The 72,089-nt window shown below is 38.8% G+C and overlaps 1 protein-coding gene across 4 annotated transcripts; it reads left to right on the top strand.

The window, feature by feature from the left end:
• Positions 1 to 20,665: 20,665 nt before the first annotated feature.
• On the top strand, positions 20,666 to 65,830 carry LHX9 (LIM homeobox 9). 4 transcript variants are annotated; one of them, XM_087960784.1, is made up of 6 exons: positions 20,666 to 20,899; positions 31,454 to 31,821; positions 34,998 to 35,200; positions 38,909 to 39,279; positions 56,874 to 57,076; positions 58,401 to 64,418. In XM_087960784.1, the coding sequence occupies exons 2-6, from the start codon at positions 31,648 to 31,650 to the stop codon at positions 58,656 to 58,658; spliced, it is 1,209 nt and encodes a 402-aa protein (XP_087816910.1). In that variant the 5' UTR covers positions 20,666 to 20,899; positions 31,454 to 31,647; the 3' UTR covers positions 58,659 to 64,418. The 4 variants fall into 4 exon arrangements, with proteins under 4 accessions (XP_087816910.1, XP_087816911.1, XP_026527493.1 ...); XM_087960785.1 differs by lacking the exon at positions 20,666 to 20,899 and having other exon boundaries at positions 30,983 to 31,821; positions 38,912 to 39,279; XM_026671708.2 differs by lacking the exon at positions 20,666 to 20,899 and having other exon boundaries at positions 30,989 to 31,821.
• The last annotated feature ends 6,259 nt before the right edge of the window (positions 65,831 to 72,089 follow it).

Genomic DNA, 72,089 nt, shown 5'->3' with positions numbered 1-72,089 from the left:
GCATCCTGGATATACCCTCATTTGTACATATACTGCAGCATCCATTCCACTGTCATCTATGGTGCTCTGCTATTGTGAGTTTCCAAGCAGTTTTTATTGGTATTGCTTGCTGTGCTTGTTATTATTGTCTCTTGGAATGTTGGGTTGACTGTGAATCCATCAGAAAAATAAAGGATTAAAAGCTGACATGCACAGTTGGGAGAAGAATTTTAGTATCTATCTGCATCATAGATAAAATCCCCTTTCCCCCCCTTGTTTGACCATATCCTCCCACACTGGTCCATCTCTAAGTAATCATTTATTTACCAAGAGACTCAGCTAAGTGGATAGAAAATAGATAATACAATTTATGGATGCAGCAAACTGAGCCTGAAGGGATTTCTCTCTATGTGTTTCAAAGGCTGGGAAATATGACTATAAGCATCTAATCACAGAATACCTAATAGTCACTAAAGTTGTTCCTCCAGACCTATGAATATGAAACTCTCCCGTGAGTAAGCATCCCAAACAACATATCACTTTGATTGGGTTTGGACCTTAAGCTCTAAACCCATTGCAGTGCACAAACTATACATAGGTAATAATAATGAGTCCCACTGAATTCTTTTTGCATCAGCTGGGGGATGTTAAGCAAATGATGCATGATTTGATTTGTAGATATCAGACAAATACTATGCACACAGCCTGGAGAAACTAGTGTGCTTGAATTCTATCTACTATCTACCCCGCAGGTTACTTTAAGCTAGAATACTGGTACAAAGCTTCCAACTCAGCCCACCCATTTCAAAGTAGATCCTAAGAAGCTGTAAGGGAAGGATGGACAACTTAATCACTGAAAAACAGGCATGACTTCTCACTTTTTTCAGCAGTAGCTTCTACAGAATCACAAACCTTCCTTTAGGCCTAGATGCACAATAAAACTCACCCACAGATTGCACTCCTCAAAATCTTTAGAAACCTTTGTCATGACATACAGAGGTGAATCTTGTTACCTCTGCATCCATAATAATGTATAATCCTTGACCGACAAAAAAATTGTGTGATTTATTATAAGCCCTTTTTTAAAATGAATACAAATACACAGAACAAAACAAAAAAGAGTGAGACTGAAAATAAGTAAATTTTGAAGTGTAAGTTTATTGGGGCTTACTCTCAAGTAAGTAAGAATAGGACCATAGATAATCCACTTGAAATTATCTCTATAATGATTTTTTTTAATACATATTGTCAGCATATTATCACCACTATCCAAATGTGGAGCTGCATAGTGTACAGCAGTATGCATCATGAATTTCTGTGAATATAATAATATAATAATATAATAATATAATATAATAATATAATATAATAATATAATATAATATAATATAATATAATATAATATAATATAATAATATAATATAATATAATATAATATAATATAATATAATATAATATAATATAATATAATAATATAATATAATATAATATAATATAATATAATATAATAATATAATATAATATAATATAATATAATATAATATAATATAATATAATATAATATAATATAATATAATATAATATAATATAATATAATATAATATAATATAATATAATATAATATAATATAATATAATATAATATAATATAATACAACTTCTTTTATTCTAAATAGACCTTATAGTGGTTCTCTTTTTTTTTTTTAAACAAGTTTTATTAATTTTCAAAACACACAAGTCATCATTATCCATTACATGTTTAAACCTTTTTCCATTATAAATTTAACAAGTCAGATAAACTATAATTCTGTTTTAAACCATTTCCATGTAAACATACAAAAACCTCTTATCCAATTTCTCTTTATTTCTCTTTACTCTTATTCAATTTTATTATTATTATTTCATCTATTTCTTTCTGACTTAGTTACTATTATTCTCATTCTATATTTCTGCAAGGTTTTATTAATTCTCCCCCAAAAAAAAACATATACACAAAACATAAAAAAAAATCTTTTTGGAAAGTAACTTGGACCCAGGTATCTCTCTCTTCATGGACTTCAACTATATTCATGCTCATCTTACATATCATTACTTATTTTATTTACCATTCTAAGTCTTCTATATTAACTTCTCCACATATTTCACTCTTCTTAATTCTATCTTAATTAATCATCTTAATTTAAGTCATTATATTTGTATCTTTTGTCCATTCTTTATTGTACCTTTGTCTCATTCCTTATAAAAAAAAGAAATTTCTCCTGAAATCACTAATCAGAGTATGATGCCTTTCTATCTCCCCACTAAATTAATCAAGTTAATCTTTAAAATAACGCCAAATACCCAATCCGATTTTGCTTGGTACATTCTATCTGAATAGTACATCCAAAATAATTAAATACATAGTTAAACAATAAATCTAAATATTAAAAACAAATACTATAATAAAAATTTTATAATAACATCAATACCATAATCTTATTAAACTCTTTGATTAAAACTCAATATTCTATACCTCCCCTCATATTATTAAATTTTAAAACCAATCATTATTAAACATTTCAACATTTTAATCTCTTATCAACTCTTAAGCCATTTAAGTTTTCTATTTCTAATACAATACTACAATATCATCTTATGTACCTTGCAAAATCTCTTTGAAGAAATTATACTTTATCCTTTATCCCTAAAAAAGATTCCTTTTTTCCCATTTAGTTTCAAAACTTTGTAGCTTTTCTCCATCTTTTCCCTTTCTTTCTTCTCCCAACAAACCTTTCTACCCCCTTCTTCTAGCCTCTGCCTCACTGGCTTCCCTTCTCTGTCGTATTCCTTTTCCCTTTTGTTTACTATCATTATATTGATTTTGCACCTTATTTTTCCCTTTCTTAAATGTTTTTTTAAATCTTAAGTCCTTTATTTCTCTTCCTTTCCCTCTTCCTTCTTTCTTGGTCGAGTTCTGAGATTTATTAAAGATGGCTTCCTCTCCTTCTTCTTCTTCTGCTGTCTTTATCTGTTGTAATGTTTGTTGATAGTTAATAAGCGCCATTTCTAAAAAAAGGAAGGCTTCTTTCAAACCAGCTTTACCATTTTTTTTTTTTTGCTTGTTCATAATCTTTTCTCAGTTCCTCAATAGAAAGAGCCATTATAAATCTTTTCTTTTCTTTTCCCCTTCTTTCTTCTTACAACAATCAGAATATTCCAAAGGAAAAATAAAACAGTCCCAAAGTTATCAATCAGTCCAAACCAAGGCAGAGTTCTCACTTTCTCCTCCTAGGGTAGTATCAATCAAAGAAAAAGAAAGTCCAAATCTGTTTCTTAAAATCTTATTGCAATATATTTTAGTCTTTCAATCCTTAAGGCATCTCCTCCAACAAAGTCTTAGCATACAAATATTTTTTTTTAGTCCTCTCTCTTCCCACTCATCGCTTAAAGCCAATTTTCACCTAAAAAAAATAGGTTTCTTAATATTCACTTATTTATTCCGTAGGAAAAGAGGGTAAGCTTTCCTTTCAGCACCATCAAACTGCCGCTTTTTTCCTCTTCTCGAAGGTATCATTCAGAAAGTCATACTTTTCAGGAATTTTGTTAAATATGTCTTAGAGTCCTAGGAACCAAGAAAAACTTTCTCCTTTCGAACACTTTCTCCACTTCCTCCTGCGCATTCTTACCCGGCTGCCAGCTTCTTTGTGGCGGCCATTACGGACCGCCGCTGCACCGTCTTGGGAAAAGGGGGTTCTGCCGGCCGGGGAGGGGGTCTGCAACACCCCCAAACCCCTCTCCGGATCCCCCCCTACCTTCAGCTGCCCCTGCAGGGCAGCCTAGCTCCGCACCCGTCCGGATCGGAGCCCCAAAAGCGGCTAGCGCAGCAGGGATCGCGCAGCTTCGCAAATCCCTGCCGCTCGCGAAGCCGACAAACCGGAAGTTCCTTATAGTGGTTCTCTTTTTAATTACAATCAAAGTTGAGTCTTTGAGATGTTCTAATCATATACATAATTAGAAAATAAAATTAATCTTGAAATTGTTGCTTGAAAACAAAATCAATTTATTTTAATAAAATGCACTTTTTCATATATATGATATGTTTTGAAATATTTAAGTGATATAGAATGCCAGGCATTATGATATTTATATCCTGAATTTTTCTGGTCAATTTATCTCCAATAAGTTTGGAAATGAACAGCATCTTGGTATAATGTACCAAATTTTATTTCAATTACTTTTGAATTAGTATTAAAAATTGGGAGGAAAATATCTAAGATCTTTTGTATAAGCATATTATCTAGCCTGATTATAGAATATATTATTCATTAAATATATATAAAAATACAATAAACTCTGTCTAGAAAAAGGTTTACAATTCTTGTTAAGTGTCCATAGGACCCCCAAGACAAATCTAAATAATTTTATGGCCAAAATCTTGCCTTTAAGTGTGATCCTACATATGTTTAGTCAGAGGTCAGCACCAAGTGAATTCACTGGAATTTATTTTCAATGAATGCTTATAATACTGGGTTGTTGTTTTTTAGATTAAATGAACTAAAATGTCATCACTTCAAGCTTTACAACTGCCAGTCAGATTTCTTTTGCAATCATAACAGCAATGATCCCATTCCTTATTATATTAATAACTTTAAAAAACCCGTTCCTAGGTTCTTCTGTCAGAAATGGATAATAAATTTGTTTTGATTTACCCATTGTTCTGTAGCTTTATCTTGGATGTGATTTTCATGAAAATGAACAGATTTTCTAACCTATCATAAGTAAAAGCTTGACTTTTCTAACTTCATTATATTTTTAATACATTCAGTGATCACTTCAAATATTATTGTCTACACAAATATTTTTCTCTACAATAAAAACTACTATTAAAAGCAAAAAGAAAATTAACAAAATAATGAGTATTTAAGATAGAGACTTTGTGTTGGCTTTGATCTTCTTTCTAACACTGTCTTGCCTTAAAGGGGAAGATGCTAATCATTTTTTTTTAAATATCAACAAAATATCCATCTGTTCTTGTTCTGCAATGTTTTGCAAGTATCCATTTACATTCTTGGGGTCAGATAATTCTATTATACCCATAGCAAACAGTGACAGCCTGTGAAATTATCACTCTACCCACCTCAGCCTAGATGGTTGATACTGCTTTTACTACCTGTAATTCTATGTGTAACTGTTGGGGGAGTCTCCTGGCTACATGCCTTGGACTTACACTTTTATGTAAACCCATGGATATCCATGACAGTTTAGATGATATGCAAATATAATAATTCCATACATAAATGTCTATTCTTCAGTGTATCATAGTTTGTGGAAGCAAATAAAATGATACATTTTCCCCCCACTTTGGACAGAGCTCAGAGTACAGTACTCTGTCTAACATCTAGACCAGGGGTGGGCAAACTTTTTGGCTCGGGGGCCTCATTGACTTTTAAAATTTGACAGACGGGCCACCACCTGGTGTCGAAATGCCTGTCATTACAAGTCAAAATCAAATGAATGCAATCATTCAATCATTCACATCAAACCTTAATTCTGTACCAATCTTTGGCGGGCCGGATTAAAAAGACCAACGGGCCGGATGTGGCCCGCGGGCCGTAGTTTGCCCACCCCTGATCTAGACAGAGAACACGGGTGTCAAACTCAATCACATCACGTGATGTATCATAATGTATTGTGATTTTTTTGCCTTTGCGGAGCCGGGGTGGGCGTGGCCTGCATGTGACGCATCCAGCCTGCAGGTCACCAGTTTTAACACCCCTGATCTAGAGCAAGGGTGCAAAATGTGTATTGTGTTGTGACCTATATAACTTGGGGACTGGAAAGACCTTTTTCCTGTTTATTTGGTTACTAGAGGGCAAAATTGGCATCTTAAGCTTTATAGAGAGTGCATACATCCATTTCATCTCTTAAATTCCCCCTGGCCCCTCCCCCTCAAAAACCTTGACCTGTCTCAAATCAGTCTAAATCATGTATTCCTATTTTAAGGGACTCAATTGAAGGGGAAAGGTTGGCTGATTTAATCAGACACACCATGTTAAACCAATGGAAAGATTTATAATAAATGAATTACCTCACTACCTATTGCCCTTTCTATTAGAGGAAAAGCCAAACATTTATAGCTCTCTATCACAGTATCAGAAATGCAGGTGTGTAACTTTCTGATCATCCTCTAATTGCTATCTATTGAAGGTTTTATATGACATCTGAATAACATTTAAACGTGAATAATTTCACATCTCCCTATCCAAAATGACATAGTTGCATATACCCGTAATTCATTTTTGAGATAAGAGTAAGTATATGTTACCATATATATTCTCTATGTCTGTTTTATTTGTCACTTAGCAGGTTTCATCTTTAACTTGTATGTGTTATGACCAAAGATATCTGTACCTCCTCTTGTTGTGTAGATTTACAACAAAATAAAATCTATTTTCTATAATCAATGCACTTCCAAGGAAATATACATTGAACTGCATAGAGAATATAGAGGAGAAATTGCTTTATTTACTAGCAAATAGGACCAAACCTAGGCCCTGAATAATAATTAGGAGCAATATGTCTGGGGAATGGGCAGGGCTTAATTCCGTTTTGCTTTTTTTAATTCCCAAGCCAAAAATAATTTGGAGAACATCATTAACCATTCTTTCCTTAACTCCTGGCAAAGTTGGAGCTTCATCAACAATGTATTTTATCTTTCTTGTTCTCTAGTGTCCATATGGTTGACTGAATATCAAAGAGCTATCTAAAAAGAAATAGTTCAATTCATTTTTCTGTTCTTGATGATTGAAGTATTTTATGTCCTGCTATGAAAAGAGGCAGTGTGAAAGATAGTATGGGGTGTGGGTGGGGGAGCCATAATTCCCATCTCTTCCTTTTTATTTCCTGCCTCCTATACTTTCCCTAGTTTGCATCTTGGTGTCCCTCTACTTCTAACTCTTGCTTATCCTGAATATTTTGTAATTTCAGTGTTAAAAATTCACATATGTGCCAGAGATTCTGAGCCATTAGCAAGGTTTTTTTCTTGACAATAAATGAATTATTGCTTTTCAAAGTAGCCAATACCAAGAAAAACAATTTTGAAACTAATTTTGTATTATTATTTTAGAAACACTGAAAGAGCTTGAGAGACTGGATTGTGTTTTGATAAATTAAGATTTATCATGGAATCAAGATTGATTTCATAGCACTACTGAATGTAAGAGTTTGAAGGGACCTTAGATATATCTAGTCCTGGGTCTAGGAATGAAGATTAAAAAAGAAAAATATAAACTACAAGCATTTGCAGATGATTTAGTTTTTATATTAGAAGAAGCGTTAGAAACTGGTTCTAAATTGATAGGGTGAATTGAGGAATATGGAGAAGTGGCAGGGTTGAAAATAAACGAAAAAAACTAAAATAATAGTTAAAAATCTTACAGATAAACAGAAAAAGGAATTTATTTATTTTATTTATTTATTTGGTTTGTCAATTGCTTACAAGATAATAGGTATAAGTAAAAACATAGTTATGAATACATGGATACATATAAGACAAATAAAAAATAAAAGAAACAATAGGACAGGGACGGTAGGCACGTTGGTGTGCTTATGCACACCCCCTGCAGACCTCTTAGGAAAGGGGTGAGGTCAATAGTAGACAGTCTAAGGTTAAAGTTTTTGGGGTTTGGGGAAGAAACCACAGAGTCAGGTAGAGTATTCCAGACATTCTGTTGCTGAAGTCGTATTTCCTGCAATCTAGTTTGGTGCAATTAACCTTGAGTTTGTATCTGTTGTTTGCTCTTGTATTGTTATGGTTGAAGCTGAAGTATTCATTGACAGGTAGGACATTGCAGTGTATGATTTTATATACTATACTTAGATCGGACCAAAGGCAGCATAGTTCTAGGTTTTGTAGTTCTAGAATTTCAAGTCTGGTGGCATAAGGTAGTCTGCAACAAGTAGAGGAGTGGAGAACTCTTCTTGTGAAATATTTCTAGACTTTCTCAACTGAATTGACAGAGAAAATAGATCTTCAGATAGTAAAGAAAGTTAAATACCTAGGCATCTATTTAACAGCAAGATATACAATAATTAAAAATGATAACTATATAAAACTAATCCAACAAATTAAGCTGGACTTGGAGAAATAGAAGAATGTACAACTATCTTTGATAGGGAGAATAGCCACTATAAAAATGAATATTTTACTGAAACTACTTTTTCTATTCTAAATAATACCGATAAAAATAGAGAAAAAATATTTTGAAGAATTAAATAGAACAAACTTGAAGTATATCTAGCAAGAGAAAAAAGCTAGAATAAAACTGAAAATATTACAGGAATCTAAAAACAATGGGGGCTTTGGACTACCAGTTTGGGAGCTATATTATCAGGCATTTTTTTCATGGGTAAAAGAATGGATAAATTTGAAACATAGAAGATTATTATTATTGGAGGGACATGATCTTCAATTAGGATGGCATGTTTTTTATGGTATGGAAGGAGTACGATACATAGATATTTTTAAAGACACTATGTGAGGAATGCTTTGCTTCTGGTATGGGGAAAAATTAAACTACAAAACTATATGAAAATGCCAGACTGGCTATCCACAATGGAAGCATTGATACATCCAAATCTTACTAATTTGGGAAAAGTGTATTTTATAAAGATATTTTGAATAAGAATAGTGAATTTAAAACTAGACAGCAACTACAAAACCAGGTTAGTGGGCTTAGCTTGATGGCCACATTTGCAAATAAAATTGAGATACAAGAAAGATGCAAAAACGTGGGGTTTTTACAAAGAACCAACAACACTTGATAAGATATTATTAGGGACAGATGAAAAACTGATTAAAAATATACTTATTTATTAAGTTATAAAATGGAAGAGGAACAAGTCAAAGAAACAATGATTGTATGGGCAAAAAACTTTAGTTATACTATAGAATTAGATAAATGGCAAAAACTTTGGGATAGGAACTATAAACTGACAATGGCTACTGCATACAAGGAAAATCTCTAAAATGTTTTATAGGTGGCATTTGCCACTGGCAAGACTAGCAAAAATGTTTAGCAATATGTCTGCCAAGTGTTGGAAGTGCAATCAGACCCCAGGTACTTATTATCATATGTGGTAGACTTGTATGAAAGCAAGAAAATATTGGACGAAAATACATGGTTGGAAAAGATGATCAACATATAGATCTGAAACCAGAAATATTTTTGTTGGGTATAATTAGTTTAGTTTAGTTTACTTTATTGTCATTGCACCTCGTACAACGAAATTAAATACCATCTTCAGTGTACATTATGATTATGAAAATAAATACAAATGCACATCCTTCACATTCTATACATCGATAACACCGGAGGGCTATGATAAAGGGACTATATATCTAGTTGTGCATGTATTGACATCAGTGAGGATTGTATTTGCACAATACTGGAAAAACACTCCATCAGATGAGGATGTAATTCGGGAAATATTGGACTGTGCAGAGATGGATAGATTGACATTAAAAATAAAGGACAAAGAAGATACAGAATATTACTCAACATGGAATAGATTTTATGAGTGGTTAGAGATAAGAAGTAGAAATTTGATAAAGGAATTAAAGGAAATTGTGGTCAATAAAATATCAATAATTTTAATGTGCAATTATAAAATACAACAAATGCACTTAAAAGATGTGATGTCTCTAACATCGTTTCAACAGAGTTATTAAAATATGCATATGATGTTGCTTGCCAGGCTACAATTTGCAATCAAGAGCTACTTATCTGAGATCAAGCCCTGTTAAGCACAGTTGGAGCTGTTTGTAAAACAAAGAAGTACAGGATTACATGACCTGTTTGTTTAACTCCAGAAATCAGGTCACTGTATCAGCTCTTAACGCTATAATTTGTCTGAAGTCTTACCAGTAGATCAGAAATAGTTGGAATCCTAATTCTGGGTGGGCAGACATGTAATATCTGCCAATTTCAGATTGCTAAATAATTCAGAAAAAAACTAAGTTGCAAGGAAAATATTTTCCATCTCAGTTTGTTTCTTGATAGATTACCATGCTCCTTATATCCCAAAAGTATTTGACATTCAGAAATTAGATTCACCCTGTCTGACACATTGCCATCTCTTCTGCTATTTCAATCCTTTCCAATTCCGTTTGCATATGTTATTCTCATGCATCTGTTTCTTGACTTCATCTGCTTTAAATGTCTGAAGTTTGTAAATATATTCATGTTGATGGGGAGGGAAGAAGGAGAGAAGTGATAAGGAGAGAAACACATTCATATATGCCTAAAGATCCCAAGAGATTGTATACTGGTCAGACAGGTAATCGAAAGACCTGTTGTTGCATCTGTCGTTCCTTTTATTAACAAACAAATCCAGCATTATGTCTACTACATATTGTCCTATGTTTTGATCACATCAGGACTGGAAGCATTGGGGTTTTAATTAAAACACAACCATCCTTTGCAATTGTTCTGCTTCATCAATCCTAATGGAAAATAGGAAGACAGAGAGAACAATTTAAATCCCAGATGAGAATTTTGCTGAATTATAAACTCCAGGTATCCTTTCTAGTGGTCATATCAATGGACAGTCCTAACTGTTAGAAGTTCAGCAACATCAGAAGGCTATCCTTGGTTTAAATAATAAACATTTCCTTCCTCAACCCAGATAAAGGATAGACACATCTTTAGTTTAAAGCCAATTGTCTCTGCTTGATTCAAAGGCAGAAGAGAGCAGTGAGTTCCATGGGCATGGTATTTATTTCCTATTGTATGATTGGCGTGCTAGTCCCTTTATAGTAAGGGAGTGTGGGAGTTAGTTCAAGGGGTGCATATGAATCTGTAAAAAATTGGGTGAGTTATTATTTCCCCTTCTTTACACATTAGTTTGATAAAGTGAAAGGTTGTGAGAAAAGATAGAGAGGACTGCTGAGGAAGAACCTAATCATGTTGGCTTAGTCATATCTGTGGCGGTGAAGAACAAAGGCAGATGCCACCAGACCTCCATCAAAATCTCCCATAAGGGTTACTAGAGGAAGAATATTTGAAGAAGACACTTAAGATAGTGGTAACACTAATCAACCTTGGTTGGTTCTAGTAAAATAAACATTTCAGAAAGAGGACCTCTGTTTTTTCCAGGCCACCAAGTGTAGATTTTTCTTTCTCCTTCCCCCATCACCTGTGACTTATAAAGCTCCTTTTAAACAAATTAACAGCATGCCCCTGTTTTGAAGCCAGCATCAAAAAGTTAAAGGCTTTGTTACCAGCCTTGGTGTCTTCAAACTTTACCTGTTAATGGCACATATCCTGATATCACAGTGAATTTGTCCAATCTCTATCTTCACTGGGAGACTTGATAGGAAGGAAACCAGGAAATTCTGGAACAGCATGCTAAAATGTAGAGGAAAATCTTGAAAGAAGTCAAATGGCCAACCATATCTACATTATTGCTATGAAAACAACTACATTATCACTAAAGTTTGGTCATATTCAATCTCATTATGAACCAGTTTTCTCTCTGTACATTAAAAACGTAATTTTAGGTGACAGTCCTTAGTCCACTTGCTAAGACACTGACTAAAAGTCCTCCATTTGCCATCAAGCTACTTATATGTCTATTCTTCATAGGGAGTTAATGTACTATTCACTCTCCCTCTTGAGCCCATAGAAACCAAAGAAGCAATTCCTCTCCTGACACAGCCACCGTTCCAGCAAATGCTTCTGTCCTTATTTACACAGTTCAGTGCACATTAAGGACAGGAACTGGGGCATTTCTCCCCCCCCCCCCCATGCCATGAGCTGGTAGAGAAACATTACCAATCATTTTCTGTACATCAGGGGGAGAAATGAAGCTGGAGAAGAAAGCAAGTTTTAACAGATGACTAGACCACTAGTTCTAGCCATTTATTTTCCTTATTAGGCAGAAGTGTTTTGCACAGGTGCATTCAAAGGGATATCAGCTGATGTATGGACTCCTTTTAGATATGGGTTTAATGCTATTCCAGAATAGAAATATTCTGGAGTAGTGCTAAATCCATGTTCAAAAAAAAGCCTGGCCTTTGGTACCCTTGGAAAACACTTCTACCACATCACTGATCATTAGGATTCTTTTGGAAATGGGTTAGCACTATTTCAGAAGAGCAGTGGCATCCATGGTTGAAAAGGAGAGTAGGAGAGTAGCTGATGTCCGCGTGCTGTTGCATTGTGTAGCCTCAGCCAGTGAGCAACTAGCTAGATAGCAACTGCCCAAACTGATCTAGAGTTCCCAGCAGGAAATTTGTTCTGAGACCTATCAGGTAAAGGGAAAGGGAAAAAAATTGGACATTCTTACTGCCCAAAACAGAATGGCCCTAGATGCTATGTTCAAGAGCTGGAGGGAGAAATGTGTACCTTCATCAGCTTCATAGCCAATAGCGGTTTGGCCCATCCTATCCCAGGGGTCATCTGATGTGAGCAGAACTAGACTTTCTGTGTGGTTCTTCACCAATACAAGCCATTCACCAATTGTTCCCAAACTCTGGACTGGATGACATCCTCCTCTCCACTCCTACTTCATTGCAAATGTAGTTGCGCCCATGTTTTTCAACTTCATTTCAAAATGGCTGTTTTCTGATCTGGGTGGGTCTACAGCGCTTAGTTCCGTTTTTACAGCAGCTCCATTTCCAATAGGCTCCAACTGCTAACTAAGCCTGCCACACCCTTTCCCCTCCAGCAGTTGGTTGCTGTCCTCTGCAGCCATTTTATCCTGGACTGCCAGGTTGCTATATTCTTTGTTGGATGGCAGCTATTGGTGATTTTTTAAAAAAAATAATATTGAGGATGATCCAACAGTGGCCTATTTTTTTTAAAAAATGAACTAACCTCAGCCTAAATGCTGAGGCTCCATTCAACTTATTAACCTTTCCGTTGTGTTTTGGTGAAATTTCCTATTACGAAGTTTCCATTGACCTAGAGAGGAAAGAACCACCTGTTCTCTTATATCTTTGATTATTGTAGCCTTGGAGCTTGCCATTAAGGAAAAATAAAAAAAAATACATGTCGCTAAAGGCATCCATGTGTTCAAACATTTATGAAAGCAAAAGAAAGGCACAGGGGCCAGGGAAAAGGGAAAAGTCCCTAAAGAGAAAAGGTTGGTACTAGACCTAACTAGTGATGCCTTCCTTGCATGGATGGGAAGGGCAAGAAGCAGAAGAACAAACCTCTCAGATCTTGCAGTACTTACAGTACAGCTCCATTGCCAACCTACTGAAGTCTAGATTGGAATTTGGGAAGTTTCTTTAGGAACAGCTGGACATAGCGTGACAGACACCCAGTTTAGAATTGCCTTCAGACACAGACCGAATAGTAAAGGATAAGTGCTTGCTGCCTGCTTCAAGTGGAAAACCACAACTTCTCATTAGGACACCTAAGGTTGACTTGAAGCCACAAGAGGTGTTGTTTGGACCAAAGATGAGATGAAGGCAATATCAGGAGAACCTGACAGAAACAAAAATGGATTTCCAGGGCATGCTCAGGCCATAATAAGCAGTAAAAGAGGAATGGCTTTTCTAAGGCTATTCCTTGTGGCTGCATAAATTTGCTTTCTTCCAATCTTTGAGTTGGCAGGAAAGGATGCTGACATGAAGTACTGCCCCAACTACTAATTTCTATTCTGCTTTAATAACAAGGCTGGGAAATGATGCTGCCCTGCACAATTTTGATGAAAGACAAGTTAAGTGATTGGTGGATTATCTGGCTTCATTTCCCCACCTCCAGCCCATCCCATCACCTGACAGCAGATAAGATAGCCTCGTATAAATATGGCAGAGCTAGGGCTGACCCATAAGGTTAGCCATCTGTCTGAATTTGCAATGCTTCTGCTCAGCATTTGCAGATATTGAAAAGGAGCCCAGTTGTGTTCCTTTTTGATCCAGGGTTAGCAGCTATTCTGTGATAATTCTATTCTGAACAAAGCTGGTATCTAAAAGGTGAGGCAGTGGCAAAGTCCACTAGGAAGCTTTCCCACTTCACCTCACAACCAGCACCCATCTCTTAAACCACTCTGGATTTGACACTGATCTGTGAGGTAAGGAAGGGCCGCCCCATAAAGTCTCTCCATATCATGAGATATCTGATAGGAAAAGGAGCCACTGCTACCTCTTACTACCTTCTACACACACACATACACTTCCTAGCTCAAAAATGTTGGCAGTAATATGTGCTGGAAGAGCAGGAGAAGTGAAAGTGGGTGATCATGTTGGAGGAACTGTTATAGGAAGGAAGGAAAGAAGGGAGGAAGGAAGGAAGGAAGGAAGGAAGGAAGGAAGGAAGGAAGGAAGGAAGGAAGGAAGGAAGGAAGGAAGGATGGAAGGAAAGAAGGAAGGAAAGAAGGAAGGAAAGAAAGAAGGAAGGAAGGAAAGAAGGAAGGAAAGAAGGAAGGAAGGAAGGAAGGAAGGAAAGAAGGAAGGAAGGAAGGAAGGAAGGAAGGAAAGAAGGAAGGAAAAGAAAGAAGGAAGGAAGGAAAGATGGAAGGAAGGAAAGAAGGAAGGAGGGAAGGAAGGAAAGAAGGAAGGAAGGGAGGGAGGAAGGAAAGGAAGGAAGGGTATAAAAATCTGTTCCTGCCAAGGGCTGAGCATGATCAAAAGCAATAGAAGTTATGTCCTCCTAAAATTTTCAGTGGTCCATCTTTGTACATATGTAATAGATGTGAACTCCTGCACATAGGAGCGGTGGTAGTGCAGTGGTTAGAATGCAATATTGCAGGCGAATTCTGCCGACTGCCAGTGGTTCCATTCTGACCGGCTGAAGGTTGACTCAGCCTTCCTTCCGAGGATGGCTGGCGGCTGTATGCTGACTCTGTCAAGCGTTTAGAGAGTGCTGTAAAGCAACCATGAAGCGGTATATAAGTGTAAGTGCTATTGCTAACAAGATGCAGAATAAGCCCGCCCGCGACTCAGTCATCAGTGAGACAATACAAAACTCTTTTCGCTATTGTTATATGGCACAACAAAGGCTGCCAGCCAGTGCTTGCCTCCCTCCGTTTGCCACTGTCTCTTCAGTACAGTCAAGAACTCGCAGACCTATCCCACACATACGCACACACACACACATACTGCCGCCACGCGATCCTAATTCAGTTTGACAGACACTAAGCTGCTACTCTGCAATGAGAACCTCACGCTCGATCACAAATGGGAGATTCCTTTCTCTGCCAGTATACATGAATTGGGCTACCGGGGTGATCCTCGGTCGTAATTTGCAGCCGCAGTAGTGGAAACGCCTTTTCCCGCACCGCTTTGCCCCGAGACTTCCTGGAAGGCAGCGGAATTGTTGGAAGGAAAGGTGGCAGAGAATGGGACGCTTTCGGGACCCGATCCTGGGCAGGTCTAAATTTGTTGGGATTTATTCTCAGATGATAGATAGATAGATAGATAGATAGATAGATAGATAGATAGATGGAGAGAGAGAGAGAGAGAGGGAGGGAGGGAGAGAGAGAGAGAGAGAGAGAGAGAGAGAGAGAGAGTGAGTATTTCTGAGGCTGATGCCTAACTTGGCCAACTTTGCTTCTCGGGCCAGGTTCACGCGGGAAGAACAGAGAGTGGGGGACAAAACGCCGGACTTTTGTTAGAGGTGACTGGTCAGCACCCTTTGCTCTCGGGAGTGTCGACGCAGCTTCCGCCCGCTTCCTTGGGCCGCTTCTTTTGGTTCTTCCTAGCCTTGTTCTGGTTGCCGGACTAGAGGGAAGGAGCGCAGCAGCAAGCACGACCCATATTTAAAACAAGCGAGGATGCGGATAGGATCGCAATAAGCTCCCAGCCCCATTCTGAAAGCCACGATCGACCCCAGACCGTACTCACTGAACGAATCCAATTCTCCGGGACTCCTTACGAGTAAACCGACAACAACAACAACAACAAAAGGATTTGAGTAGCGACAGCCCACCGGGCTAAAATGGGATTCGTTGATTTGTGCGGAGTCTAATGTAAAGCGAGAGAGAGAGAGAGCGAGCAGAAATGAAGAGCGTGCTGCAAAGAGAGATCCCGGAAATTAAACCAAAATTAGCAAATAATTCAGTCTAACTGGTCCTCCGGTCCCTTAGACGTGGAAATTAGCTGAACCAAAGTCTGGAAGGAAGACGGCGGCTTCCTCGGCTCCAGCTGTGGTCGCGTATGCAAGTAGTAAAGAACTTATGGGCAGTTAAGCAGTTGCCACAGAGGCTGAAACGGATTGGGAATGAACTGCTATTAAGTTTCCCCGGACTGCTTCGCAGTGAAACACCGCCTCTACTTCAGTCTTAAGTAACACCATTCATACATTGCATTTAGCCTTGGTTTATTCTAGCCAGGGTTTGCTTAAATAAAGCAAATGGGTGCATTCTCCCTATAAGGGGTAAACCAAGCCAATCATGCTTTGCTCATGTCAAACCAGCCATCCTGAATAGGCTCACACAGAAAGGCTAAGCCATAAACCCATACTTAAAACCCAGCATGACTGGATTCATTTTTTACATTAAGCCACACACAAACTGTGTTACCTTTTAGTACAAGGGGTGAACCTAACCATTTATGAGTAACTCTACTACACTTAGAAGTTTTGAAAAGGCATGGAGGTAGTTGTGAATGTATCGCTTTCACCCAATATGTCTCCCCAACTCCTGTCATCCGTTACTGGCTTGATCATTGTGGCTGAGAATGAAGGAATTCTAGTCTGACTCCTTTGGCTAGCCCAAATGGTAAATTAATGCACAGTTGCTATTTATAGCACAGTCTTACATATGCCATCTCATGTTAATAAGACATTTCAGGCATGTAGTAGAAGATTGTTGGTGTAGTTGAATTCATACAGCTTAAATAAGTCAAATGATAGTATGTTGTGTGGATCAATCACATTAATTAACAATTTGATGGGTTGTGTGAATCATTCCAGTTAGGTTTTGTTCTATAAAGCATGATTAAGTACTTATTGGGTCAAGAGGATCTATTCACCATACCAGCTAACTTTCTTGTCTTAGCAAGCTGGGTTTTTTTTTAACTAAGGAGTTGTGTTTTCAATAAGGCAAGTGGATAAAGTCCAATGAAAAACATCTTGAAATCAACCTGCAAACAACTGCCAAATTAGTTTCTGTTCTAAAAGCTTGGCTGTGCCCTAGAACAATCAATTTGTATCCCCAAAGATATCCAGCTTTGCTATTAAGTAGGGGAGGCTCGTCCAGTAAATTCCCATAGGTGTTGTTCTGCAGATTTCACTGCAAGGACGTTGAACCTGCAGTAAAGCTTTTGAGACAGCAAGCAGGGACTGATTCAGTGGTGGGATTCAAATTTTTTTTTACTACGGGTTCTGTGAGTGTGGATTGAGGGCATGGCAGGGGAAGGTTACTGCAAAATCCCATTCCCATTCCCTTCCCACCCCACTAACCTGCTTTCCAGCTCCGTTCTCCTGTGCAGGGCAACAAAAGAAGACCCAGCCGATCAGCTGGGACTCAGAGAATAGATGGGGACAGGGCCAGTCAGAGGTGATATATGCCGGTTCTCCAAACTACTCAAAATTTCTGCTACTGGTTCTCCAGAACTGGCCAGAACCTGCTGAATACCACCTCCGGATTGATTCCTTCCTCCCTGCCAGAACCCCACCCCCCAATCACCACCTTTCTTTTGGAGACCCGCAGACAGAGCAGAATGGGGGGACAGGATGCTGGAGATTGACCCCAGCATTAGTTCAAGCCCTACTGTGATGAGTGCAGTGCTGTTACAAAGCAAGTCCCTTTCTCTACCATTGCATCCCATTGGCTTACTGCTAGTGGGTTTTCTATGTGTAAAAGGATCACAGCCCTCCATCTCCTTTCCTTTGTAGTTCTGCAGGCAATCCTTTACAGCTAAATTAATAAAGGGTCTTCTGCACTTTTAAGGCTTCACTAAGTTGTGCAATAAATGAGTTGGGCTTTACAGAGTTACCAAAACCTTTGTGCATGCTGGTTATTACTCTTTCAACATTGATTCTTACTCATGTTCCAGCATAGGCTGAAATTGATGGGCATAGAGCAATCCACTTTCTCTAGATAAGACTCTGTTACATCATTTTCCATTCATAATAGTAGATCTGTTTTGCTCATCCTCTCCACATCAGCAAGACTCTGTTAATTTTATCATTTGATAAGTGTGGTTGAGAATCAACATTGACCAGGGTAACTCAGAAAGTTTTGACAAAAGAAAGAAATGATACAGGGTTGGGAATTCTAGCACCACTTTCCACACAGTTAAGAACAGGTTTGGATTAAAGAAATTCCCAAGGTTTAAAGTGGCTTAGATCCTCATAAACATTTAGGAAAATGAAAATATCCACTAAAGTACTGTGGTTTCTGACTAGCAGTAGCATACAGTAGAATGTGTCACCACAACTCCTTTGATGAGAAGTAGAATTTTTCCTAGCTGGGAATAGATATAATTTAGATTTTAAATAAATTCCATGTGTCAATAGTATTCCTGTAATGACATTCTGAAATCTGCCACATTAAATCCAAAATGACAACTGAACATCGGAGAAAAATTAAAAGAAATACGAAACAGAAAAAGTTAAATTGAAATATATGTAGGTATTTTTCTCCTGCCTTTATATTCTTTTTATAAAGGTTTGTGGGCTCACTGTTTCTCAAAAAGCAAATGGAGCTGGAACCCTTGGTGGCTTCTAAGATCCTAGTAAGCTGACATGTGCAGATCTTATGCCTTCCTGACTGTCGGTTTATTAAACATGCGGCTTGTCTCTACAGGAAAAGACCAGGTTTTATGAGTTGAAATAATGAGGAAACTCTCTGGGATGGAGTTTTGGCTGGTATATATATTATTGGATATTGAAGGCAGCAAAGATCCGGCCAGAATGATAACTAGATTCTGAAGTATAGGAGTTAAGTTACAAAGCAGAGTGTTTCTATAGGGAGTGGACCAATATACTTGCATTGCCTGTTATCCTTTGGAAAAGTTGACCAAAATTCTTCATAGAGGACATGATGCAGGCTTTAATCTCATGTCTGCATGTCAGCAAACTGAATAACTAGCCAACCAGATTTAAAGCATATCCATTTGGGTCAATTTAGCAGCAAGCCCAAACCAATGTTCAGTAAACCAGTGACGAGTAAGCATGCCATAAAAGCACAGAGACTTATCCTTCTCATTGGACTGCATTCTTGTCATTTCTTAAAATGGTATTTCCTTGAGGGGTATCTTTGTGATGTTAAAGTGCTTCACTTTGGATTACTTGGAAGTTTACTGTATCTCTTCCCCACAGTCCCACCTGGTTGGAGGTAACAGAACTATATGTAACATAAATCCCATTGCTTGCAATAGGCGTAGGTAGGTACATGAAGAAGCACTCAGTGAGCGTGCTTCCCATTGGCAAATGCAGCAGGTTAGAGAATATTTACTTCCTCCCAATTAAGTATGCAAATATTCCAGCCCATGAACCCAGTCCTAAGCATACTTGCAAATGAAGCCCAGAAGATCCAGATCCTAGAAGGCTGTATGCATTTCTCAAAGGAGTAATATCATAGATCTGTTGGAAGAAATTGGCAGATTGAGGTCTGACACATGGATTGTAGCACAAGATGTCCAGAACTGCAGTTTGTGCTACCAGTGGCGCTTGGCTCCAGGCATAAGCCACAGTTGTCTCTCTTTGGAAAAGACCCTGATGTTGGGAAAAATTGATGGCAAAAGGAGAAGGAGATAGCAGAGGATAAGATAGTTAGATAGTGTCCGTCATGAATATGAGTGCCATGAATTTGTGCCATGCATAGGAGTGTGGTCAAGCTCCAGGAGACAGTCAAGGAGACTTGACTGTGCTCTATGGAGTCTTAAAGAATCGGGTATGATCTGGTGACTTAACGAAAAGTTGTCTTACTTTTCAGTTTAATCCAAGAATGAGATAAAGCTTGCCTTCCTAATCTAACAACAGCATAGCCTTATAAAGTCTCCCCTGTGTGGAAATACTATTGTAATCCACTGCCTTCTACCCAAAGCTTCCAATGGAGAGAAGTTGGTTGCCCTTAAAGCATCACCGGCACTGATGGGTTTTTTGCTTGCTTTGGCCTGGACTGACAACTGCAGTGAATGAGACCTCGAAATGGGAGAGACATGCACAAGGATTTCTCTGTCTGGAGAGCTCCAAGAAAAGGTTCTTTCTGGCAGAAAGTTTAAGGTTCTTCTTGGAAGTCCAAGTGCCCTTGTGGTTTTTTTCTTTTCTTAGCATATTCAAAAGCCCCAAGAGTCACCCTGTATGGCTTTCAGCAACTGCTCCACTTTTATCTGATACATAGAAGACATCTACTTCCATTGTTCCCTTTTCAGTGATCTCCCTATTGCCTTTTCTCTAAGCTCCATCTATTCAGGCGGAGAAAACATAAAATCTTGCATGAAATCTGTAACCCTGCTCCTTCGCTGTCCCAGGCTACAGTCCAATTTTGTCTCCTTAAAAATATCTGTCAGAGAAGAAACAAGAATAGATTTCTGCTTCCCTTCTAATGCCAGCTTTATCTTGGACGTGGATCCCAAGCTATGAGCTTGTTCATTGTAATCTGGGACGGACATTTAGGAACAGGAAGGTGGTTTATTATTTCTGTATGCGTGTGTGTAAAATAAGACCTCCTCCCCAAAAGCGTTTTTAATCTATTTAAAAAGCCAAAAATAAAGCGTTGCAAATATGGGTATAATAGCATTATAATCTTCTTCCTTTCATTTTTAAAACCGCCGAGGAACACCAGGCGTGGGTGGGGAGCTGGTTCCCACAAAGAAGTGAGAACCGGGAAAAGAGAACATAACCGAGGCGTAACCTCCCGTGGGACTGCTCGGGGCTCCAACGAGAGTTTGAGGACACCATGTGACGAAGGAGACGAAGGAACAGTAGCGGGAAGCCCTAGGTTTGAGATGGTATAATCTGGGACCGTACCACTTCAGACTGCAGGTGAGGGGCTGTGCTTGAGAATGTCCTCCTCTCCCCGACACCCCTCTTTTCTATTGACCCCCTCTGTTGTCTAAAGCAGAGCTTTGTGAAGAGTAAAGTAACGCACCCTGGAAAGGGGACGATGTTGAGTGGGTCTATTTATTTTATGTTGTGGTTTTTAAACTTTAGGAACTATTTAAGAGATGGTGTTCCCTTGCTCACCTGGGAGCGGAATGAAGTAGTACAACCCGTCAGTCGACTACCTTATGGGTCGAATTCATTAGGCATGAGGTGGTGGGTGCTCTGAGAGGTGGGGGAGGAAGAATCTAACCTTATTCTTGAGGTATTCTGACTAAGGAGAAGAGCAACGGTCTCGAGATGCTTAAGGTGGCCTTATTTTCGCTCGGTCTCTGACGGTGCACGCGTGCATACATTTCTCTGTGGAACACAAATGTTGGGTGTTTGGAAGTGGTACCAGCGTTTGCTCCGTCTTCTCGGTCTGTATGCATTTGCTTTCCGCGACCAAGAGTACAACTAACTTGGGAGCTGGTGGGGAGAAGATAAAAGACTTTGGAGGAATAACGGGAGGGGGTCTTTACTTGTTTTACTTGGCATACACAAAATCATTGCCAAAATAATCAGATGCCTTTTAGCATTTATTTGGGTTGAAGGAGCGGGCTTTTTAAGAATGACTATACCGTTCCATTTCTAATGTTGCCCCTGGAGCTTCTATGTGTCATCAGACACATAAATGCCGAGGCGATCCTGGCAAAATTAAGACTCCTCAATACTGCCCCTTTAAGATTTAATGGGACACCACAGTGCTAGGTCAAGGCTACACCTTGCCTTTTGGTTTTGACATTGATGAAGTAGGGTGACTGCGAACGGCAAGAATATCTAAAATATAGATTTAGGAAGGTTGAAAATAAACAAGTCACTTAATTATATTGATCTTCTCTAACAAAACTAGAAGAGAGCCCTCTCTCCAACCCCCATGAATATATTCTCTACTTTTTAATTTTTTCTTCGCAAATCTGAACAAGCTGCTTGAAGGAAATCGGAAATAAAAATGGATTTTTAGAAAACGAAGCTGCAAACATAGAACTATTTTGAGCGAAATCTCTTTCATATTCACTTGGGAGTTATCTCTCCTCAGTATTAATCATTTATCCACCACCACCCTCCTCCAATCATGTTCAGGCAGAAAGCCTGTATTTTTTAAACCAACACCAAATGCACGTTACTTTGACGTTTGTACTTATTTCAGGGTTCGTCCTATACACCCGTGTAGGATCGAAGTTTCAAATTAACGCCCATGCAGCGCGATCTTTTACACGGCCTAAGCAGAAGGGAATCAGTTGGACAGACGCCTACCTAACTGTCTAGGATTGTTGCCTTGAAATTAGGATACGCTTGTTGCGAGATTGATAAGGAAGAACGAACTGGGGCTATCACAAACTAACCAACCCATTTACCGGGGTTTTGCGCAGTCGATCTTCTCCAATGCCTGGCGGAAAACCTTGGATTTCCACCTGAGTGGTTTAATGCTGGATAAGTCCGTCACGTTTTCGGGGTCCCTATCAAGAGGAAAATCCCCTCGTTTTTTGTTTTTTTTACGGCGTTTTCTAATGCCGGCATTTCATCCCTATTGTTTTGCCACAATCAGTTGTGTCTGTAGCCCTAAAGAAAAAGCCACCATTCACTCCACGGATCTCGGGAGGGACTCGCTTGTAAATGGGCAGCGTTGTAGGTCTGCTGGGTGTGCATGTGTAGACGAACGATCCCATAAATAAGTTGCGCTTTAATTGGCCGGCGAGGTCTCTTCCGCGCATCAATAGATCAGCTCGTGTTAGACTGACAGCAGCGAGCGAGCGAGAGGTGTGGTTCGCTTTAGACGTCCCGCAACGCTTTCCCCTAGTTTTCTTATAACGCATGCACACTTCCAGTCCAAAAAGGCAACAGACAGGAATGGAAACTGAGATATTTCCGTCAAAACCCTCAGTTAGATTTCACTCCTGGTAAACTGAAGGATAGACACCTCCCCCCCCCCACCCCGGAATCCCTCGATCCCTCCCCTCGATCCCTCTATTGGAGGGGAAAGTGGGGTGGGGGAGAGCGAACGAGCGAGATTTGTCATTTTCATTCACCAGTAGATTCCAATCATGGTCGTGGCTCTACTGTTTCCCTTGACCGGCAGGGCTGCCTTTAATACCCGATAGCTGATTGCGGACTGGATACTTCCAGGTAGGACGTCGCCTTTCTACTGTGGGTTTTATTTCTTTTCTGACGGCTTGGAATATGACAGCACTGTAAACGAGAAAGAAGCTGGAAAGGGGTGAAAAACTGCTATCCGTTTAATGTTGGAGGAGGAGTAACGAAGGGGAAGGAAGGGAAGAAAGGAGAGGAAGGGTTTCTCCGAGTTGCTCTTGCCCCGTTTTGTACAGCTCTCCGCTTGTTTATTTTAATTAGCACAGGAACCCTTTGCTAGAAACAAGGACCAACCTCCGTCTCCCGGTTACATCACTGCTTCCTGCCCTCTCTTTCCCCTCCACGCCATCCCAAACCCGTCCCCTTTATTCCTCGTTAAGAAAGAACCAGCTTGGGGGTGGTGGGGCGGGAGAGTTGGCAAAATCAACACCTCTCTAGAATCGCTAAATCTTTGCTGCCGCTCTTTGAAACCTAGTAACGGGCACCACACAGTGCAACAACCCAGGCAGGTATCTGTCCGAGGGGGTTAACATGTAGATAATGAAGCTGCGTTCATCTGAGTCTCTTTTATCTGAACCCGACTACGGAACTTCAGCAAGGTTATGGTTAGGCACCGTCTGCCAGGGAAAGGATCTCTCCCCCCCTCCCCGCTCCTCAGTTTTTTCTTCTTCTGCCGGGGGTTTGAGGATTTTGTTCTCCCTCTCTCTAGTTGCCCAGACCGGGCGCCTCGTTGGACTTGTGAGCGGGCAGCCAAGAGAGGAGTAGATTCTCTTCGCTTATTAGCCCGGCTGATCCATTTTTGCTCCTCCTGGAGACTCCCTTGAGAGCGCTGCTCCCGCCTTTCCCGCTCTTTTCTTCCCCACCTTTCTCCTCAGGCCCTTTTCTCTCCCTTCCCCTCTCCCGCCACTTTTCTCCTCAAGCTCTTTTCTCTTCTTTCCTTCCCCACTTTTCCCTTCAAGACCTTTTCTTTTGGCGGGCGGTGTGCTCGAGACGCGCTCTGGGAAGCTGCGGGCTTTTGCCTCAGGTTGGCAACAGGCGCTCCTCAGCTCAGGCGCATCCCTGCTGCCAAGCGACCAGGAGCGAAGGAGAAAGCGCAGGGGAGGGGGGAGGGGGAGGAGAGAGGGAGACACGGATCCAGACTTGGACGGAGACCACCTTCCTTTCTGTAATCGCGCTTCTGAAGTTGGCAGCCGCGGACTGTTCCCTTTCGGCCGCCTGGGGTTAGCGCTTCCGAGCAAGGTACCCTGGGCGAGCTCGCCTCAGTCAATAGGGCAGTTTTTCGTCAAAGGGAAAGTAAGCGAAAGGGTGAGGAGGGCGGGCTAAATCCCTCAGGATCCCTCAAGATTTTTCTCTGAGGCGGTGGTGAAAGGGAGACTTGGGCCGTCTCCTGCTCCGCATGTAAAGCGCATGAGTGTGAAAGGAACCGTGTGAGGTAAAATATTCTCAAACCGGCTCTCTCCTTCAGGACTTCTGGACCCAAAAGGGGTTTAAAATAAGAGTACGGACGAGGCTATTAAAATAGGTTCTTGGTCAGCCAAACTAGGCCCGTTGGGAAGAAGGCCGCCCCATTCCGGGAAGGAAAACTCTGGCCTCGGAATCGCTTCTTCATATCAACGACACCTGGGGTGGGTTGCCCGCTGTGGAGCTCAGTTGGGCGAGAGTCAGTGGCCAAGGGAGAAGCGGGAACTTCTCAGGGCCGTCTCTCGAGGCCTTAAAGCCAGTTCCCTCAAGTGCATGGAAAGGTCGAGAAGCCAGTAAGACTAGAAGAGGGGAGAAAGAAAGCTTGAGTTGGACTCTGAAAGAACAACTAGGAAAGAACCGCTATGGTCCAGCTGAGATCGCTGCGCATCATTTCCTGCCAGGCCAGAGTTCGCGCACACGATTTTCCCATTGTCTCGACTTGAGCCCCTTTCAATAAAAAGAGAAGGGCCGAAGCCAAGCCATTCGCTTTTCGCGATTGCCTCAGATGCGGGTGGTGAAAGGGAATCTTGGGCCGGGTAAAGAGCATGAATAAGAGAGGAACCGTGTGAGGTAAAATATTCTCCTCTACTTTTTTTGTTTTTTTGGCGGCTCTTAATCCTCTCGCGAATATATTTTCCTGGAGGCAAAAAAAAAATCAAAAAAAAAAAAAAAATCAAGCTGCTGGATCCGCCTGCGGCTCAGCCCTTTGTCTTCCCGATAATCTTTCGGATATGTGTGAGTGCTGGTCTGTCTGTCTGTCCACTCGGAGCAAGTTTCTGGCTTCTGCCAAAGCGCAGCTTCTTTTTCCCCGGCTCGCTGCCAAGTGTTTTGTTTCGACGCTCGCTGTGAGGCTCACCGTCCGGTGCCCTCGAGCTGTCATCCGTCGAGGGATTTGCCCCTTGGCAAGCTGTTGCGACCTCTTCGTCCAGCCTGGAAAGACAATTTCTCTTCTCTCCCCCCCTTCCCCCGCCTTTATGTAAAATCTCTTTCCTGCCTAGCTCAACTCCAGCGGCTTCGCAGAGACATCCGCGTCACGTTCTTGGTCAAGGCTAGTCTTTCAAGCAGTTCTCCGATCTCTACCGATTCCTCTTACAACTCTGAGATTTCGGCGCGGAGCTGAGATGCCTGCTGTGGTATAACTGCCCAGCTGGGTTCTTTGAAACACCCTTGGTCGCCCTCTGCTATTTCACCATTTTAATAGAAGATTCTTTGTAGAATCCTGTCCAAAAAAGTCTCCATTCTGAGAATAATTGCAACCATCGGCCCCCTGTATGTATGGAGGCCAGGGAAGCTGGGTTTTCTTTCTCGTACTTTTGGCATTCACCTGCCTTTTGCCTCTCTGCATTCCATCAAAGGGGAGAGAAGGCCTTCCCATCGGTCTTTGCCCTCCCTTTCAAGCAACCCTTTTCTGTTTCTTGCCTTCACACACACACACACACACACACAGAGAGGAGAGAGAGAGAGAGAGAGATTTTCTTCAGAGGCGGCTCCTTTGCCTCGTTCTTCTCCTCCTCCTTCCCAAGGAGAGAAAAAGAGATGTGGGGTGGAGAGCAGAGGAGAGGAGAGGAGAGGAAGAAAGGGTTTGGAAAAGAGGCAAGGTGAACAATGGAGAATTGCCTTTAGCTGCCAACAAAGGCGGTTGGAAACTGGTCACCTGAGGTAGGAAAGTTTTGGAGACAGCAGGGGGGCTAGAAACCAACCAGCATGGTCCCAAAGGCGCTTTACCTGCGGGACAAGCCGTACTAATGGTCCAGGGCAGGCTTCCCGGGGAACTACTCACACCGACTGTAAGCATTACATTTTATCTTGATGTTCACAACGGCCTTGCCAGGAGGCTGAATATGCCAAACGTCTCAGAAAAAAAGTTGTGTATTCCCCCAAAAAAGAGTCGTGATTATTCAATATAGCGAAACGTGTATATTCAGTTCAATGTGAATCGTTATAGTGCCTTAAGGGAGAAGTTTGTTGGGGGGAGGGGAACAAAAACGAGAGTTGAATGTTTTTGTCCCCCATTCTAAGGCAACATTTGTGGCATAATCCAGACAAAGGGATCCCATAATTCTCTTTTCAAACAGACGGTAATTCTTGAAGGGTTTCCTTCTGCTCTTACCATTGTATTCGTTTTACTTTAACATGTTTCTTCTTTTTCATGGGGGAGGGGCGGGAGGGGAAAAGAGAAGCAAAGAGGGAACAAGAAAGATATGTTCTGTGTTCCTATTGTGTTCTTGGTGGGGGGGGGGGGCAGGGGAGGAGAGGCAAACAAGGCATCTAGAGAAGGAATGATGTAGCTTAGTCCATTAGACCGATTTCAGGGATGTGGTCCACAGTCACATAAGATGCTTAGTCAGTCTAGTCAAAGACTGAGTTGCTACTCTTGCCTGAGTCATACTTTGTTAGGGCTTAGTATGTTGGGTGAACCAAGCCCTCTTGCTCTGTGCATAGTTCAATATAGCCATTACAGCTAATTGTACAGCTGGATAACCCTTTATCATTAAATCAGGTAAGCATGTTGTACCACACATGTTCTTTGCTTGCACAACATGCTTAATCAGGTAAGCATGTTGTGCAAGCAAAACTACAATGAATGCCCTTTATTATGTCCTGTTTCTCCCAGTCTGTTTCATTAGGGACCCTCCTACAGCTTTCCCTGGAAAGGGGGCGGGACTCGCGGTTTTGTCCTAAGGTCTTGCCCTGATGACACCGCCAAGTTTGGATAACTGACAGCTATTGATAGGGAACCACCTTCCATTACCGGGCATTTAATTGGCTATACCAAAGGTGTACAGGCTCTGACTGCTAATGCTCTCAGTGTGGGGCCCTTTGGCCTTTGTATGAACAGCTAGTGAGGCCTTTCCTCTGATCCTGCACATTCCTTCTTGTGGGTGTTGAGGTCTTTCAGGCCCTTTCCCTTTCCTGATTATTTGCAGGCAGAGATTGCAGGAGCTGGAAACGATGGATTCCCTTAAAGAAAGGTTCCCATTGGGCTAAATCTTCCCAAGGGAAAGGGCAGGGGGAAAAAAAGATAGAAAAAAGATTAGCTGAGAATTGATTAACACAAGGGCAGACAATTAGTTTAGCCCGGGTTTCTGGCTGCTCTTCATTCACATCAGCACATTTGCTACTCAGGATGACATTTTCAACTAGGATGACTAGTTTCAGTAGAAGTTCAGGAATGGGGCTGCTTTCTTCTTACTTCTACAAGGAAGATTTAAGCATAAAAATAAGTATTGGGTTTGTGTTCCTTGGGCTACTTTCTCTTCATGTTCAGGTGGGTAGAGAAACATTGCTCATGGGGAAAAAAAAAACCCTATGTAGCACAGATCCAGTTAAGAATCTGGTTTCCAACAGTGATCAACCAGGGCAATTAATACTGATAGAAAAGAATCTTTTGGTGGACAAAAATAATGACAAAAATTAGTAAACTGACTGAACCATTAATTCCACTTCAAAGCAAATTCCCTTCAATACTATAAGTTTGATTTTACTTTTTATTCTTATGTAACCACGGGGGTGTCTAAATAATAGAAATAAAGGATGTAGCTTGGCCTAGCTTTCCACTTCAGCTTAAAAAAAAGTCTTTAACTATTTTTGCATAAGACCTTTATGTTATGTCCAAACTCTAACCTGGCTTTCCCAGCCTGGAGTCTTCCAGCTGGCTTGATCTACTATTCCATCACCACTGGTCCAGTAGTCAGTGACCCATTGACCAGTAGTTCAGAAAAACTAGAGGGCAGGAGGTGACATAAGACATAATTTCTCTTTCCCAGCCCCTGCCCTTTATTCTATTGAGTCTTAGTTACAAGGTGTTGCCCTAACTCTGATTCAAGGCCACTCAAAAATAAGCTGATTTAATGCACTAACACTTACTTGCTTGTACAGAATTGGGCATATGTAATTGTAGATCACTTCACCCAATTATCTGAGGATGGCAGTCATAAAAATAAGTTTGGGCTTACTCCTGAGCAGTCAAGAACAAATTGCACTCTAATAAGATAAGATTGTTCCTACTAGCACATTCACCATATTTATATTGAACCCCATTAATTCTCATCAAGCACATTGGACTTAATAATTAGCATGCACTAAAATTAAACTCAACTCATTTCTGAGCAGGTATGCCCAAGTTCACAAGGTAAGATCGCTTTAGTAAGCACATTTATTTGGACACAATTAGAGTCCATTACTGTGTAGACCTGCCAGGATAGGACTTTGGGGCAGAAGTCCAGAATCCCGCTGAGCAAAATGAACAGGAAGGGGCCAAACTAGAGCAGCCCTGGGTTGTTGCATGTTGAAAACAATTAAGTAATTTCATGCAAGCCAAGCACATTTTTAGTCCAGCCTGTTTATGATTCAGAGTACACAGAGAAGCCTGAACATTGAATTAATTCAGTCACCCATGGTAAAGCTAACTAGGGGTAAGCAAGCCCTACAAACATAACCTCTGACATTTAATTGGGGAGTGGGAGTTAAGATAATTAAGCCCAGTAACCCAACTTTCCTGCAGTGGTGCTCTGCTGGATGGCGATTTTTGCTCTATTCAAATCAATGGAAATTCTATTTTGGGGTTCAAGAGGAGCAGAGTCATGTCCCTTTCATCATTTCATTCTTACAGCTGACTCCTTCTTGACCATTCATTTTTGGGGGGATATTGATGTAGTAGATGGTGGACAAAGGATCAAATCTGTATTCTTAATTTTTTTTCCCCACAGTACTTCTTAGAATACTTGTTTGGGATTCTTTCTTTTCCCAACTCAACATTTATCTCTTGATTGCAGGAAGTCAACTCAAGTTTTTTTTGAGATTTTGGGTGACTTCATGGACATGTCCATATAGTTTTTAAAGGAACAATAAGGAAGTTATTTGCTATTGTTTCCCTCTGGGATGTTTTTTCAACTTCTCAGACTAATCTGACTTAACATCAGCATACAGTCCTGCTGTCCTGGACTTCAAGTTCCAATAAAAAGAAAGAAAAAGGAAGTGGCACAAGTAGTGCACACTTTATTTCATTTGTTTGGATTTCTCTGCCCCATGGAACTGCTCTGTAGTTCTTTCAGGTTCTCCTTAAATGAAGAAAGAGAGACTTATTCAGAGTCAAAGAACACTTTCCCTGACTGTTGCTCTTGAATTTGGATGTGTGATGGACAGGTACATAAAGGAGTTTATTTTCCTTCATCCCTAAGTCAAAAGTAATGTTTTTTTTAAAGCAATAAAAGAAAAGTTCCACTTCCTGTCCCTGGGCAGAGAAAATAGCCATGAAAAAAAAATGCAGGCAGCCAATCGTGTGGTTTCCTAAGACGCTGATTTCCAAAATCTGGATTCCATCCAAAAGGATGGTGGGTTGGCCCAAACTTCAAAGGAAAAGGGAAAAAACAGAAGGGGCAGAGAATCTCTTATTTTTTTCCTTCGCTAAGCCTGCCTGAAGATCAACTCTTTGTGATTCTCAAATTTAGCATCAGAATCATTCACTCAGCTCATCCAATGAGCAAGCCCATCTCAATCTCAAGAGATCACTGTGCAAAGCACTTCCTACTAAATCTCTCATCTTTGTGGGCATCCCAAACTTGATATTCTTCAAACTTTTGCCAAAAGATACAGCACTAAGTCCCTATCTTTCTTAGCTCTCAGTTAACTTTCTTCAATTAGTTCCCTCTCCCATCCTCCTAGCATCTTCAAATATTGTATCTCTTTTTGTAGCTGGGTGAAACCAATTAAACCGTGAGATTTTAGAGAACATTTCTCCCTAGAAGAAAAGAGAAAGGCCATCTTAGTCCATCTGCAAAGGGTTCTACCAAAATGACAGGAATTGGTGCCAAGGGGTATCAATTCTCTGATTCTTGTTTCTTAGCAAGAATTATTTACCATAAAAGCTCTACAGGGATATTAGAAGTAGAAAAAGAGCTGATGCTTTAAAATAAAATATTAATATGAAACAGCATTCACTTTCTCTGAAAAGTAAACTTAACTGAGTTCCTTCAGCAAGTGTAGAATTAAAACCTGTGCCTATATTTAAATCTTCTGCTGGCATGTAAGGCATGTTACTTATGTATCTTATAGTCACTGAAAAAGCCAGTCTCTTTGAATTTTTCCTGACCTCTTCATGTCTGTCCATCTGTCCACCCGTTCCACTAAACTTTCTCCCTTCCATCAGGGACAGCTTTCCAACCAAGTTCCATTCAAAGATTTGCCTTTCCTATTTCTTTCCCCCACCCTTTTTCATTGTAAAAAAATATTTGAATTTGAGCTCCGTATGCCAGGGGGTTGGGGGAGAAGCTGAAGAATGGGCGGATGGGGGCACAGGAGTAGAGTCTAGACCCCCCCTCCCCATCCACTTATCTGAAAGATCCCCGGGAGGTGCCTCTTATCCCCTCCCTACCGTTGATAGAAAGAAGGGGTCTAAACCCTCTCCCACCCACTCCTCCGGAATATTTTGTCACTGCTTGCCCATCACAGTGGGGGCTGGCGAAGTTTGACAGCTCTTTGTTGTCTGTAGAGCAGGAGGAGGAGGAGGAGCTGGTGGCAGCTCTTGGGTGAGGACTCCTCCTCCTGAATTATCCAAACTGGGTTGGCTTCTGTCTCCAACAAATTGGACAGAGCTCCAGCAAACAGCAGTCCCACATCCAAGCGAGAGCAACAGGAACTTTCTAGCAAACGGAGATCTCTGCTTTAACCTGTCCCCTCCTCCATTTCCCTATCTTGTTTGGTTTTTCTTTGTCTTGTAACCTCTCCCCCCATCCTCCCCCCTTTTTTTCCATAATCCATTTTTTCGTTGTTGTTGTTGTTGTTGTTGTCTCTGTTTGCCTAAGCCTCAACTTCGTGTCTGCGTTCTTTTTCTCTCCCCCCCTCCCCGTTTCCCCTTCTTCCCCTCCCCTTTGGGTCCGTCCCGTTCCTTGCCTGCCCTTTCTTCAGGAAGGAGCCCAGTCTTTTACACCGGCCAGGCTGGGAAAGACCCCCAATATCATCCCCGCCAGCCGCCGCTCGGCAGCCTCCCCCAGTCTTCGGCTGCTACCTGCCTTCTCTCCGGAGCCACGAAGCTTCTCCTGCGGGCTCGTCCCGTCGCCCGGCGATTCGGATGCTCTAAACCAAGACTCTGGGGCCTGTATATGGAAATAGTGGGGTGCCGAGCCGAAGGAAACGCGTGTCCCTTCCGTTCCCCAGCCATGCTTTTCCACGGCATCTCCGGAGGCCACATCCAGGGGATCATGGAGGAGATGGAGAGGCGGACCAAGACCGAATCCCGCCTGGCTAAAGCGGGACAGATGAATGGCCGGGAAGCGGTAAGAAGTGGCGAAAAAGTCGGGAGTTTTCACAGAGGAGATGGAAGGGTGGATTTTGTGTGTATGAGGGAGAGAAAGACCCCCCCTCCCAATCTTAGAAGTAAGGTAACCGGAACCTCCCAGGGACACTGGAATGTCTTGTGGGCGCGTGCGCGCGTATCTGAGAACGCCCAGCGAGACGTTCTTCAAGTCTCACTTCCAGATATCTTTTTCAAAAGAGTAGTTTCCATTTTTAAAAAAGATGTTAACCAGTTTCCCCCTACTTTAAAATCACATTTTCCCCCCTCTACATTTGGGTTATTTAAAAAGAAACACAACAAACAAGCTCAGAGATAAGCATTACAGCGCGATCATAAAAAATATTTTATTCAGGAGTAAATTCTGTTAAGTTTTTAAGGTCAGGTTTTGAAGTCCCAATCTACTTTGTAAAAGTGTGGGTGTTTTGTTTGTGCGTGCGCAGGCGGGTGAGCAGGACCTGGCGCAGCATCTCCAAAAAACATTCTCCAGGGAAAGGGAGGCGTTGCTCCCGAATGAAACTGATTAAAGTCGATTTGCCATCCTCCCCCCTGATCGCCCGTCTAGCTTTCCCTAGCTAACTTTCATCTTGAAAAAGTGTTTTTAAGATGTTTGGATTCTTACCCAATTGTTTGAATATCAAGTTTCGGTACTTTCACAAGCCCGGCCCCTATCAAGATTGGGAAGCAAGTTCAGGAAAGTTTGCCTAAATCGAGAATATAAGCTGCGATTTGCCATCTTGAAAACAAGGCACTTGAAACTCGTTTTCAAGGCAGTTTCATGAAATGAGAAATAACCTCGCGAGGCTCAATGTCATTTATTTTCTGAGTTAAGTTTGGAAGAAAGGCTTTTAATGAGTGCCTCTAAAAAGAAAGGGCTTTCAAGGGGCAAGGGAGCCTAAACCCAACAGGCTCCAGAACGAAATTGTTTAGAAGATTTGAGGGCTAACAAAATTACTCCTAAGTGAGTTCGATACCCTTTGGAACGACTACGATGTCTTTTATATTCCAAATCATTTGTAAAAATAAGTGCAAAAGGGGATAATTATGCATTTGGGGGCTTTCAAACATTAATTGTAGTGATAGTGTTCGAGTGCTGCTGGAGATTCATTCTAACTTCTTGTATTGGAAAGAAACAAACTTTTATCCTCGCTTCACTTCTCTAGTTCGTTCTAAAGGCTACAACTTGTAAAAAGTAGCACTGAGGCCTAGCCAAATTGACAAAATGGAACAATCAGGGCTCAGTAGACAATCTCCTTCCTACCCCACTCTCAGATTTATTTTTCTCTTTTAAAATACCTAATAATGGGAGTAGTTCTGAGCGTTAAGCAGAAAAGCGGAAGAGTTTCTTATTAGATTCCAAAACTCTTAAGTCGAGGAACCCCAGCTGCAAAAAAAAAGGGATGTGTGTGTGTGTGACAGGTAAACAAGGACATTTATTTCCTTTGCTTCGAAATCCCAAGATCTTCAGTGCATTCATGAAGAATACAAGTAAGGGTCTACCAAAAGTTATGATACTTTGAATTGGACTCCCCTCCAAGTACAGCAGAGACCAAATTTATTAAGGCAACAGTTTCGTTATCATTTCAGTTTCTTTATTTGGGGGGGAGAGCGGAGAAAAACCCAAATAATAAAGAAGAAAAGGGGTATGGGGAACCAAAATCATTGTTTTGTTTGTGGTTCTGCCACTATTTCTTGTACTTGGTAGGTTCAACCGTTTATATTTTTAATCTGTGGGAAATTCTTAGTTGTTTCCCAAGTGGTCTAAATATTCCTTTTTCCTCTCTTAAATTCAAAGATAATATGGAAAAGATATTTTTGAAAACAATGATTAGTTCCCAACTCCATATAACAAACTTACAATCTGTTTTAACAGGCCACGTGCTTGAACTGCCTTTCTACCCGTTGACTTTCCTAGTGGGCATGATCAAAATCCAGGCAGTAAGGACTTTGTATCGTTTATATTCTTTTCCCCCACCCTTTCCCCTTAAGTAAACAACGCCGTGAAGGGAGAAAAAGATGAAAGGATGCTTCTTTCTTATTTTCCTTATCCTCAGTACTCTGACTCTTTTTTTCAAAATGTGTTCTGGAATGGAGTCCAAGTCAGGAATATGAAAGTGAATGGCTCGGACAGTAGATCCTATCCCTAGCACACTGCCTCAATCTCACATCCCAATCTGTCTCGGATACGAATCCCCAAAGCGCGCTTTGAAGAGGAACCAGCCTTTTGCGCTTCCAGGAAGCGAAGCAACGGAGCTCACCCTCGCTATATTTTCTGACCTGCTCTCGGGCGCATCCCTTGACCGCACGAAGGCCGGAAAAGGGATTTTGGTCCGGGATGAAGGAACCGAGGGTTGTATCTTCTCTGTGCAGAATGTAAATCCTACCATTGAAACTCAGCTCTAGGATTCAGACCACTACCACCCCTCCAGCCACCAGTATCTTCCGCGTCAAAATGTCGGCTTCTAGCAAAAGCGGCTTTATACAATGTGCGGAGCGAAAGACAAGTGAAGGAGCAAGCGGGAGGTTGCCAGTTCTTGCTTGAAGCAGAGGCTGCTTTAGGCTTGGGAGAAATCCATCAGTTTCTTTCAGTAAAAGTTCTTTCTCGGAAGCCAACCTAAGCCAGAAATATTGACTTTACCCACCGCATCTTCTAGGCAGTCCTTAGTTTCCTGAGGACCAGCCACCGCGTTCTGCCAACGCAGGGCGAAAAGACGAATGAGCCCAAAAAATTGTGGTGTATTAGGTAAGCCAGAGAGTTTAATGTTGGATAAATCCAGCCGATGGAGGGGATCCGGATTTATTGTGCAGTAAAAAAGGCTTATACCTAACTATACCAAACTACATATAATAGACTTCAACAAGACTTACTCGCAGGTACATGGAATGAAGCCAACGCCCGTAAAATCTAAGCAAAGGAAATAATTCTTAGTCTCTTTGGGGCTTCATAGAAACGAAGCCGCGCTAAAATACTACACAGGACATGGAAATCCAGTAGGTTTGTGTAGAATCGCGTTCAGCTAAGGCCACATGCGTTCTGATTTCGATAGTAAATATCTCTGCTATTGATTTTTTTTAAAAAAAAGCTGAAATAGTACACTTAATTAGATATTAAGCTTGTAAGATTTTGTCCGACCCGCTGACGTTTGCTTCCCTCTGCAGAACATGCCTCCGCTGAGCCCCGAGAAGCCTGCCCTGTGCGCAGGATGCGGGGGCAAAATCTCCGACCGCTACTACTTGTTAGCTGTGGACAAGCAGTGGCATCTCCGCTGCCTGAAGTGTTGTGAATGTAAACTGGCTTTGGAGTCAGAACTCACCTGCTTTGCCAAGGACGGCAGCATTTACTGCAAGGAGGATTATTACAGGTAACAGCTCGCGGTTGGGGGTGGGGTAGGTTGAATAAGATGGGGTGGTTGAGTAAATGAACGGGCTCCGTACTTTCCTGAGAAAAATAAATCTCCTAGGGAGCATTCGTACATATTTGCAGGGCACGTTACTTTTCCTCTCTTGGTTACTTGAGGTCAGGTTTATGCAGTCATGAATGTCCTTGGCACTTAATTGGATGCCCCCTTTTTGGGTGGTAAAGATTGTAAGGGAATATCAGGACCTTATTTCCCACTGAAAATAGAGAAATGACATCCAGCATTTGACTCAATTGCCTTGTTGGAAAAGGCAATCCACACAGGTGCTTCCTTCCCTCCCCCCTCATGCTTCCAGATCAAATGTGTGAATTGCCTCTATCAGAAAAACAGACAAATATTTTGCCCCTATTGGAAGAAAGGGAGGAGTGTCATCAAGTGATTTAAAATCCTGTCCCAGATACAGTACTAAATCTGTTCCTCCCATCATTTTTCACCACTTCCTCCTAGAGAAGTCTATATTACAGTTTTTGGCTTATGGAAGATCATTTGAACACGTGCATATTCCCCTTTGAATTGGATACGTGTGAAAAGGCCCTCAGAAGCACAGGTGGAAAAATCCAGGGCAGAGGGATGCAAACATTTTACTTACTGCTGGGAAGCGACTGACAAACAAGGCCTTCTATTCTCTGCTCCATTTAGCTTCACAAAATGCCTTCTTCCTATAGGAAGAGCCAGTTGTTTAGAACAGCAGAACAGCGACAGGGCAAAAGTCAAGCCACCAGGAAAGCCGCTTGCCAAATACTCCCCCCAAGAATCAGTGCAACATCTCTGCAACACTAGTGACCTCTTACTTGCATTGCACCTGTGAACTCTTACAGATTGTGTGTTCATGCAGTTCGCTTAATCGGGTCAGGAATGCATGAGCAGAGGGATTCGCACAACCCGTTAAACTGGATTAGTGTTAGTGTTAGTAAAGGCTGGGTGAATAGCACACACAAGTGCAGGCCATTTTGAATAGGTTATGTTTCAATGTATTTAGCCTATTCAGAAAAAACGGGTTAACTAAGTAACTAGGTTAAGAGTCGTTTTCCTACCATATCCTCTGCAGCTCCTCTTTGCAGTGGGCTCCTGCCGTGTCCTTTCCTGAGTTATGGCTGGAGTGCTGTTGATCTACTCATTCCTTAACTAGGACCTCGAAGGAAAGGTTTAGCACAGAAGCTCTCCCGCTGGGTAGTCCGCTCTACTTTGCTTGTTAATGAGAAACTGCCCTTTGACTAGCCTGGCTATAGCCTATCTGTTAAAGAGATAGATTCAAATTTTTATCAGCCTCTCTTCCCAATGTGCTGAGTGAGTAATTTCCCATTTTATTGTTGTGTTCCAGGAGAGCCTCAAGCATCCTTGGAGCCATTTTCTATTGATTTCACAAAAACTTCTAAGGTGTTCACAAAATGGGCCACGCTCTTTATTTACTCAGCAGGAAATACCCTTGAACTCTGAGATCTATTTCTGAGTAAGGATGGATTAGAACGGCCAATTTTACCTTATACCTACTGAAAGTAAGAAAGGAGCCAGGGTATGCTTCGTGTTTAGCTTTATTTCTGATATTTTCAAAAACGTACATTCTTAAACTTAGAATTAACCTTAAGCTTTTTCCCCCCCCCCAGTGTTAGCTGTTTTCAAACAACCTAAGAGTGACTTTGAACTATTGCGCTTTTCAATTTCATAGGATCCTTATGAAAGAAGGATCCTGTGCCAATGTAAAGCATGCTATTATTGATTACACACACACACACACACACACACACACAGAGAGAGAGAGAGAGATATCTTTTTTCAAAGATTACCCATTCACTTGAATGGGGCTCCTCTGCGAATGGATAGAAGATTCCCAATGTTTATCTGGGCACCAGAGTAGTAGAGCCTGCTTAGGATCCATATTTCATACCCCCAGGCCAAACTGCCTTGTTGTGGTAATAAATCCCACACTCAGGGAAGAAGAAAACTCTGTATGCAGCCCCCTTTAGCCTGGAGGGGACCCACACTAAGCCAGTGGGTAGAGAGGCCCTCTTTCTTTGCTGCTCTTTGATTTTATGCTGCAGGAAAGGAGCTTTGCCTCTCTCTGGCTTCTGGGCTTGCCGGGTGAATGCTCTCTCCACGTGAGAAATCCCGAAGGAGCTTAGTTATATTGGGCCAGAAAGAGCATCCCTGAGCGCACACAGAGAGCATATTCTGCAGACCAGGAACTGCAGCTAATAGGGATATTTTGGATGGTCAGTTTGGGAGTGGAGAGAAGAAAGTGAGGCTGAGCTTCCGCATATGTTTGAATCTCTGTCATTTTTATTCTGGGATACTATTTTGGGGAACCCAGCTGACATTTCTGAGTACTGCCTTCTGCTATAAAACAACCCAGCATCACTGCAAACTTAAGTAGACTGATTTAATAGCCCAGTGGGTTCAATTATTAGTTATGCTAATTTTTCCAGGCAAAGATGACCAAAAGATAATTTTCCTCATCAGCACAGGGCAGGACATTTTTTTTTTTTTTGTTGGATAGAGGAAATTTTGGTGGACAGAGAAAACTATGTCTGGTGGGGATAGCCTAAAAATACAAGATCATAACTCCATCCCACCACAGTAAAATGCTAATTTGTTTTCAATTTCTGAAATGGTTCAGCCTTTAAAAATGTGCAATTAATCCATTGATTTCCTTAATAAAATGCCATTGCTTCATGAAATACATTGTACAAACTTCACTACATAAACAGTTTGTGTAGAGGTGGAGGTTGCCATCCTATATTATTTTTTCGGTGGATGGAAAAGGCACCTACTTACGTGAAAATATAGTAGGGAATTATCCTTAATTGTAATAGTACTATCCTAATCCTTGTAAATTCAAATGTAGCCCCACTGAGTTCAACAGGTAAGTGGGAATAATTGTGCAAGACCCACTATGGAGTACTCCATTAACCCAATTTTCTGGGTTAGTGGAGTACAAACAGGCTGTATTTACAGCACAAACTGAACCATCAATTAACCACCCGGGATGGGTGTACACAATATGCTTGGCCGACTGGTAAATTGAGGCTATGTGATATCCCAAGAAAATAGAACTTCCCCCAGGGGAAATTACTGAGATTTATAGGGTTTATCCCAAGCATATTTCAAAAGTAAGTTTCATAAAATTCAATGGGATCAATTCACAAAAAAAGTGTAGTTGAGCCCAGTGTAATTTCCCCTCATACAATGGTGTGTTTCTTCTGCCCCAACATGTGAAAGTTCTCCTAGTCTTTTTTGTGTACCAGATTGTGGATATAAAATAAAAGAATGTAAAATTTAAGAAACAGCTACAGCACTTAAATCCAAGTTCTCATCCTCTTATAATTTTTTTGTCCCTTTGAGTCAATTTTGACTCTTCCAGCTGCCTGGACAACTCCTTGCAGCTTTCTTGGCAAGATTTTTGGGAACTCTTTTGCCATTGCCTGCTTCTTAAGGCCAGATAAGAGAGACTGGTCAAGATTACCCAGCTGGCTTTGAGCCTAAAGTGGGACTAGAATTCAGGGTCTCCTGGTTTCTTGCTTTGCCATCAAACTGGATGTCCATCTGCCTTTTAAACAATTCCTTTACCCCCAGTCAATCAGGCCTGAGGGGCTGAAGTGCTGGTGCCCCACTGCTCTTGGCGGGTCTCCACTAACTCATGTGCTCTTTCCCCAGAAGGTTCTCCGTGCAGCGCTGTGCCCGCTGCCACCTGGGCATCTCTGCTTCGGAGATGGTGATGCGGGCCCGGGACTCGGTCTACCACCTCAGCTGCTTCACCTGCACCACGTGCAACAAGACGTTGACGACAGGCGACCATTTTGGCATGAAGGACAACGTGGTCTATTGCCGGGCACATTTTGAGAGCCTGCTCCAGGGCACCGACCCAGCCTCCTACCCACCGGCGTCACTCAGCTACACCGAGCTGGCAGCGAAGGGTGGCGGCCTGGTCCTGCCTTACTTCAATGGCACCGGTACAGTCCAGAAAGGCCGGCCTAGGAAAAGGAAGAGCCCAGCTCTGGGTGTTGATCTGGTCAGCTACAGTTCAGGTGGGTTGTAGGATAAATTCTCTTTGAGACAACCTCTCAAGGGCTGTTCACTAGGGATCTTAAACATATACTGGGAGTCATGCTTGCTTATTTCCTGAAGGATGCTGGACACCAGTTTTTTTCCCTTGCAACTGAGTTTGTGAACTGCAGAGTAGGATCATTTCAGAGTTTCTCAGCTCTTCCCCAAATCATCTTTTAATTTGAACATTTAACAAATATCTTAGCAGAAATTACTGTTGTCAAGAGGCTATTGAATTAAAGGAAGAAAAAGAACATATTACCTGTAAAATTGGCCTTCAAGCCAGAAACGAAATATGTTTTTTGAAGAATAGGAGCATACATTGCACAGAAGAAAGTTCTTATGAGGTTAAGGGAAACATAGGATTATATACACACACATACAGAGAGAGAGACAGATAAAGGGGGGACAGAGAGAGAAAGAGAGAAATCTGTGGTTAATTTAACCTTGATTTTCTCAATGTAATTTCCTTCATTGAGGAGCACATGGAAATATAAAATGAGTACAGGGCCAATCTCACACTGGTTATTAGGTCAAAATGTGGTTTGTTTGTTTTGCCAGTCCAGTTTTTGCAATTTACGGGATTGTGTGAATCCATCCAGTATGTTTAGGATTGTAACCTGCCACTGAATTCAAACTATATTTCAGATAAATATTGCCTGTACCCGCTGCTTGTCTCAGTTTTATATTTGAAAAAGTTCTTTAGGAAATTTGGAAATGCAAATATATTTCTTTTCCTTGCTTTCCTTAGCAACATCTTCCTATCCTTCCTTCCTTCCTATCTTGCACATCAAGTTTAGTCTATTTTTCAATAAACACATTTCCAGGCAAGTAAAATGAAGGCATAAAATATGCTTTTGATGTTTTACTTTTAAATATACGAAGTATATCACTTTATGACTGTAAAGTGAAAAGTTAAAACAAGTTAAAGTATGTCTTGTAAAGTTAAAACAACTTTGCAAGGTAGGACAGTCTGATTTGCCTTCTCTACCAATGACAAGTTGCTGAAAAATAAGGTGTTTCTTTAGAGTTTAATGTTTGTGATAGCATGGTGTTGGATTTGGAGACTTCTTATAATTTTTTTGCTTAAAATTTGCTTGAAATGCAAATCTAACTATGGCTACTTTGAATCCAATTGTTTCAATAGAGCTTCCTTTCTTATAGGAAAATAAAACTGCATTTGTCTATTTGCCAGAAAGTACTGTTCAGCTAAGTCAGCATATCTGTTTCTGAGAAGAAATATATTTTAGAAAAGTTTTCTGGGGGTGTTTAAGTTTCTGCTATTGATTTTCCCTATAAGAAAAAGCATACTTGATGTTTTGGAATTATACAATTTATCGTAATTACTAAAACAATCGGAAAGATTTATTACCTTAAGTACAATCTGAAAACCTTAGTAGTACAATGCCATCACTGTGGTGGGATAAAACCTTTTTCCATTTATTGTACATCTCCAGAACGATAACGCGATATAGCTTGCTAGCATGGCACTCTACAAAATAGCTGAAATGTTCGTGGTGGTGGTGAGAATCGTGATCCCACCATGTATTTAAGCAGGGTTGAAACCTATTCGTTCAAGTCAGAAACCAACAGCACCACCTGGTCCTTAGGTACTCTGCAGTTAGCCCCAATGAATTTCTTGGCGCTTATGCTCAGGAAAATGTGAGCGGGCTCTTTCCCCGCTACTGCTGAGAAAACACCTGTTTGAGAAGCGACGTCCCTGGTTCCGAGAGGTCCCGAAGATTGCAGAGAACCGAAGGGACTCTGCGGGACCTTCCCTTCGAAAGCTTTTGTCCGAAGAGGGCTCTGTTCGGTTCTCTTAACCCATGTGCAACTCGGCCTGCTCCAAAAGGATGCAGTGGTTGGGTCTATGCTCCGCACGAATTTGAACTCCTGAAAAGGCGGGAAGGGAGCCCGGGGCGAGAAAGACAAAACTGGTTGTTTGGGATCGGACCCTCGTGCAGGAAATAGCCTGAGGCGAGGTTCCTTTTGGAAAACGGGAAAATCCGAGGCTTTGGACTACGTTCTCCTCCCTCTGGCGCATCGCTGTAGTGCCGGGTAGCAGGTCCGAGATGCGCCTTAGAACCAGCGTTCGACCCTCTGGATAAAAGAAGCTAACTGGAGTCGGTCGAAGGCCTGGCGGCTGTCTTCCCAGCTGCAACACGCGAGGCTCGAAGGGGCTGGATTTTCGGGGGTTGCGCAAACCCGCTCTTTGCCCCCTTTTAAAGCCGGAGGTCCTGCACCAACCCAGAAAATGGGTTAATCCCGTAACCAGTCGAAGGCTTTGTCTGAAGAACCCCCTCTGCGCTGCGGGACAGAGTGCTCTCAGGCGGGGGAGGAGGCAGGGCAGAAGGAAGCCGAGCTGTTTTTAATTGTTCGCTGTTAATTGGAGCTGGCACCGGCACCTCTGGCAGTGGAGCCGCTTTGAGGCCAGGCGAACGGCCAAGGGAGCGCTGGGGCGCCTCTTCCCGCCGAAGCAGGCTGGGCCGCATCCAGCGGGGAGGGGCTGCCGCAGGGCGTGTCGTCCCTAGCGGCGGGGGAGGAAAGCTTGCGCCTGGGGCTAGCCTTGCTTTGAAGCGGGGAGCTAGGAATGCGATGGGGGGGGGGGGAAGGGGGCTGTAAGTTTGAGCCCCCTTCTCTAGGAGGAGGTTAAGTAAGGCAGCGGCGGCGGAGGTTTGCTCTGGAGGGAAGCAGTCTTTCCTCGCCCCGCAGCCCCAGCCTTATTTCAGAGCGAAAGAAAGCGATTGGAAGGTGCTTCTGAATAGTCTCATCTTTCCCAAGTCACTTAACTCTCACCTTCGCAAAGTGGCCCTTCCAGGTGCAATTGGATTGGTTTGCACTGTTTAATGCAAAAAAAAAAAAAGTTTATAAAGAGTAAAAGTGTAAGGAAAATTCGGGAGATATTTCTGAATGCGTTCATTTCACTGGGCTTCAGGCTTGAGTTGCTTAAATTTCAGGGCACAGATATTTTAATTATATTTAACGACGGGCTTGGTACCTTCAATTTTATTTCAGTTTTTTCATTTCTGCTTCGGAGCGACTCAGTTTTAGGAACCAAATACTCCTCTCGAGAGAAGGTATTAATACTGCCCTTTCCGAGAAGAGGAAAGCAAATAATTTAGAAAATAGGGCGGCAAGGCCCCAGACTGGATAAAAAGTGACGCCTCGCGGCTCCTAACTTTCTCCGAATTACGTCATAAATCCGCTCCGATTTATTTCTGGGGTGGGGGATTGTGCAGGAGGATTTCCAGGTCGATCGCTCCCAGAATCTATTCAAGAAGAGCAGTTCGATAGCTGCATGTGTGAAGTCTGACTGGAATCGTTCATTCGTTTATAATCGTACTGAAAAATAAAGACAAAAGCAAACCGTCTACTTTTCCCAGCAAGAAAGCTTTAACCACGACGACTGAACGAATGCTGTATTGCTGAGAGCACGAAATATTTCCATGCAGATAAAGATACTTTTAATAAGATGGTGCTAAATAAATTTTAGACAACTAAATGCTAATCATAATGATCCCCCCCCCAATTTAGCATAGTCTGAAGTTAATGAGTTTAGAGCCAGTTTGGCCTAGTCTAGTGGTAAAGACATCAAGCTAGAAAACCAGAGATCATGCATTTTAGTCCCACTTTAACCATGAAAGCCAACTGGAAGACCTTGGGCCAGTCACTATCTCTAAGCCCAATCCACCTCAAAGGGTTGTTGTTGGGAAAATAGGAGGAGGAAGATATGTTGGATATGTTCACTGCCTTGAGTTATTGATAAAAATAATAAAGGTGGGATATAAATACATACAGGGTTCCATTATTCAATTCCAATGGTTTTCAATTAAATACCTCATTAAATCTTTCCTAGTTTCCTAGAACATGATGTAAATAATTCTGAGACTGACTGGGTTGTGCCACAAATTAGTTTGGCCCATTTCATTATTTGAGGTAGAAGTAGGCAGATTTTTTAATCATCACAAAGAAATGATCAGGCCAATCAGATTATCAACATATGGCTTTTTTCTATTCTGTACCCAAAGACATAATGTTATTTTCCTCTCTTTATTATTGGAATTCTCAATGTTAAGGAAAATAATTTTTTAATTCATATTCATCCAATGGTACTGTAATGTTACACATTTATGGGAAAGGTAAAAAATAGAGACTACCATCTTTTTATCTATCTATCTATCTATCTATCTATCTATCTATCTATCTATCTATCTATCATAATATATCTAGGTAATTTGCTTTCTGTCATCCAGATTTCCAAGAGGTGCTCATCAAGATTTGATGTTGAAGGAAGACTGCCTCTTTATTTCCCCTCATCCCCAAATACATGAAACATTTTTTGTAATGTTTCTGATAAGCAAAAACTTTAATCTGGAATTCTATTGATGCTTGAATAAAGTAGAGCTTATTTCTGGGCTATAGATTAGACATAGTTCCCTTCTCATGTCACCATAATTACATATTTCAGAGAACTGGAGTTTTCACCCCAGATGAAGTTCTGCCTTCCACAAAGAAAATTAGATAAAAAATTTCCAGATGGAAAAAAGATTGCTATATCTTAGATTGGGGGGCATGCCTGAATATAATGCTTGTGATAGCATGTTTACTCACATATATCCCAGTAGTTGCATCCACACTTACCTTGACTAGGATATATCTCTGATTTGAAGCTGGCTTTTATTTGATTTTTCCTCTGCATTTGTAGTGTAGACAGTATGGAAAATTGGGTGGGTTGGGGAAGCTTAGCAAATCACTTCTATAATCAAGAAAACCATATGGTTAAGTCCATGAAATAACCAAGAATTATGGTAAGCTTGGCTCAAGGGAGAAATGACCATTACTCTGTATGGTAAACAAATTAAAAAATAGTTTTAATTAGCGATAACACAAATTAAATCTGACAATCATAGAGAAATATAACCTTTCAGGCTATGCAATCTGATTTTACTCTGAAAGAAACTTGTCAGAGTTTCCAGAGAATTTTAGTATTTCACATGGTCCGATTATAACTTAATTCTTCTTGCCTACAATTCCATATTCCTTCCCCCCCAATTCCAAGTCACTAGTTTAATAACTGAAAGTCCAAAAAGACCACATGCAAGTATGTATAACTATTATTAATGCATTAACTTTAATAGTTAAATTACTTTAATAGTTTTGAAGATGTCCATATTCTGCAGATCTTTGGGGATAAGTCAATCCATTCCTTTCTCAGTAGAACACATGTGGAGTTTCAGAAATGCAGCAATTAATTCAGTTCTAACTTACATAATCCTTTCATTTGGCAAAGTAGTTTAAAACATCCTTTTCCCCCCCATGATAAATGTTTTGTGCAAGAAAGACAAAGTTTTGGGAATGATGACTTAGAGTGTTTAAGGAAGGATAGAAAATCAGGTACACAGTAGAACAGAGATTGCAACTGAGAATGAAAATGGATTGTATTTTTTTCTTTTTTCCTTATAAGCTGGCTGAATAGAATTTATGTGGCACTTGACTGCCCCCCTCTTTGCTCCACTTCCATTTGAGTTCTGCAGCTAAAAAAGAGGCTTCACATTATCCACTGGTTAAAAAAAAAAAAAAGAAATCATAAAATGTTAGCTCTCAATGTCTTTGAACTGCCAAACAAATGTAGCAGTGACCTCTGGTGGCTTTTGAATGGAGAAGGCCTGCTCTTGGAGTGGGGGAGGAGAGTTTTTGTGTACCGTTTAATTTGGACATGTTCCTGGCTATTGTGTTAAATTGAGAGAAAAATATATTTGACATATTTTAGTAGGATTATTTTTCACTTGCCAAGTTTTCTTCTATTTAAATTAAAACAGAAGTAAATTGAAATTTATTTTTTCCCACTTCCGTAATCTTTGAGATTAATATGTAACTTCTATCCATTGTTGACAATACTGAGTGAAGATGGTGGTAAATTGTACTTTGGGAAATCTATTGCTGTATTGGCTGGGAAGGCTGCTTATTGGATGTGAATCCTGACAATCTAAAGTCTAGATTAGAAAGATTTAGCATATGTGTCCTGTTTCACTATGTTGCAATAGTAAGGCAAAGCAATTTTTCTAACTCCCATTTAAGATCCTTATCCTTTGTTGGATGTAAGGCATTCTTCCTTTTCCAGCCAATTGAACCTTGGTTTAGATCTAGTTTCAATATGCATGTTTATAAAGATCTGATGAGGAACTGGCCTGCCAATGGAAGGTCTGCCAACGGAAAACTCAAGGGGTGGACAGAATAATGCAACAGTGCTAGGATATATAAAATATACAATTATGTTTGTGTATGACTCTCATTAAAAATCAGTTAATTATGAGCTATCAGTTAAAAATCAGAGGCAAATGGGTATTTGGCTTCTTTGTGATGGAGTACATTATCCTGAGCTTGGGAAAAATATATGTTGCTTCTGATAACATGCCCAATACATTATGTTAAACTACCAGTCATAGATACCAATTAATCAGGTTTTTTTATGAATAGATAATTTGTCTTGCCAGGTTTTATGAAGGTGCTTTTTATATCTTTTCTGGCTTTTGGGGGGTATTTTCACATGCAATGCTATGTCTACCAAATGCTTTGCCTAGATTTTGCTTTTATCAGAAATGTGGTCTGCAGGAAACAGAAGCTTTTCATGATATGGAGATAAATATTGCCAGGTAGCTGCTATAGATAAAATATCTTTATGAAGGAACATCTAAGTGATAGGGTAGTCTAATTCAAACACTGGCAAACCTGCTGACTTCTCACAGAAATTTACTTTGCTTTTACTAATATGTGCATAAACCCACATTACAGTAGCTTTAATATTCATTTGGATTTCACCAATGATTTTCTTTCATTTTGCTTTTCTTTAACAGGCATATATTTATACTATATTTATACACATTACTACCTAATTCATTCACAAGACTCTGGGTGGCTATTATCTATGAAAGAAAATCATGGGTGCTTTCATAAATGAAAGTGTCATGCCTATGAATAAACCCTCTAATTGCTCTGTCCTATCTATCTCTACTCAGAAACAGACCTCACGGTATTGATTTTGACTTTCTTCCAAATGAGTAAGTTTAGGAACTCACTGCCTGTTAGCAGTAGTTCATGAAAAGTTCATAAATTTCCTACTACAAAAAGCAAGGGGCAAAGAAGCAGTTCCATTGATAGTTTTATAAGGTGTAAGCTGCCTAGAGTCACCTTATATGGGAGATGGACAGCATAAAATGTAATAAATAATAAGTTGATAAATGCTGACTCAAGGTACTGACTGAAGATATGATTCCTAAAGATCCTACTTCCCTTTCCATTTTGAAAGACGTTCCTGGGGATATCACTTGGAAAGTACGGTTTTGCAAAAAAGCCAGCAGTTTTGGAAGCAGCAGTTCTCCATGCTCTATTGCAACTCCATCAAAGAAAAACAAATGCTTTCAATGTTCATTTGTGTGGCGATAATAGAAGACCAGACAACAACTTGGGTGGCTGCATGCCAACAATAGGTGTCTGCTTTAAACTGTAGCCTTTGGCTTGCTTGCTTAAGACCCATATGGCCGAAGGGATGAAAAAAGTGTTCCTCATTCTTGGTACATAAAATTGTATTTTTGTTTTTTCTTAAAGGAACAAGAACAACTGGGGTGGGGTGGAAAAACAATCCTAGATTATTATAAACCATCTCTAAAGGAACTGTTTTATGTAATGGACATGGCAACAAGCAAAATGTGAGCAGCAATGTTGATAACTGATAGAAGGTCTTCTGTGTCTGACTATGTTTTCATCTAATGGTAGAAATTAAGTAAAACATGGAGTCCACACAAGGATTACCAGTATGGAAAAGTTGTACTCTAATTAATCTCAAAACTGAAACAAAAAGGAATTAAGGCTACGTTCTCTTTCTGAAACTAAGAGAATTTGGATTATATTCTCAGTAAATGAATGAACTCATATGCATTACAGAAAAGAATTAATGAGGGTGAATGCCCCAAAACAGCATGATTAGCCCTGTTAACTGTTAGGAAGGAGGCAAAATAATATAGCAAAAAAGAGGAATAACTGGGTGTTGAAATCTGGTACCCCGAAGAAGAGCATTCAGCATTGTTCATTTTGTTGTAGGCACATCATGTGGAACTTAATCCCAAGTATATTTTGTTGTGTAGGTGGAAAATGATTAATACAAGTCTAGTTTGTTCTGATTCATTTTTTAAAATCAACATATCTTCTAGTGATGGAAAAAATAATTATCTGCTCTATTTGATTATCAACTTGTAACTAAGGAAATATGAAAGGATTTGCACGACCTAGTTCTGGATAAATATAAACCATGTGTTTTCTTAGATTTCAGTCCAATTAGTTAGTTAGTTAGTACTAAAAAAAAAGGTTTGCATTAATGATAGTGGGCAGAGCAAATGTTCAGCACAAAAATCTAGTAATCGTGAGATTTTTTAAAAGAGACGTCTCTTTGTGCAATGATGGAAAATATCCAGGATTAAATAAAGGGATATCATATGTGAATTCAGTGAAGAAAGCAGGTAGAATGAAAGAGATGGCAGGACTATATAGAGTCAGAACATTCTGAATTCAAACACCTTCCCCAAGAGAAACTTTCATTGATTTTTCTAGTGAATATAATAGGATTGCAGCAGCAGGTTATAGCATATTATGTTTTAGAGTAAGAGCTGAAAAATGAAAAAAGTGATTAAACAAGTGATTTTGTGTGGCTTTCTCTAGTAAAATGCCAGCTTTTTCTGATCTACTGGTAATCTAGTTGCAGGTGGAAATATACAAAAGCTTGAAGAAAATTCAGTCTGCATACAACATCAATGTTTTTAGTTATAACTATCCTTGGATTGTTGTCCACTTCTGTAATCACAGAGTTTTTTATTTTTATTTTATCTGGTTTGTCAATTGCTTACAAGATAATAGGTATAAGTAAAAACATAGTTATGAATTCATGGATACATATAAGAAAAATAAAAGAAACAATAGGACAGGGACGGTAGGTACGTTGGTGCGCTTATGCATGCTCCCTAAAAACAGTGATAGTATGGAAGTGTCATAAATGAATATACATATTTGAATATAAATACTTGAACATAGTTGAATATTCTTGTAATAGCACTTAGACTTATATACCACTTTATAGTGCTTTACAGCCCTCTCTAAGTGGTTTACAGCGTCAGCATATTTCCCCAAACAATTTGGGTCCTCATTTTATCCACCTCAGAAGGATGGAAGGCTGAGTCAACCTTGAGCCTGGTGGGATTTGAACTGCCAAACTCTAGGCAGCTGGCTGCAGAAACAGCTTGCAGTACTGCACTCTAACCACTGTGCCACAGAGGTTCCTTTTTTCATTTTTATGGCCAGTATTAATGTTTGATAGAGTAAGGAGTGTCATAGAGGATGGAGTAATATATTTACATGTAACCCTGTAGCAGCTATTCTCTATACTATGACTCCGCACACTTCAGAAATGATTCAGAAGAAGCTCTTCAGAATACACATGAGTGTATTCCGCTCCTTTCTGGTGTTTGTAAAAGCAGCTCCTTTATTTCAGGTTTGTATGAAAACCCAAAAAGTGACAGGCTGCTTTAGTGAATAGAGGAGAAGTGCTGTGCTCATGTGAGGGCCGAAGTGCTTTTTCTGAATCATTTTTGAAGCATACACAGCCCTATTGTGCACTATATGTTGTATTTACTTTCAAATTATTACTGACAAGTAATTGCCAAGGGCTGAGAAACATCACAAAGACAAATATATGTAAGGATTGCTCCTAAGTCCATGCCAGTTCTTTTCCTGTGAATTTGTTACATTAGAATTACTTTAGAAGTCTATTTTGAACTATACATAAATAACTCAGTAACTTAAAACTGAGAAGAAAATGACATTATTAAAAGTATACATAATGCAGAAATGCTGTAAAATAATTTGGAGAAAGAGGATTCTAACCATCCGGGATAGCAGATATTAAAGATTGTGGGCACTTGGTTCCAAGCTATCTGAGATATTTTCAGGATAAAATGGAGAACAAAAATATTTTGCTAAGGACAGACTTCATGAAGGTCAATGGGCCAAGAGCTTGTAGTCTGAGCTGTTAATAGGCAAATTTGTCAACATATTGTAAACATTTCATTTTAAAAATTTGAATAGTCACCATTTTTATCAGAAATGGTGGTAAAAATCAAATCAATGATTAAATAAGCAAGATAGAAAAATATGGCAATGCATTGTGAAAAATACTTCCTTTAAAAGCTTATACAGAAATTATCTTTCTTTTGGTTGCCTTTAGGGAGCACTGAGGTCATCTCTGATTCTGTAAGCTCTGACAAGTTCTGTGAAATTGTTCGTGATCAATGGACTGTCAGCTGTTTGAGGATTTCAAGTAAGCAAAGCACAGTCCTGGGTCATTGAACAGGAATTATATGAGTTAAGCTGTTATTGTTATGTTTTATAGATGGCCAAATGGGGCTTATCTATTCTCTAGAGAGATGTGAGGTATTTTGCTCAGGCAGGTAGATGATTGGGAGTTTCTGGTGGGTTCCCATATATATACTGGGTGGACAGCACTCCTATTTGTGAGACATGGCATTTGCACACCAGTACTGAACATTGTTGGACTGAGTTTAGGCAAATCCAGAGAATATTTGGCTTTCTAAGGTGGTAAAAGTTAAAAGTATCTGCAATTTCTTTCTTTCTTTTATTCTGTACATTTAGCTGATGTGAATGTTCAAGGCACAAGAGCTCCCACATAAAAAGAAGAGAGGTAACTCCAGGATTAACGATGAAATATGCAGTTGATTTCTCAACCATTTGGAAAATTGAAGGATATCCAAACTTTCTTCCATTTTGAAATTCTAATTCTTGTATCAAATAATTTCCCCCCCATTGCACTGAAACAATTACAATAGTGCATTACTGAGGGAAGTTGTTCAAGGCCAATCTCATAATTTGGTAGACTGAACCATCTCAGAAAGCAGATGCGTGATGCCAGGATCCAAGGTCACGAGCTGTATCATCTGCCATAGACCTTAAACTAGCCTGCCATCCTTAGATAGAGTGAAGAATGGTGTTCCGTTGCCACGGTTAAAATAGGGCAGAATATGCCATCTTGTTATTGTGTTCAGGCTGATATCTAATGACTGAAAATATCTAGTGTTCTTGTTCTGTTAGAATTTCTCTAAGTGGCTTTGGAGCACAGGCCGTCCTTGTTTAGTGATTGCCTCATACAACAACCTTTCACTGTTATGATAGTGATGAAAAGATAATTTTGTGACCAATCCTTGCATTTATGACCTTTGCAAATCTGTAAAGCAAAGAAAAGCTGAAGTAAGATTATATGTACAGTCACGGTTTCACTTAGTAAAGTGACCGTTTCACTTAAAGACCGAGTAGCCGGTCCCAATTGTGGTTGCTAAATGAGGATCACCTATATAATGGAAGTGATTTAGAATAAGAGCAAAGGCTTCATTTTTTTCTTTGTTCACCTGCTACTAATGGAAATGTAACCAGCTATTTCTCATTCTCTTGATATGAGTGGTATTGGTATTACAGATCCTCTTGAGAGGAAAAAGGCAATCTCACTTTTAACTAGCAGTTTGGCAAGCCATCGCTGTTATAAAAATATGACCTGTCCATTCCTTCCTCTTTGCAAACTACTATAACACTGATGTTCCTTCTCTGGAGAAATAAAATTATTTGTGTTCTCCTGACTGTACCTTAAAAATGAACCTGTACTGTTTTCTTCCCTTAGCCTTTGCAGTGGATTGTGCTACCGTTTAAAAACAAAACAAGAGCACCACTGGCATCAATGTATTTGCCAGTAAACTGCCATCAGATTATTATGGTATGAAATGCATCTGATCAGGGTACAAGTCAGCTAGACAGTTGAACAGTCCCCTTTGATATACTATTCCATTTTCCCTTCCACTTATTTTCCCCATTTTATTTTCTATATGTCAATATTCTTTGGCCTGTTCTGATACTTATGGCTTTATAATTGCCCTTCTCTGAAGAGATGTTTTAATCTATAAACCAGTTTTCAAAAACATCTCCACCTCCCAAATAGAAGGTAATTGAGGAATATCAAAATTTAGAACTGTTCAACAGCAGCAGTAAAAGTGATGCACAAATTAATAATATATCAGTAGGATACTATATAAATTATCGGTTTGGAATCACTAAATGAAGAAGTTGCTACAGGTAGTCTTTGACTTACAACCGTTCATTTAATGACCATTCAAAGTTACAATGGTACTGAAAATGACTGTTAGACTATTTTTCACACTTACGACCTTTAAAGAATCCCCATGATCATGTGATCAAAATTCAGATGCTTGGCAGTTGACTCATACTTATGACTGTTGCTGTGTCCCAAGGTTATCTGATCACCTTTTGCAAACTTCTGACAAGCCAAGTCAGTGGGGATGCCAGATTACTTAACAACCATGTAACTACGGTTAATTTACCAACTGCGGTGATTCATGTAACAACTGTGGCAAGAAAGGTCATAAACGGGGCCAAACTCACTTAATGTCACAGAAAAACATAAATGTTGGTCTCAATTGTGGTCTTAAGTTGACGACTACCTGTACATATTTTTGTTTGACCTTCACTGGTAATTCTTCCTCATGTAATCAGGAGCATCATGTCACAACACAATGCACATTCTGTAAAAGAGAACTTGAGCAGTTTGGTGTAAGTTAAGGTACTGAACTGGGAGTTGGGAAATCTGGGTTCTGGTCCAGCCTTAACCATGGAAATGTCTTTAGGCTAGTAACCTCTTCCTAGCCTTGGGAAAAATGCAATGGTAAGATTTCCAAGAATGCTGCATGAATTTCTCCATATACTTGGCAGAAGTCAAGAATGATTTAAAGACTACAAATGCTACCTGAGAACAGATGTTCTGTACAAAGTATAGAAGAACCACATTTGATTCAGGTTCAGAACCAATTGATGCCTAACCATAGGCATCTTCCAAAAATTAATGAACTAAAACAACTTTTTTCATCTTGCACTTTCTTAAATGTAATGGTATTACAATGTCAGTAGTTCCCAGTAAGCATGAAATTAATGAACTGCTAGAAATACTAGGAGCTATAGAGTTGTAATCCAAATATATTTGGTGGGTATAACTATTTTTATATTTAGTTTTCTTTTTGAGGACCATGCTTTTGGCCTTCAGATGAGAAAATGTGTCAAATACTAAAAAACCCTCCCCCACTTAATAGAATTATCTTCTTTTAAAAATAATTCTCATGTGACTTTAATTATCTCTTTCTCCTGCTGAAAAAAGACTTACACAAAAACATTTGTTATCTCTGGCTCCCTAGTATTTTTCCAAATTATTTTTATTATATTTACCGAAAATACTTGTTAGGTGGGAGTGGTGAAATAAATTTATAAATCCATTAAACCAGCATTTGCTGGATATTCTTTTACAATGTAGTTGAGAAAACAGTATTTCAGTTCTGTTATTTTCTTTTAATAGAAGGCAAATGCAGTCATAAAATGCATTGTCTTCTCCCTCCATCCCCCCTCCCCTCTCACACACACACCAATCTGTCTCCATGGATCGATGTAATGTGTATAATATCTATATTTTCCATCAATGGGAATAGCTATACTTTGTGAAAGAATTCCAGCCACCTATTGGGAAGTTTATTCTGTTCCTGCATGATGGTAGTTTTGTTAAATCATTCCTGAAAAGTGATACAAATTGCATGCTTAATAATTAAAAGAAATTTACTTGTATTCTGGTATGGAATGCATTGATAGTTCTGAGTCCTATTGATCTCCACAGAGATTCTTTTCATAGAATCAGGGTTTTAGAAAGCTTCTTATTTTTTTAGGTAACTGGCTCATTTTTATCTGCGCAACTACAGCTGCAATGTTAGTGACAGCTAAAAAGCCAAGAGTCAATGGTCTACAATTTACACTTTTCTCAATGATCTAATCCTGCTGAGGATTCATGGTGATGGTACAGCTAAAGTAGAACATAAATCTATATAAAAGTGAGTTTACACAGAGCTATAACGTCCATACTTACTGAAGCATGAAATAAAAAGAAACCACCACTTGCTGCTAAAGTGGCTCCTAACGTAATTATTGGATTCATACATTGTTCCGTCCTTTTTTCCAGCAGGAACTACATATATAAAAATGTGTTTTCATCATATATTACCTCTTAATTTGCTTGTTCTTAATAGTCTAACAGTTAGAATTTATCACTTTAGTACCAAGGCTCAGGCTTGAGTCAGAAGGCAAAAAGCACACCTTCTACATGAGAAAACAAAATCCTAGTGCTCTCTCCACCATGGAGCTGCTGTTCATTATAAACACCTGGGGACTGGTGATAATCCTGGATCAGGTCATGCTTTTCCTAAAGGAGGTCTGTGGTGCAAAGGTCTTCCTGGACTTGTGGCTATTGTTCAAGCAGCAAATAGAAGTTGTAACTAGGGGGATTTCATCCAGGTTCATCTGGTATGCTAGTTATGGTCCATAACTGTTGGTTATGGTCCAGATAATTATGATTCAGGATGTTCTGGCAATGTTAATTTATGTCTGCCTAGAGGCTGAATTACAGGAATGTGGTCTCTGTGGGTTGCTTTTGGAGACGACCCAGAAGCTATAGTTAGAACAAAATGCTGTAGTTAGACTACTGATGGGACAGCCACTGTGAAGTTACACCTAATTTGAAATCACTGCACTGGTTACTTGTAGTTTCCATACTCAATTCAAAGTGCTAGTCATAACCTCTAGAGCCCTGTTGAGAGAAGCTCTGACACATATCAGGCTCCTTGCCCAAATCAAATCTTTATGCCAAGTCTGGTTGTTGAGAAGAGCTCTGTTGAATACCCCATCTCCTTGTGTGGTAGAGGCAGCATGGAACAAAACACATGCAATTCCCACTCGATGGAACTCTCTGAAGTGCATCTTCCTCCTTGCTTTTTGGAAGCAAACTAAGATGATACCATACCATTGTGCCTTTGGTCCAAACGGATTAAAGATGTAGTCTAAATATCTAATAAGAACATGCTTTTTATTGCTTTATTCAGGATGGGCATGGGCTGCTCCAGATTTGATTTTTCTTCATGTGTGTAGGTGAAAAGAAAGTGTTAGCACAATCCAGTAATACACAATTGTAGAGCTAGTATTCTTTCTATGGAGAAATTAGATTGATGACAATTACAGAAGAAAAGTGATGATGAAGAAAAAAATAGAAGTTGATTTCTTTTCTTGCAAGCTTTTCTCTGCTGCACAGCATCCATGTCTATTTGGATAAAGGAAGCAGCTAATAGGCAGTAGCTTTAATAATCTCCTCAGAGTTGGCTGAGCAAAGTGTCAGAAGGACAATAAAGAAAATTTGAAAGGCCTCCTTATTGTCATAGAGAAACCTGTCTTAAAAATAAAGTAAAAGGACTAAAAGTTGGCAGGCACCCTTAGCAGATGGTGCATTAATGTATGTTTTAAGGAAACAGCCATGTGGCTGCTTTTGCATTTTTACTGATTTTTACTCATCCCGTTATTTGGTTTATCATTTAGAACTAATGCTGAATGAAGCAGTAGATTTCCACACCATACCTTTTCTAATTCAGCATTGTGCTGGTGAAAAATATTTATCCATACCAACTTTAATGCTTCTGCATCTCAAAAAATATTCTATGCTAAATAAATGCATCAGGAAAAAGTATACATTACTTTTTTTTCTGATGGCCAACAGTAAGAGGTCGATGGAATTTTAGTCCAGAAGATCTGGAGGGTGCTAGATGCCTTCTCTTGTATTAATTCAATTCAGAAAGAGATGCTATGGATTGATGGCTCATGTGTCCGGAATTGGGTAAGTATCATTTTTGGATAGACTTCTGTTCTTCCTGGAGGAGCAGAAGCATAAATAGTATTTATATTCCTCTAGATTTGTTTCTATCACTCAAAGATCTAAGTGGCCTTAATGGATCATAATATATTTGGCCAGTTGCAACTGAACAATTAGCTAACCTTTTCTTTAGTAGGGATAACCTTGTACTTCTATTGGTAATCCTTGCTTAAGGACAGTCATTGGGACTGGCAATTTTATTACTAAATGATGCAGTTGTAAAGCACAGTGTCATGTGGCTATGCCAACTTACTACAGTTCTGTTAGGCAAATCCATGCAGTTGCAATACCTGTGGCCATGTGATTGCTATTTGTGACCTCCTGCTGGTTTCCCCATTGGCTTTGTTTGTTAGAAGCTGGTAGAGAGGGATACAAATAGTGATCACATGACCACAGGATGCTGTGACGATTGTCATTGCAAGCTAGTAGTCAAACACCCAAATCATGACCACGTGACAGTGGGGACACTGTAACAGCCACAAGGAATAGTCATAAAGCCCTTTGTTCAGCACTGTCATAATTTTGAATGGTTGCTGAATGAGTAGTTAGTTGCTGAATAAGGACTGTCTGCAATTCATTTTCTGGTAATTTTCTGGTTAGGTGACTGCAGTGTAAGTTTGCCCTTGAACTATTTGAAAGCTTCAGGTAATACTGAGTAGAGTGGCCAGACTGCTAAGGGAGCTGCCTGGGCTTCTAAAATGTAGTTTAATAATGACATTCAAAGTATGAAGCCCTGATACTTGGGCATTGGAGTGCCTCTCTTAGTGTGTATTTGCCTACCCATGTTTTGTCATAAGAGCTTTACATGGGGATTTGGGGAGGACCTTCTCTGTCATGGCACCTCACCTCTGAAAACCCTTTTTTTGAGAATCTAGGAAGGAATCAGTTTTGTTTGCTGTACGGTGCCATGCCATGTTTAATGGAGAAAAAAAAAATCTAACAAAATGAAGATTTCACCCTTTTCTTCACAGTTCAAAGGGAAAGCCCATATGAGGAAATTGCAACTTAGAGAACCCCCAACATTACGTCCTCTATCAGTTGATGATCTCAACATTCCATCTCCTTCACAAAGGGCTTCCCAAACTCTGCTGCCTACTAGTCCTCATTCCAGATACACTGATCAGGACCTGCCTACTTTCCCCAAATTGGCCAGTAAATCAGATCCTTAGGATTTTCCACCTTGTTATAACTCTAAATTTTTATAAAATTTTTACTTTCCCGTGTTTGGGGTAAAGCATGCATCAAAATAAAGTGTGGTTCTTCTCATGTTGTGCCCCTTGTTCAGACTATTTCTGTGACACATGTAAAGGTCTGCTTTTTATTCTTGCATTTGGGTCACAGCAAGTGATTCAGGGTTACTATTATATTAAAAAAACACATACTATTCTCTTACTCTGTTATGTTCATTTTTGTTTTTTAAATTATATTTTATTATTTTATATTAGGATATCTTATAGATTATATTCTACTTTCACATTTTTAGAAATAAATAGGTAGCAGGGAACAAACATCCAGTCCTTCCAGTTGTCTGGAATATGTCTAGGACTCATTTTCTTCATATTATGCATATAGTACATTACCCATTATGTGATAATAATGTTGTAATCTTGCAATGGAAGGAAATATGTTAATATTATATCTTAGGAGTTTTTTGTCCGTGTACACATTGCTTATTTTCAGCTTTCCAATTCTTTTTTTGTTGTTTGTTGTTTTCCCAAACAGGTTGTAATGAAAATGAGGCAGACCATCTGGACAGAGACCAGCAGCCTTATCCCCCATCTCAGAAGACTAAGCGCATGCGTACTTCTTTTAAACATCACCAGCTCCGTACCATGAAGTCCTACTTTGCTATTAATCATAATCCAGATGCTAAGGACCTCAAGCAATTAGCCCAGAAGACTGGACTAACTAAGAGAGTTCTGCAGGTAAGAAGCCTCTGCTATAAATGTCTTCCTTCCATTCCTTTCCCTCTATTTAAAAATTGCAGATCCCATACATTTTCCTTCTGCTATCTTAAATTAGCTGACTCCTCCAATAGATAAATAGGTATTCATTTCCATATTCAGATCTTATCCTCTAAGGGTACTGAAGGTATATTTAAGTGGGCAATTATGCTTCCCTCCAGAGCTACTGCTCTCAGGACTGAAGGAGAATCAATTTTGTTTGCTTTGATTGGGATGGGAAATATGTAAAATACACTGGTATCCTTTGTAATTAAAACAGTAATTGGATATTGAATGTAAGGCAAATAATCTATTTTACTGCATTTCTCCATTTTTATTAGCCAGAAGTAACCTCATGAGTCCTCTGTGTCAACCTGAACTGAGTTTTATTATATACAGTCAACAATCCTATGGGAGTATTTGTTGCTATACTGCATCATATTAGAACACTAAGATGATACAAAAGAAAACATTTTGGCCTAATAGTGTCACTAGCAAGCTGATTTAACACTATACATTGAAGATTTTCTGGAGGACTGCATAGAGAACATTCATAGACTTAATTCCCACTACTGAATTCTGAAGCAGTGCAGTGCAGCAATTAATACATCACATGGGATTTGTGTTGTATGTAAAGTGCTTTAATTTGTTATTTTTGGATTGCTCTGTAAGATGTGATGCTCTCAGATCTGAATGTTTCCTAACATAGTTGAAATATAAAACCCAATAATTCTGGAAGAAGTTACAATATTTTTAACAGATACAGGGTTCTGGCCATAATATACAATACCTTTAAATGGTTTAGATCATTACTTGTGGGCCAATTCCATTGAAGCCAAGAAAAATGAGTGGAAGGAATTTAAGTGCCACTCTGTATATCAGAGATTAGTGATCTCAACATAACTAGTTCAGCTTTGATATAGGACACACAGAAACCACATAAGAAAAGTGGTGCATGAATTCTTTAATAATACTTTCCATGTTTTTAAATGATCATAGGAGTTTTTAGTGGAATATTTATTACACTGAGATGTTACGGCACAAGTGAAAAACAAAAACAACCATAAGTGCCCATTAAAAGGATTATTTGATAGTCTTAGTGAATTATCATTGAAAGAGTCCCCAGATAATATAGTAGCAAGTGTGATCAGTGCATGTGGGGGAAGGAGAAGAAAGGTAAAACAAGAAGCCCACCATCCTTAAAAATGCAAACAGATATAGGAAGAAGTGAAAAAGACAGGGGGAAAAAGACAGTTAAAAACAAAAGATAACGTTGGTAAAGAAATCAATTGGGATTGGTTTGCAGGTTTGGTTCCAAAACGCAAGAGCCAAATTCAGAAGGAATCTTTTGCGACAGGAGAATGGGGGTGTTGATAAAGCTGATGGCACATCACTTCCGGCACCGCCCTCAGCAGACAGCGGCGCTCTCACTCCACCCGGCACTGCAACCACTTTAACAGACCTGACCAATCCCACTATCACTGTAGTATCATCAGTGACCTCTAACATGGACAGCCACGATTCCACGAGCCCCTCACAAACTACCTTAACAAATATTTTCTAACATTTGATTTCAAAATTCTTCTTATTCGTTACTTCTGCTTCTTCCTCTTCTTTCTCCATTATATGATTATAATTACTATTAATATTATTTGCAACATTTTTAAAAAAAATAAACAACACCACAATATATTTGGGAAAACCAACTTGGTGTGTAGCACCCACAACCACTTGGCAAATGAGTTTGCAGTAATAGAAGTCTATTATAATGCAACATGAACTTGTCTATAAATTGTTGTTGGATTTTCTTTTAATCATTGCCTAATTAAAGGGAAGGTTTAAGTGCCTCTTAAAATTGTATGTTCCTTATTTCCAGAATTTACTGGGGGCAAAATGGTTGATATATTAATCAGAAAATTGTATTTCAAAATAAATAGATTAGTGTTTGTTTTCTTCAAATGATTGGCATCTGAATCATAAAAAACATACAGTTATCAGGAAATCCTGCTGTGCAAGGCAGACCAAGCCCTTTTGGTATCTGATGCAGAAAATCTAAAAATATTTAACACCATAAAATATGCCACTTGAGATAACTGAGTTCCTTTTCCATATCACGTTACTCGACCCTTAAGTTCAGTGGGCTATACTTCTAAATCAAGCTAGACGTACAACTTTAAAAGCAGGTATTGGCCAGTTGTCAAATTTGGATCAATAAGGATATTTGTTTTAAGTCAGGTGATCTGTGTGATTTGCTTTCTTTATTCTATGGTGGTTCCCTGCAATTTGGAAGCTGTCTTTGATATGTTTGCCATGTCCAAAACCTTCTCAATTTGCATTCTACCGTGTCATGATGTGACTTGGGTTGGCATGCCAAGCTAGTGGTAGTTGCTTTTGGCATCAAATTATATGACTGACCTGCCACTTACAAGGAACCAGCATAGCCTGAAGAAAAAAGTTGTAAAGAACACAAATTTCAAATAATATACACATTGGGATATATAGAAGGAACCACTGAGTAGGAAGAGCCTAAAGAATCAAACTATCATGCTCTGAGATCAGATCTTATAATGTTATTGCACATCAGTTACAGATGTGTGTTAAGACAGTTGTTTTTATTTATCCTGAGACAAGGCATACTACATGTCCTATAGAGGAGTCTCGCTCATATACAGGTCACCTAATTAAATCACATATGGATTGAGTATTAACATAATTATGTCAGAGATATTTGTGATCTGCCTAGCCCAGCTGTCTGTGACTGTTTCCACAATTAATTTTTAGATGCCAACATGCTTTGACCATGCTTAACCAATGCCAGTATTTCATACTGAAAGGCTGCCCAGGAATGATTTGCATTTCAGATTTTTAATCCTCAATTTGCAATTCAGAAACTTACATTTTGTACTTTCTTTCATTTTCTATGCATACAAAAAAGTTGTAAAAGTTTTGTTTTGAGACTGAGGTTTGCACAGTTTTTATTAGGCTTAATATGGGTGGGGAAAAACAAGAGAGGGAGTAGCATGCCCAGGTAATAATAGGTTCCAGCCCCAGAAAACATGTGCATTCTTCATTTATTAACTGGCTTCTATATGATGCTTTATGCTATAATGTTTAAAAGCCTCTTCAGGTATATAAAAACTGATAGCCTAAATGTGAAATTCTATTTTCTGCATTTTCTGCCATTTCTAGCCCATCAATATCCTTTAAAACAAAAGGCAATTTATTTCTGAAAATGTATTGTATACAGGTAGTCCTTGACTTATGACCACAACTGAGCATAACATTTCCATTGTTAAGTGAGACATTTGTTAAGTGAGTTTTGTCCCACTTTATAACTTCTCTTGCCACGGTTATTAAGTGAATCACTGCAGTTGATAAGTTAGTAACCCGGTGGTTAAGTGAATCTGGCTTCCCCATTGACTACCAGTCAGAGGTTGCAAAATATGATCACATATCCCTGGAACACAGAAAAAGTCATAAATATGAACCTGCTGCCAAGGATCTGAATTTTGATCACATGATCACGGGGATGCTATAAAGATTGTAACTGTGAAAAATTGACAAGTCATATTTTTTTCAGTGCCATTGTAACTTTGAATGATCACTAAACGAACTGTTGTAAGTCGAGGACTATCTGTATAAGAGCTTGAGTGACCAAGGAATTAACAGGATTCATGTATCATACTAAACCATTGTTTAGTGAATAAATTGTAACTTATTGGTTTAAGTTAGTTAAGTGACAACCTCTTCATTTACAATCTATCGCAACAAACCTCACATATCATATTAAGTCCAAATTAAACAGTATGGCTTAGTGTGTTATAGGAACCCTATCACTTATTCCATATTTTAGCTACATTATTTTTCAGGATTTGTAATACCCAGCTATGTCTACATACATATGATGAATAACATTTAGACTACATTAACTTTTCAGCTAACTTAGGCCATTTATGAATGTCAATCGTTAACTTTCTGTCCTGCAGGCTAGTAAATTGTGCTGGAAAATAGAACAGCCTCAGACAGTATGAATGTTGGTTATGTGTATATTACACAAGCTTTTTTCTAAAACACATTGATCCTAGAAACATTTGCTTGGGGCTAATCCCTATTCAACTGAACAAACACTATAGTTTCCAGCTTCACCTGGTTTGCAGTGGGACTGACAGCAAAACACTAACATACCCAAGATTAAATAATAATCCTGTTGATTTAAAGGGAAGAATTAAATATCTACTAAATGTCCCATGGAAATAAAAAAGATTTCAAAGTACAAATTTTTGCTAGATATTATCAGTAGTTCGAGGCTAAAATTTTTGCCCTCTTAAAATGGTAATACTTTCTGCTCTATATTAATTATATCTAAACAAGAGGGTTTACTCTGAGCCTAGTGGCTTGGGGATTGCAGCCATTACAGTATCTGTCTTGGATACTGTTTTTCCCCCTTTAATAAGTATAAATCCAGCATGTGAATATTAAACACTTTTACATTTCAGTAGGACAAAGTGGAGTACTATAAGTCTAGAAAAATAATCATAATCTTTACAAAATTACTAACCTTTGTCTTTAAAACATGCATTTCTATTATTAAAGTAACTGTTCAGATTTTCAACCATTTTCAGAAGAAGATGGAAATAGGCAAAATATAATTTCTTAAACTGTTTGAACAATTACTTAAATATATTTATTCTTGGATGTTTTGAACATACTTGCATTTTTTTCTAACCTGGGTAAATGCTGGCCATTTTAATGTATTAACTTCAAAAGACAAGTTCAGCAAATATGTGAATAATACTGTGCTTCTGTCATATTGTAAGTCTGCCTGTTTTAACTCACTGGGAGCTTATTTCCAAGTAAATATATATATTGTATTACGCTAGCTACATGGAACTTCACCTAGGGTTAATTTGTGTGTATGAATTTATAATTAATACACAAAATAACACATACAGAGGTAGACGCCCGAACAGACTCACAGCCACATTTGGTCATTATAATTCAGTGGAGTTTAAAAAATGTAGTTTTAATGTGATTGAAAATCAGCTCCATTGGACCCAATGGAATTAATTTTGATTAGACATTATTTGGAATACCCTGTATACAAGTTTAATTCCGTGTTGGATGGTGACCGCTCCTCCTGCCCCCATTTTTTTTTCATTAAAAAGGCAAACAAAAGCTCTTCTCTTCCAATATGAGAAAACACTTTACATTAAAAACAAAATCCTTTTGAAAATTGAAATTATCGGAAGCTGCCAAACTCAGAAGCCTTGTGGATGCATTGCTGATTGGAAACACCTTTCCTAGTTTACATTTGCAAGTGGTTCATTTTTTTTAATTTAAGCTAAAGTCTGAATGGTCTGGGCAGTGGTGAATGTTCATTTGTATCCTTTCTTCTGATAAAACACTAATTAAACAGGGGAGACTTTCCAAAAACTGTCAAAATCATGTTTTGGATAGATTGTTAAGAATAACTTTTGCACAATGTTTTATATTTTATGCATCTTCTCTTTATTCTCTTCCCCTTTCCTTTTGATCATACCTCTCTTATTTTATTTAAAATCTTTTTTAGTTGATTATTTAAAAGTGGGGGGGCTTGATCTCCAATAATGAGTGGATACATACTGACAGTTCACTGCCCATATTAAAGTGCATTATTCTAACTTTTGCTCAGGGTTTTTAGAAAATTAGCACAGAAAAGTAGCTTATTTTTTAAAGAAAAAACAATGGAAGAGATGTTAACACTGTAATGGAGAAAATGTGTCTTTGTTGTTATATATTTAGCCAGTGTGGTCATGATCTTCTAGAAGGCTTAAGGCTGCTGACCTAAAGCACATTTAGAAGGAAGGATGTTCAATTGACATGAGTGGAATTTACTTCCAAGTTGATATAGTTAGGATTGAGGTGCCAATCTTGGACTTTTCATGTTACTATTACCTTATGGGCATTTACCACTAACCAGACCAAACAACCTTGGAAAGGCTGAGATCTTTATTAATACACTTTTACAGGTACAAAAATTGATACATATAAATTTTGTTCTTTGACAGAACAACTATATGGTACTATAGATCTACTTTATTAAGTAGACTTCTTATAACTCAGTTCTACAATGTGCCTTATGCTATAACTTGGGAGTAAGCTTGTGGAAAAAAAATCAGGATATATATGTGTTGTTTGTTAAATTAACTGTTTTAAACCCTTTTGACACCTCACTAGTTTTGTACTGTTTTACCTCTTATTTCTGAAACTCTTTTTATGGTGTAACCTGGTAGAGGGGACAAACATGTCATAGAAAGCAGTTGTGCACTCTTTCGGATATAGTTGATAAATTCAATAATCTTATATATTGAGCTTCGTGTTTATAGTACAGTTAAGTGGTCTAGCAAAGTTGTCCATGTTTTCTTTGTTTTATTGAAAAATGCATTGTATAGAAATTATTTCCCCTAAATATTTATGGACCAAACAATTGTGATATATCCTATTAAATTTGTGTGAATAAACCATTTTGAATCAAAGGAGTTTTATTTACCATCAGTTTTCTTTTTAAAAAATTGGAGTCTTTCCTGACTGTGGCAGTGTGTTGTGTTGCTTTACAGTATGTGTGAATTTGTGTGAAGTACTTAACACATTAATGGGAATCTTACAGCAATTACAAAATAGGATTACTTCTAGCTTTTGTTTAATAACAATATACCTGATGTTAATTTAAGCTTTCTATTTTTAAAAATTGAAAATAATGCTCCACTGATTGATATTACAACCCAATATTAGGTTGCAGTGTTTAACAATATAGCTCTGATCCAATGAGCTCTAGTTTTACTTAATGCCAATGAAAAGTTGGACAAGTTAATTGTAATTAATTTGAGTCCCATTGAATGCAAATTCAATTAGCTTGAGGTGGCTTAGAATGGGAATTTCATTCAAAGTCATAGAGAGCACAATTTAAAAATTTAAACCAAATTAAGTCTCATTAAATGGAATGGGACTTAAATTAATATTGATTCGGTCCATTTCATTGTATTTAATGAGACTTAATCACAAACAACAGTTACTGGGTTGCACCTGTTTGTGTTTTAAGAACAGGTTGGCATATTTCTTTTTAAATCATTAAAAAATAAAACCAATACCAACCCCAATCAAATAAATCTAAAACCCAAAGCCCAGAGAATATAGGAATGGAAGTAGTAATTGCATGAAAAAATAATAAATAATTATGGTGAAATGCATCACAATTTAGTTGTTAGGTATATTGAACACAATCTAAAAGTACAGACCCCTAAAAGCCAGGTTGCTCTGTAGTTTAATAAATTGTCACTATGATTTCTTTCAGGGAGAACAAATCTTGGGGCATTACAGCCAAACATCCCGACGTTTGAAAATTCCCTAAAGTATTAAAAGAAGGGGAAAGTTTGATCGGAAATCCACTGCAGTGAAGACAAAGACAATATTAGGTTATGATAAATCATACATTTAAAATTTATTGAGCCAAATATAATTCTTTAAAGACAGACTCAATGTCATTTCCTGAATGTTAACACGACATATGTGATTTGATGGTGTCTAATTAAACACTTGGAGGCTGTGTGTGACATCAGAGCAACCTGGCAGAACTACCCAGTCCAATTTGAGATTTTTCCTTTTTTATGAATCTATTTAAACTCACATTTGTCAAGCAAAAATACCTGTAAAATAAGATCTAAAACCTGAATTCATTCATACTGCTTGCCAATGTGTATTAGTCATATATGTTCGACTGCATTTTTGGTAAATTTAGAGAAGTTTCTCATTTAAGATATTAGGGATCAACATTAGTATTATTTGTTTCTGACTTAAAATTTAAAGCAACCTGCATGCACTTTTCCATCTGTCACCTAGAGTGTACTTTTTCTGTATGATGCATTTCGCGTTGATGTTTCCTGTACAGTAGTTTCATTAATAAATATTTTACTTGATGCAAACTTAGTAAACCCAGATATAACTGCTGAAATTATTATTATTATTTTTACAAAATCTTTTTTTTACAAAATCCATGCAGTAGATACATTCTGCACTTTCACAAAAGTTTTTGGAAAAAAGAGCCTGTTGATCAACATAAAATTACTTCCTTGATATCCTTCTGATTTCCTTTTCCTTTCTCCCCCTGAACAATTAATATAATCCATATCAGTCATAAGGGCATGATCCAACAAATTTTCAATTGTTCCTGACATCAAGTAAACTTTAGAATGTTTAAATTTGATTAAATTGTATTTTGATTGCTTAAATATTAAAACAAGACATTCCTGATCAATGGCTACTAGCTTCCTGCATTCCTGTTAAAACATTTGATCCATTATTTGAATAAAAATCAATATGTCATACTATGAATCATGTTAATTCTTAATAAGTTTACATATCCACTATGCAATGAAGAAAATCACTTAAGACTTTTTTAAACATTAGTCTCCACAATATTAACCTGTGCACCATTCAAATCATTGGTGAATTTCAGCTATCACAATTGTTATTTCTTTATGAATAAAAACCTTGCAATTGTTAAAAGGCATAATTTCCTATGAATTATTAAAAAAACTATATTCCTGTCAAGCTGTACATCCAAAGCACATGTTAATTTATTTAATAGGACTGCCAGCATAAGAAAAATAATTCTTTTCATTTAAAACACTTTTTCGTAAGTACAAATGAACCCTATGTAAACAATGTAACTTTTATGAACGATCTGACATTAAAATATTTCATTTATGTGTGCATGCTGAGCATTTTGAATGTTTTCTTAAACTCCTTCATTTTTATAAATAATGGGAAACAAAACAACACATTACTAAACAAGCCAGAACATAAATTGCATCCATAAAACAATGTTATATTTCTGATGGTCATAACATTCAAATTGTTTGCAAACATGTTGTCTATAAAAAAAACCTCTGGGAATTTAAAACAGATTTTGAAAACAATCGTATGAATATATATATATATATATATATATAATATTCCTGTTATATATATATACATACATACATACACACACACACACATTATACTATTTATATTTTTTTCTTCTTAACATCATTAAAAACTTCTGTTGCATAGAATTTTTTAAACTGTTAGGATAGGGGTTTCATATTGTTTATAATATTTTCTAAAATCCTATGTGTTGCTTTTATGGTTCCAATGAATTTATTCCCATTACATATAACAGAGAAAAGGGCTGGTCTTGCTTTCTACTTGATAGAAGGCTTCAGATGCATATTGCTACAAAAGAAACAGAAATCTTGCATTTTCTGTTTTTTTGAAAAACAATGATATCATGGTACCACTGTTTCCTCTAAATCTATTATTTTTAATCCTTTTATCTTAACATGCAGGAGTTTTCTTGTTAAGAATATCAATAAGGCTCTCTGATTTTCTAGCTCTCTGTTTTTTTTTAAAAAAAAAATCTAGTATCGGTTATTATATTAGTATAATTATTATACTAAAGTTGAACTTTTTGCCGACTTAAAGGGTGAACTCTTAAGTTACTTTGTGCAATTGTGAGGTGGTAATGTATTCCAGTAATGAATTCCAAAGTAAAGTGGGTCTAGCAGCTACAGCTTTGAAGAGACCCCAATAAAGTGAATTCAGGTGGTTGCTTTTTTCTGGTTCAGATTTGTCCAGTAGCAACAACTGAATTTTGGATAGCAGTGTGAAAAATTGCAACAATTATGAATAGACACCACTGATAATACAGTGCTATGTTAATGGCATTGTGAAAAGTTAATGTGTTAGCTTCACTTGACTATCCAATAGTATGCAGGATTTTTTTTAAAGAGAGGGGCAGGGCAGATGAAATACTAAAAGTGAGCCTTCTTGAGATTAAAGTATCCTCATTTTGGTAATCCAAGGATTGTAGTTGTGGATACCTTTTCTAGTCTGACTAGTTACCCCTGGGAGATTGAACAGAAATTTTAGGCTGTGCTCTATTACATTACACAAAGTGATTCTCAATGAGATTTTGCCAGCAGATCTGAGGTAAGTGTTCCTTTGATATGGAGTCATTGCAAAACATCACTCTGAAGAACTGAAGAAAAGTCACAATATAGTTTTATATTTGACACAACAAACTTTCCTATTACCTTAACTGTATCCTTGAACTCATTCATATGCTACATAATGCTCCCCGAGGTGATTGTAGATGGGAAATATTAATTTTCTAAAACATACAACTCTGCCTCTTGAGGGCTGAGAAAATATGGTATCTCTGTAACATACAATCTAGTTTGGATAAAACTGCCATAAATCATCTAAATGTAGATTACGCACAAATTTTTAATATGGAATAACAAGAATATATGAGAAATGGAGGTGATATCAACATGATTATCATACATTGCATGAAGTGATAATCAGTGGAATAGTACCCAAGGAGGGCAGATCCTCCTACATGGTATCATTATTTAGTGTTGAATGGTGCAGATGTCATAGGCCTTGATTTTATTAGCTGGCATATCCCAAGGACTACTGATCATTGTTCAGACACTACTTTGGAGACTATCAACTTTTGAAGAGCATTGGTCATTCAGCCACTGTTGCATATCAAAGCTGTAGTAAATACATATTTAACATATTATAGTCACATAGTAATTTATTTTAATTAGAAACTGCCCCTTAAGTGTTTTCTTTTTTAAAAGCAACAATAAAAAGAAAAGGTAAACTAAAAATGATATTGAGTCAAGCAGTACTAGATAAATGGAACAGCATTTGGAATTAAATATTTTTAAATAATACATTTATAGATTTTTTTTTTTTTTTTTTTTTTTAAACAAGTTTTATTAATTTTTAAAACACACAAATTGTCATTATTCATTACATGTTTAAACCTTTTTTCATTGTCAATTTAACAAGTCAGATAAATTATAATTCTGTTTTAAACCATTTCCATACAACATACCAAAACCTCTTATTCAATTTCTCTTTACTTCTCTTTAGTCTTATTCAATATCATTATTATTATTTCATCTGTTTCTTTCTGACTTAGTTACCATTATTCTCAATCTATATTTCTACAATTTTTAACTAATTCTCCCCCAAAAGACATATACACACAACACACAAAACATAAAAAAAATCTTTTTGGAAAGTAACTTGGACCCAGGTGTCTCTCTCTTCATGGACTTCAATTATATTCATGCTCATCTTACATATCATTACTTATTTTATTTACCATTCTAAGCCTTCTATATTAACTTCCCCACATATTTCACACTTCTTACTTCTATCTTAATTAATCATCTTAATTTGAATCATTATATTTATATCTTTTGTCCATTTTTATCATCCCTTTGTCTCATTCCTTATAAAAAAAAAAAGAAAATAAGTTTCTCCTGAAATCATTAATCAGAGTCTGATGCCTTTCTATCTCCCCCTAAGTTAATCAAATTAATCTTTAAAATAATATCTAATACCCAATCCGATTTTGCTTGGTACATTCTATCTAACTAATACACCCAACATAATTAAGTACATAATTAGACAATAAATCCAAATATTAAAAAAAGATACTATAATAAAAATTTTATAATAACATCAATACCATAGTCTTATTAAACTCTTTAATTAAAACAATATTCTAAACCTCCCTATTATTAAGTTTTAAAGCCAATCATTTTTAAACATTTTAACATTTTAATCTCTTATCAACTCTTAAATCATTACAATACTACCATCTCATCTTATGTACCTTGCAAAATCTTTTTTTTAAAAAAAAAAAATATACTTTATCCATTATCCAAAAAAAGCTTCTTTTTTCATTTAATTTCAAGACATTGTAGCTTTTCTCCACCTTTTCCTTTCTTTCTTCTCCCAACAAACCTTTCTACCCCCTTCTTCTAGCCTCTGCCTTGCCAGCTTCCCTTCTCTGTCGTATTCCTTTTCCCTTTTGTTTACTATCATCATATTGGTTTTGCACCTTATTTTTCCCTTTCTTAAATGTTTTTTTAGATCTTAAGTCCTTAAGTCCTTTAATTTTCTTCTTTTCTCTTCTTTTCTTTTCTTTCTCTCTTCCTTCTTTCTGGATCAAGTTCTGAGATTCATTAAAGATGGCTCCTTTCTTTCTTTCTTGTTCCTCTGCTGTCTTCATCTGTTGTAATGTTTGTTGATAATTAATAAGCGCCATTTCTAAGAAAAGGAAAGCTTCTTCCACACCATCTTTACCATTTTTTTTTGCTTGTTCATATTCTTTTCTTAGTTCCTCAACAGAAAGAGCCATTATAAATCTTTTTCTTTTCTTTTCCCCTTCTTTCTTCTTACAACAACCAGAATATTCAAAAGAAAATAAAAAAAAAAATAAAACAGTCCCAAAGTTATCAGTCAGTCCAAACCAAGGCAGAATTCTCACTTTCTCCTTCTGGGGCAATATCAATCCAAGAGAAAGAAAGTCCAAATCTGTTTAAAATCTTATTGCAATATATTCTAGTCTTCAAATCCTTAAGGCATCTGCTCCAACAAATCTTAGCATACAAATGTTTTCTTTTTAATCCTCTCTCTTCCCACTCATCGCTTAAAATCAATTTTCACCTAAAAGAAATAGGTTTCTTAATATCCAGTTATTTATTCCGTAGGAAAAGAGGGAAAGCTATCCTTTCAGCACCTTCACAGCCGCTTTTTCCTCTTCTGGCAGGTATAATTCAGAAAGTCATACTTTTCAGGAATTTTATTAGATATGTCTTAGAGTCCTAGGAGCCAAGAAAAACTTTCTCCTCTCAATCACTTTCTCCACTTCCTCCTGCGCATTCTTACCCGGCTGCCAGCTTCTTTGTGGCGGCCATTACAGACCGCCGCTGCACCGTCCTGGGAAAAGGGAGTTCTGCCGGCCAGGGAGGGGTCTGCAGCACCCCAAACCCTTCTCCGGATCCCCCTACCTTCAGCTGCCCCTGCAGGGCAGCCTAGCTCCGATACCCGGCTGGGTCGGAGCCCCAAAACGGCTAGCGCGGAGGGATCGCGCAGCTTCGCAAATCCCTGCCGCTTCGAAGCCGACAAACCGGAAATCCTGTATACATTTATAGATTTTTATTATTATATTTAAATATATCAGTATTCCTTAACCAGATACTTTATATATTAATGTCTTACTCCCTGTACACATTGAAAAGAAGGAATTTATTTAAGTTGGTAAGAATTTAGGTTTGTATTAGACGGAACAATAGCCTAAGGATTTCTTTTGTTCTAAACCTCATGATATGGCAACAATTGTAGGTACTTCTGTAGCACTCTCAGAAATTGTGATGATCTAGGAAGATAGTATCTTGTACAATAACATCACGCATCCCAAAATCTGAAAAGTGGTAATTTAGTGCCATAATGTGTAGAAGAATATAAAAAAGATTGTATTGGATGAAACAAATACTAGTTATCCAGATTTGTTTTCTATAGTTGTTGAGGGGATACTTCTGGAATATTATCATTGAGTGGGAGCAATTATTCTTTCAGATTTTTTGCTTCCATGCAAATACATTCAGTGGAAAGTCAATTTATCAATCATAGTAAAAAAAACATAACAAGGAGTACAGGTGAAACTCAAAAAATTAGAATATTGTGCAAAAGTTCATTTATTTCAGTAATGCAACTTAAAAGGTGAACCTAATATATGAGATAGACTCATTATATGCAAAGCAAGATAGTTCAAGCTGTGATGTGTCATAATTGAGATGATTATGTCTTACAGCTCATGAAAACCCCAAATCCACAATCTCAGAAAATTAGAATATTGTGACAAGGTTCAATACTCTAGGCTCAAAGTGTCCCACTGTAATCAGCTAATCAAGCCATAACACCTGCAAAGGGTTCCTGAGCCTTTAAATGGTCTCTCAATTTGGTTCAGTAGGAATCACAATCATGGGAAATACTGCTGACCTGACAGTTGTGCAGAAAACCATCATTGACACCCTCCATAAGGAGGGAAAGCCCCAAAAGGTAATTGCAAATGAAGTTGGATGTTCCCAAAGTGCTGTATCAAAGCACATTAATAGAAAGTTATGTGGAAGGGAAAAGTGTGGGAAGAAAAAGGTACACAAGCAGCAGGGATGACCGCAGCCTGGAAAGGATTGTCAGGAAAAGGCCATTCAAAAGTGTTGGGGACTTTCACAAGGAGTGGACTGAGGCTGGAGTCAGTGCATCAAGAGCCACCACACACAGACGGATCCTGGACATGGGCTTCAAATGTCATATTCCTCTTGTCAAGCTGCTCCTGAACAACAAACAACGTCAGAAGCGTTTTACCTGGGCTAAAGAAAAACAGACCTGGTCTGTTGCTCAGTGGTCCAAAGTCCTCTTTTCTGATGAGAGCAATTTTTGTATCTCATTTAGAAACCAAGGACTCAGAGTCTGAAGGAGGAATGGAGAGGCACACACTGCAAGATGCTTGAAGCCCAGTGTGAAGTTTCCACAGTCTGTGTTGATTTGGGGAGCCATGTCATCTGCTGGTGTTGGTCCACTGTGCTTCATTAAGTCCAGGGTCAACACAGCTGTCTACCAGGAGATTTTGGAGCACTTCATGCTTTCTTCCGCAGACGAGCTTTATGGAGATGCTGACTTCATTTTCCGGCAGGACTTGGCACCCGCCCACACTGCCAAAAGCACCAAAACCTGGTTCAATGACCGTGGGATTACTGTGCTTGATTGGCCAGCAAACTTGCCTGACCTGAACCCCATAGAGACTCTATGGGGCATTGCCAAGAGAAAGATGAGAGACATGAGACTGAACAATGCAGAAGAGCTGAAGGCCGCTATTGAAGCATCCTGGTCTTCCATAACACCCCAGCAGTGCCACAGGCTGATAGCTTCCATGCCATGCCGCATTGAGGCAGTAATTGCTGCAAAAGGGGTCCAAACCAAGTACTAAGTACATATGCATGCTTATACTTTTCAGAGATCCGATATTGTTCTATGTACAATCCTTGTTTTATTGATTGCATGTAATATTCTAATTTTCTGAGATTGTGGATTTGGGGTTTTCATGAGC

This window comes from Notechis scutatus, chromosome 3 (genome assembly GCF_049901735.1).
Source record: "Notechis scutatus isolate UNSWTSFEM ecotype Mainland chromosome 3, rNotScu1.2, whole genome shotgun sequence".
Classification (NCBI taxonomy): domain Eukaryota; kingdom Metazoa; phylum Chordata; class Lepidosauria; order Squamata; family Elapidae; genus Notechis; species Notechis scutatus.
This window is presented reverse-complemented; position numbering and strand designations above follow the sequence as displayed.

Bases quoted from the DNA above. Each gene is read 5' to 3' on its own strand.
- LHX9 (XM_087960784.1), top strand. From the start codon at position 31,648: ATGGAAATAGTGGGGTGCCGAGCCGAAGGAAACGCGTGTCCCTTCCGT. The intron at 39,280-56,873 runs GTGGGTTGTAGG...TTTCCCAAACAG, and splicing joins TCTGGTCAGCTACAGTTCAG to GTTGTAATGAAAATGAGGCA. The intron at 57,077-58,400 runs GTAAGAAGCCTC...ATTGGTTTGCAG, and splicing joins TAACTAAGAGAGTTCTGCAG to GTTTGGTTCCAAAACGCAAG.